Source organism: Furipterus horrens, unplaced genomic scaffold (assembly GCF_987537825.1).
Source record: "Furipterus horrens unplaced genomic scaffold, mFurHor1.1.pri manual_scaffold_9, whole genome shotgun sequence".
In the NCBI taxonomy this organism is placed as follows: Eukaryota; Metazoa; Chordata; class Mammalia; order Chiroptera; family Furipteridae; genus Furipterus; species Furipterus horrens.
Genome location: NW_028327179.1, coordinates 99867216 through 99935169, shown reverse-complemented (window position 1 = coordinate 99935169; position 67954 = coordinate 99867216). Strand labels below are relative to the sequence as shown.

Below are 67954 nucleotides of genomic sequence, written 5' to 3'. Positions count from 1 at the left end.
TTAATTAAAATTATGAAGAACTTCTCCCTGGAAATGTTACCAGACAGGGACCTGGCCCAGAGCAGGACCGCCTCAGGACCACCTGTGGTGCGTGGGCTCTTGAGTCTGTGCAGGACACTCACCACAGAAGTCCGACTGAGTCTGAGAGCACGTTTATTAAAGCTGGGGACCATGGCACAAGGAAGGGCCGAGGGTAGAAGCAGCAGCAGGAGAGAGAGCCCAGCCCCTGGAAACACTGCAGGGGAGAAGTGAGCCACGCTGGGCTGCGTGGACTCACTGAGACATGGAAGTCACAGCGACGCAGGGAGCCATGGCGGGGCGGCTTGCGGCTCACTGGGAAGCCAGAGAAAAGGAGCCTGGGGACAGGGGCAGGGGGCCCGCACGCAGAGGAACTGCCACTGCTCAGCACCCCGCTAGTCGCAAGTCCCCGAGAGTTTAGCAGAAAGTAAAAAGCTAAGCCTGAGAAAAGGCGCGGGTGTGCTGCAGAGAGAGAGCCCATGCCGGGCCTCGTTTGGGGGGTCTCTCTCCCTCTGTGGATGGGACTCCTAGAGGAGGTCTCAGGGGACACTCTGAACAGAATACTCCTTAGTTTTCCAGGTATGCCCTTCAATTTATTGATCCATCAAAATGAGTGTATAGAGGAGTCAGGGTCGTTGTCCAGTTTCATCTTTAAAGAATGTCATTGAGGAGGGACTGGGATGCGGCGGGGCTGCCCCTGGCAGGGCCTGAAATGCGCACACTGTTTGCTCATGAGTGTCCTTGGTCAGGGACGGTATGACCTTGTGACTCACCAGCTGGCTGTAAGTTGCTCCAATCGTTTGGCTCTGCTGACTTATTTTTCTTCCGTTCCCCTCATTCCACTTGCCAGGGAATTTTCCCAGCTTATTACTGTCCCGTCTCAGCGGTGGTATGAATAACATGTCACTTGTGGTGTGACCGAGACGCCAGCCACTGTATCCTGCGTGTTGGAAGTGTCCTGTTCAGGGCAAAGTGTCCAGAGGACATGCACTGAGCTAACATAATACAGGTTTAGGGGTTGTATTAACTCCCACAAACCCAGTGGCCTCCTCACAGCCCGCCCTGCCTCCGCCTTCATGTGGCATCTCCCAGCGTGGGTGCCTGTGTCTCTTCCGTCCTTATGAAGACGCCAGTCATTGGATGGGGGCCAAATGCAGTGTGACCTTGTCTTAACTTAATGGCATCTACAAAGACTCTAAAAAAGCCACACTCACATGGGGTTTTGAGGATGCTCTTCAACCCGGTACTAGGGTGTTAGGCTAGCTTCCTGTGTAATGGGGGGGGGGGGGGGGGGCTGCTTAGATAAAGAGGAATAAAAATGTCTCCAGAAGAGGAGAGTCAAAATATTTAAGCCCAGTTCCTCCCATCTTGGTCATCGAGCGTGAGTCATGCGCCCCATTAGTCAGCCAGGGCCATGGTGACAGGGTTCCTCCTAAGGTCCAGCATGTCCCTGGCTGTGTCCTGTGGGCTCATCTCCACGGGGACCTTGCGCCAGGCCGGGGTAGGGGGTCACTCTGGTTCAGAGAGAGCTTAATCGCCTGCCATCGGTCCCAGAGGAGGCCCATAGCCTGCGAAGCTGTCGGAGAGAAGCCCTCCAGCTCCAGACCCAGTGGGTGGGGGCGGGACGGAAGGGCTGCTCTGGGCTCCCTGTGCTGACCATCGAACTCATATAAATGAGCTTCTCTTTGCCAGCCCGAAACCCTCACACCGGCGGAGAAGGGAGCTAGGAGTCAGAATAGGTGCCAAGAGCTATCAATTTTCTCTGCTTGTCCGGGGCCATTATTTCCTGGCTGCGGGCACTCACTCACTGCTCAGAGCAGATCAGTCGCGTTCTCCAGCCCAGGTGGGTGCACTGCTGGGTTAATGAATCGGATGCACACAGTTTGCAGTCCCAGCTCCGGCACGGGGCCTCTGCCAAATTCTCAGTAGTCTAGAAATAGCCTAGGGAACTTTTCTGACTGATCAGTAGAACCATTGTAATCCTACCTTCCTTGTTCTTCCTCAAAGCCCCCTCTCATCTGTCTGTTTTCACAACGGTACCAAGAGCAGACACTCCATCCCAGCTCCCCATTTCTGGGCCCTGTGTTATATCTTTAGAGCATTAGCGGCTGCTTCACCATGAATATGGGGGGGGGGGGTGTCTCGTAGCTCCTGGATGTGGCCTCATGCCCAATTCATGGGCCCGTCGCCTTTATGTAGCATTTGAAAAGGATTCGAGGCGCTTTTCCAGGAACGTAAATCCCATTGGAAACCCCCTCTTCTATCTCTGCAGTCTTTTCTGTAAATCTAAAATTTTTCCCAAATAAAAGGTTTGTTTAAAAAAAAAACAAGCAACTTTAAGAGAGGAAAACAGCTAAGCCACAGAGTGGAAGAAGATCTTGGCACCTACAAAAGGCTCCCATTTAGTGTATACAGAGCGTCCCTAGGGACCCAGAAGAAAAAGGCAGGCAAACTAACAGGAACACAGGTAAAAGGAGAGAGCAGGCACATTGCAAAAGAGGAAAGCCACGTGGCCATCAAACCGGAAAAAGTGATTTATCTCATTGGAGACACGCAAATGGGCTACTTCTCAAATAGTTGCGGTTACTTTGTTTTTCCTCTGCAGACACTCCCCTCCGGCGTAAATCGGAGCTCTGGCACCTCCCCTCACGTCCGCCACTTTCTCCGTGTGCTTGCAGGGCTTTTTGCTCGTCTTTCTAATTTATGTCCTTGTCTCTTGCTGTCCGCAGAGGCTGCTGTTCTCTCTTATGCTGTTCCCGGCGCCGTCTTCCTTTCCGGGATGGTTTTAGTGGTGTCTGCTCTTCCCCGAGTTCTGACAACGTGGCTTTTCACAGCCTTCTGTCTTCTCACCAGCGCTCTCTGGAGCTGTTGCTTCATGAAGTTTAACAAGTTCACGGCAAAAGATGTGGGTGCCATTTTTATCTGTTCCTGGCAACACATTTTTAATGTGCATTTTGCCTCTGCCATTGCGTTCCTCTGTTGTTATGCTACCGTGTCTGGGTACAGATTTTGTGTATATCTGAAATTTTATCTGTATGTTGAAGCAGATGGTTTTTTTCTGAACCAGCCCTTTTCAGAAGGTTCATGAGAATTGGGGTCCGGGGCCATTCGGGGCCAGCAAAGCTTAACCTTCTAATGCCTCAGAACCCCAGTTATTGCATCTATAAAATGGGAGTGATCTTACCGCCCCACATGGGGTTATGAACATTTAGAGGATACGCGAACCATGCGTTTGGTTAAGCCAGTGTCATCTGCCAGGGCAGGCTGCTCTGCTCCGTGCAGTGACAGAGATGGGGCTGCTAGCATCTGTGGTTCTGTCCTCTCCCCACGGGGCCGTACAGTTGCTCCCAAGTGGTGCCCAAGGAGGCTCATCTGCTCTTTGTGCCTTGGGTGGCACTGGCCACATGGCCCCTCCTGGATGCAAGGGAGGCTGGGAAATATGGGGGGCCCAGGGGTACTTGGGGGACACTAACTTTTACATGCACAGCTCAGTGCCTTTTGCTGTGATTTATCATCTTGTGACATCACCTCGGCTGTCACATCAGGAAAGGGGCTTTTAGACGGTGAGACTCAGGCCAGGGGATCAGCCAGAGGACGTGGTGGTGAGGTTGGCAGCAGGTAGGACATCTCTAAAAGAAATTGTAAACCTCTCTCAGAAAAACAGAGGAAACAAGAAGTTAGATAAATTAAAAACCTGTTTTCAGGAGAGTGGGAAGGAACCAGGCTGGTGGTAACTATAAGTTCCTTCCTGGAATATTCCACCGAGTCCACCCAACACAAAACCCCCTCCGCCACACCCCAGGTGCGCGGAGCTCTGACAGGAATGAGCATGCTCCACTTTATTGGACGATGTCTGTTTTGATGACAAACCATCTTCTTGTAACTTCCATCTGTTGGCTCTGGTCCTTCTTTCAGCAGCCCTGGCAGGCCATCCCTGTGACAGTGACCCAGTGGGTTACACAGGTGTTCTGTTCCACTCAAGGCAGGGCACCCCCAACATTTCAACCACGGCTTGTGGGATGTCACGTTGAGCTGCTGACCACAGACGGCACTGCAGCCACGTTGTGCCAGTGAGGAAGGACAGAAGTCATACCCGAGGATGTCAGAGAAATAAGAGAGAGGGGCCCTGGCCCCTTGATGACATCTGTGAGCAGCTGCACCAGTCCTGACCTGCTTCCCTCGGGACATTGTTAGAAAAATCACCCTTATCTGTTGGAGCCGAAGTGGGTAGGGCTTTCTCCTATTTATAGCAGAACGTAGCCGTCAGGGATCCAGGTTCTAGGTGGAGTTTCTGAGCTAGCAAAGCTGATCGCGACACTCTAGCATGTGGCAAACTGACACAGTGACGCATTTATGATGCTCTTTGCTGGTCATCCATGGAGACCGCTCTCAGTTTTCTTCTGATCAGAAATATAACCCATATATGTTGTGAAAATTCAGGTGAAACAGTAAATCATAAAGAACAAAGGAAAACAAACCACTGTAAAGCCCCCCACCCGGAGACAACCACTGCTTTCACGGTAGTAAATGTCCTCAGAGACACCCACGGGCCTATTTAAGGGATACATTTTTCACATACATGAGATCGATTTTGTAACTTGCTATTTCCTTGACAATTGTGGACATCTTTTTAGTAATTTTTGTGAAGAAAATTCATTTTGACTACTATCTGATTAAATGTAGATCTGCATTTAAAAAAAAAGATTTTATTTATTTATTTTTAGAGAGAAGGGAAGGGAGGGAGAAAGAGAAGGAGAGAAACACTAATATGTGGCTGCCTCTCACTCACCTCCAACTGGGGACCTGGCCTGACCAGGAATTGAACTGGCGACCCTTTGGTTCACAGGTCGGTGCTCAATCCACTGAGCCACACTAGCCAGGGCTAGATCAACATTTTTAATTTTAGCTATCTAATTCTGAATATTACATATAGGTCCGCAGTAAAAAGTCTTGGGTAAATATCTTAGGGAACTTTCCTGACTGTTTCCCGAGGAGAAATCCCTGGAGGGGGCCTCGCGGGCCCTGAGGGCTATGCAAGGGCATGTTATGAGGTCCTTCTGGGGACGTCCCGGCTCTCTGCCGCTTGGCCTGCCCACGTGTCTATGCCGGCTAGTCTCCGTGGACCCTGAGAGCGCCCCACAGGGGTTTCCCCACCGCCTTTTCACGAACACAGGCCCCACCACAGCTGTTCTAGCTTCCACGTGTCCTGCGCTCCTAGCACGGGCTGAGTTGTGTCCTCCCTCAGATCCATGTGTTGAAGTCCTAACCCCCTAGTGCCTCAGAATATGACTGTATTTGGAGAAAGGGCCTTAACAGAGGTAATTAAGATAAAATGAGGTCACATGGGTGGCCCTGATCCAAACGGACTGGTGTCCTTATAAGAAGAGATCAGGACGGACGCAGGCACCCGCCGAGGGAGGGCCACGTGAGGACGCAGGGAACAGTTGGCCGTCTCTACCAGCCAAGGAGGGACACCTCGCGCTCAGCCTGGGAGCCTCTGGGATGGAAGGGAAGACAAACCTGCTGCGTGAGCACCCAGTGTGGGGGGCTATGTTACAGCAGCCGGAGGAAACGAAGAGAGACCCCGCCCCACCTTTCTGGAAGCACAGAGAGGGAAGGGCTCCTTCTTTGTAGACCTAAATGAGGCTCCGTTCGGGCCGGGTTTGTAAGGCAGTCTGAGAGCTTCAGCCCTCTAAGGGAGACGCAAGGACAGACTTCCTTAACGAAACCCCTTTATTTTGTAGTAAAGAGTAGGTGGAGTCATAATCAGACACCACCCGCAGTGGGGTTCAGCCTCTGCCTTGAAGAGGTCTCTGTCCTTGCCCAGTTCTGGGCCCCACCTCCCTCGTGCCCGCGCTGAGGACAGGTGGACGAGAAGAGGCTAGCCTGCAGGCCACAGCGGGGCTTTCCTGCAGTTGAGACCCGCTGCTCCCTGCCCAGGGTGACTGACAGTGGTGACAACGGGCTTCAGTGTCCCTTCCTCCTTGGGGGACTGGACAAGAGGGTTTCCTTTGTAGTCTCACACAGGTACAGAGAAGTAGCTGCCACGTCTCCCAGTGAAACTGTGACACGTAGAGACTAAAGAACACCCAGGCCCTGTCCTATTCATTCCCTTGTCATCTACCTTATATATCTCATGGGACCAGGACATCCTAGGCCTTTGGGGACCCGTCTCTCCTAGAGACAGTTTGCAAAATCCAAACATTCCCAGGTGAAAGCAACACTGTGATTGACACGTGGCCAAGGGCCATCCCCCGACCTGTCCCCTGTGTAGGTTTGCCCCACTGTCCCCAGCATATCAACTCTTATTTCTTCCCGGAGAAGAGAAAAGGGAGATGTTTTTCTTTGCATTTGTTCTCTTTTTAAAAATTGTAGCAAAATAGACGGAACGTAAATTTTATCATTGTAACTGTTTTTGAGCATGCAGTCTAACAGGATTAAGTACATCCACATTGCTGGGCTGCCATCACCACCGCTCTTCGTAAAACTGGAACTCCGTGCCCTGAAATAGTGACTCCCTGTGGCCCTATCCTGCCGTCCCGGGCGACCTCCGTCTACTCCCTGCGTTTGAGTTTGGGTCCTGTAGTACCTCATACGAGTGGGGTCATACTGTGTGTGTCCTTCTGTATCTGACTTATTTCCCTCAGCGTGATGTCCGCAAGTTTCACCCACCCTGAAGCATGTGAGCATGTGTTTGAATTTCCTCCCTTTTGAAGGCTGAATAGTATTCCATTTTATGTATTTACCACATTTCGCTTATTTCTTCATCCATTAACAGACACTTGGGTTGGCTGTGTGTTTTAGCTCCTGTGAATAACGTTTCTATGAACATGGGGGTGCAAGTATCTCTTCGAGACTTTGTTTTCAATTCTTTGGGGCACACACCCCACAGTTCCATTGCACAATCACATGGTAACTTCACCAGCCCTGCACGGGGTTCCAGTTCCTCCACATCCTTGCCAACACTTGTTTTCTGTTTTATTTCTCGTGGGTATGTTGTGGTATCTCATTGTAGTTTTGATTTTCGTTTCCCTAGTGATTACTGATCTTGAACGCCTTTTTATGTACTTATTGGCCATTCACATATCTTCTCTGGAGAAGTGTCTATTCAAGTCCTTTACCCATTTTGAATTGGGTTGTTACTTGTTGGGTGGTTGTTGAGTTTCAGGAGTTCACTCTCCTGGGTATTGATTCATTCGATTTACAAACATTTTCTCCCATTGTTTGGGTTGCCCTTTTACCCTGTGGATAATGTCTTTTGATTCCCCCAAATTCAAAAAAACTCCTAAAGTCCCATTTGTCTATTTTTTCTTCTGTTACCTGTGCCTGGAGTACTATGTCCAAGAAATCACAGCCAAGGTCAGTATTGGGAAGTGTTCCTGTTTTGTTTACACGTCGCTCTTTTTGACTTTATTCCCTCCTGCTGTGGTTCTTCGAGCACCTTTAAGACAGTGGTTTTAAAGACTTTGCCTAGTATGCTTGCCATTAGGTCTTCTTCAGGGGCAGTTGTGTTGAATTGCTTTGGTCCTTTGAATAGACTACACTTTCCTGTTTCTTTGTATGCTCTGTGATTTTTTTGTTTGTTTGTTTGTTTGTTTGTTTGTTCTTGAACACTGGACATTTGAACCTAATAATGTAACTTTGGCAATTTCCTCCTTCCCTGGGGCCATGGTTGCTCTCTAAGTCCCAATATATGTAGTTGCTTTTCATGTTCTAGTCTTTTATGTTGGACTTCTGGAAGGGAAAAAGGTCTTACTTATGAAATCTTCCCTGAATTCAACCTCAGGTAGCAAACGTATTATTGTATGTCTTTCCCCTCTTAATTTTATAGTTACATCTTACCCATTTTGATCTTGGATTCATCTGGAACCCATCTCTGCATATGGTGTGCAGTAGGAATCCCAGCTCCCCCCGATATAAAGAAGTAGCTTCCTCCTTGGCCGGTGTGGCTCAGTGGATTGAACACTGGCCTGTGAACCAAAGGTTGCTGGTTTGATTCCCAGTCAGGGCACAGGCCTGGGCTGTGAGCCAGGTCCCCAGCTGGGGGGCATGTGAGAGGTGACCGATCTATGTACCTCTCACACAGTGATGTTTCTTTCCCTCCTTTTCCCTCCCTTTGCCTCTCTCTAAAAATAAATGTAAAAATCTTTAAAAAAAGTACTTAACCCAGCAACTATTTTTTAACCAAGTTCTTTCTACACTGACTTGCAGTAACTTCTCTCTCATAAACCAAATTCTCGTATATATAGAGGCCTATATCTGAGCTCTTGATTTTGGTTTACGGTGCAAGAACTTTACTATTTTATTACTATGGCCTTGGAGTACGTCTTTATATCATATAAGGTCAATTTCTTTTTGCCCTTAAGTTCTAAAATCACCTTCATAATTTGGGAAATTTTATTCTTCCTTATACATTTTAGAATAAGTTTAAGTTCCTAAAGAAGTACAGTTGGGAGTCTTCCGGCCAAGATGGAGGCCTAACAGACATGCTGCGTCTCCCTCCACAACTAAGAAGGAATACAACTACCTCAAAACTAGAGACCACCAGAAATTCCAGAAAGCTGAGCAGCATGGAAGTCCAACAAACAAAGATATAAAAAAGAAAGACTCACCCAGACAGGTAGGAGGGGCGGAGAGGACACGCTGTGGTGGCAGCAGCGGCAGGCTGGTGGAAAGCACAGTCACACACTTTAAAAAGTCAGGAGGGACACCTGGGGAGCGCCCCCAGCACCAGACCAGATCATGCAGCCCACGGTCCCAGCACCAGGGAAAATCAAGCCTCATCGCTTCTGACTGTGCAGACCAGTGGGGGTTGGGGCGGAGGCAGAAACTGTCGGTCTCTCAGCAGCGTCTGCTTGTTTAAAGGGCCCCCACAGTCCTAGAACGTCCGCAGAGGGGTGTTCTAGGCCCATATGGAAGTGGGAGAAGTGCCTGGAAAAGGGGGAGTGCTGGGCAAGCAGCACTGTTCCCTCTCAGACCGCTCCCCCCACACACAGCGCCACAACGTGGTGAAACAGGTCGCCCATACTGACGAATCCCTAAGGCTCCGCCCCTTACAATGTAACAGGTGCAACTGCTCTACCTAAGACACAGAAGCAAACAAACACAGGAGCCTGTGAGAATGAGGAGACAGAGAAGTATGGCCCAAAAGGGGGAACGGATCAAGGTTCCAGTGGGAGAGCTAAGCGACGAGGAGAGAGCCAACCTAACAGACACAGAATTCCAAACACTGGTGATGAAGATGCTCACAGGCTTGACAGATATGCTTGAGTACGGCAAATGCATAAGAGAAGTGAAGGCTATGCTAAGTGAAATGAAGGAAAAGCCACACAAAACCAATGATGAAGAAAAGGAAACTGAGGTTCAAATCAATGATTTGGAACATAAGGAAGAAAAAAACAGTCAACTGGTACAGAATGAGGAAACAAGAATTGAAAAAAATGAGGAGAAGCTTAGGAACTTCTAGGACAACTTTAAACATGCCAACATCTGAATCATAGTGGTGCCAGGAGGAGAAGAGGAAGAGCAAAAAATTAAAAGCTTATGTGAAAAAATAATGAAGGAAAACATCCCAAATTTGGTGAAGGAAGTAGACATATAAGTCCAGGAAGCACAGAAGTCTCAAACAAGCTAGACCCGAAGAGAAACACAGCAAGACACATCATAATTAAAATGCCAAAAGTTAAAAATAAAGGGAGAATCTTAAAAGCAGCAAGAGAAAAGCAGAGAGTTACCTACAAAGGAGTTCCCATAAGACTGTCAGTGATTTCTCAAAAGAAACTTTGCAGGCAAGAAGGAACTGGCAACAAGTATTCAAAGTGATGAAAAGCAAGGACCTACAACCAAGATTACTCTATCCAGGAAAGCTATCATTTAGAATGGAAGGGCAGATGAAGTGCTTCCCAGACAAGGTAAAGCTAAAGGAGTTCATCATCACCAAGCCATTATTATATGAAATGTCAAAGGGACTTACTTAAGAAAACGATCAAAACAATGAACATTAAAATGACAACAAATGCACAACTATCAACAACTGAATCTACAAAATAAAAACAAAATCCAAGTAAGCAAACCAGAATAGGAACAGAATCATAGGTATGGGGATCATTCGGAGGGTTATCGGCTGGGAGGGGGAGGGGGAGAAATGGGGAAATGGTTCAGGGATGAAGAAGCATAATTGGTTGGTACAAAATAGACAGGGGGAAGTTAAGAATAACATAGGAAAGGGTGAAGCCAAAGAACTTATATGCACGACCCATGGACATGAATTAAAGGGGGTGGGATTGCTGGAGGGAAGGGGGGTACTGGGTGGAGGGCAGCAAAGGGAAAAATTGAGACTACTGTAACAACATAATCTAATAAAACATACTTTTAAAAAAGTATAGTTGGAATTGATTAGTATTATAATTATGATAATACTTGGGTGGCAGTGACATTTTTATATTAAGTTGTCCCATCCAACCACATGGATGGTTCCACTTACTTAAATCTTTTATCTCATTTTATAAAAGGTAAAAACTTCCTCCATCGAGGAATGATGTATTTTTGTTTTATTGTTTTAGTTGCTATTATGAATGATATCCTATTTTCTCTTATATATTGTACATGGTTATAGGGTCTGGAGAAAGTGCTCCTGATTTTTGTAACTTGATCTTCCATCCATCCAACAACTCTTATTAGTTCTAATAATTTGTCTGTTCAAATTTCTATGTAGATCATCATATTACCTGCAAATAATGACATCTGTATTTCTTTCCTCCCAATTCCTATGCCTTTTATTTCTTTTTCTTCTTTTCTAGCATTGGCCAGGACCTCTGGTTCTTTGTGACATAATAGTAGTGCTAATAGGCACTTTTATCTTGTTGCTCATCTGAATAAAATGTTTCTAAAGTTTCTCCATCAGTTATGATGTTTGCTGTGGGTTTTGATACACAACCTTTACAAGCTGAGGTGATTCCATTCAAATTCTAGTGTTTGGGATTGCTCAGGGGCTTTGTGCAGCGAAGGGCTGTCTGTCCCTATGCCACGGGGCGTGGCCTCATTTCAGCTCCACACTGCAACTTCAAGACCTAAGGGTTTTTTGAGGAAAATAGTGTTTTACCTATAGGATGTCCCTACTCATGAGAAGCATCCTCCATCGGGGTCCTGCAGGGGCACAGCTTAGCCCAGGCAGAGAGCGGTGACATCTTCCTGTTATGCACAGATGTTACCTGGGCACACCTGTGTGTGCGATGGGAGGGTGTCCTGGAGAACACTGGCCACGAATCAAGCCGTCTTGGGTTCAAAACTGGGACTTGCCACTTTCTAGCTGTGCGGCGATGATAAGCTGTTTAACTTCTCCAAGCCTGAGTTTCCTCATTTGCGAATTGGGAAAATAACTGTACCTACTTCCCTGGGGAAGCCACGTGGGAGGTTGTCAAATGAAATAACCCAGAAAAGCAGTCGGCAGAGAGTGAGCGGTAGCTGCCAGCTGTTGTGTTAGTAACCCAGACAAGGGATATCGGACACCCGATAAGTTTCGCGGAACTTTTAACGATATGCAAAACGTCTTTGGTACAAGATTAAGTGACAGCTATAAACAGACTAAGTCAACATTTGTTTAAAGATGTTTTTAAATCTGCATCAACGCAAGACTGGAGAGAAATAGATTGAAAAGAAGGATGACATGATTTTAAATGATCTTTATATTTTTCTGTGTTTTCAAATTTGTCTCTAATGAGCACAGGATGACTTACAATCTTTAAGACGCGTTTTATGGAAACAAAAACCTCGGAGTGTGACTCAGCGAAGGCAAGGCTGCCAAGAAAGTCAGAGCCATCTTTGGCTGCCTGCGGGGAGCGGAGCGCCCGGGATCGGAGGTGACAGCCTGCAGCTTTGTCACTGGCCAGGCCCTGTCTGGATCAGTTTGTTTAGCGCTGGGCATAGGTAACCATGGGGACCTTAAATGTCACGGAGGAACAAACACGTGGCCAGTGTGTGAGGGCCTCAAACTCTAAGGGGAAAACAGGGAGAGAGAGTGACACCCGATGGGGAGAAGCAGAGGAGCCCCCAGTGGGGTGGTGGGGGACAAGCTGACACATGGGAGAGGAGGGAGAGGGGCAGGCAGAGAGGGAGACAGGGACCGGGCGAGAGAGAAATATCAGCGAGGGGAGAGGAGCCCATCCGATCCCAGGGCCCGTCCTCTGCTTTGCTTGTACCCTGTGTCTGGAACATTCTTCCAAGCGCTGATCTGCCCCGTCCCAACCAAGTGTTTATTGATCCTGCCCACTGCCTCGTGGTCCATGGATCCTGGCCAACAGGTATCCTTCGGGGAGTTTGCAGCCTGGCCCTAGGGACAGGGTTGCCCCCCTCAGGTGAGGGTGCACCCACCCTGGAGGACTCGGACACCGGGCTGGACGCGGACGTCTGGCGGTGGGCCTGTCCCCGGTGCCTGTGGACCGCCCCCCTCCGGGGCCCGGTCCCCTAACCCGCCTGCGCCGGGAGCGGCGCGCACACAGCTTTTCAGGGCAGGCTTCTTTTTCCTTCCCCTCGTTCAGGCTGGGTGGGTTTTATCACCTGAAACCAGGAAGGTCCTGAGGAGCACAAATGGCAGGTGTGAGTGGGAAAGAGGAGCTCAGACGAGAGGCTGGAAGGAGAAGCTGGTGAGGGAAAGACGTTGTGGGTGACGTGCGGCCTCGGGGGCCAGGTGGGCGCACCTGCCTCTGCCCACGGCAGGCCCCTCCCCTCCCTTTCCCTCCTGGGTCCCTCTCCAGGGCGCTGGTCCCACCCCCACACCCAGGCCCAAAGCCCCACCAGCTTCTGCCTCTTCCTTCTCTACACCCCAAGTACTGCCTGGTGCTTTGCCTCCTGGATTGTTCTGGAACCTGCCTCTCAGTTCTAACCCTAACCTCTGCCTGCCCTGATTTAGCATCTTATCTCTCTCACGAATGTTTCCAGAGTTTTAAATGGTCTCTCTGCCTCCGCTCATGTTCTTCCCAAATGCACCCTCCTGGCCGTCACCATGGGGAGCTGTACTGTCACAGATGGCATGGCACCCTGCCCTGTGAGGGCCCTGCCAAGGGCCCCGTCACCAGAGAGTACGTCTCAAGGCTGTCGCTCCCTCCTGGCCTGAGCTGGCAATGCCCTGACCTTCTTCCATGTCCTGCTCTGGCCCCATGGGGGCGGGCGGGGGGGCTGCAGCTCCCTGCTCTGAGGATACCACTTCTCTTCTCTGGGTCTCTGCTCAAGCTGCCACCTTCTGTCCCACCCTGCCTGGCCCACTCACTTAGACTCAGGTCTCTGCCCCACTCCCTCCACCCTCAGCCAGACCCCACCACACAGGAGCGCCCCGGGAGGGGACATGTCTGCATTTCCGCCCCTGTTTCCAGCAATGCTCTCAGGGACCGGTGCTTCCTGCCGGGCTGGTCGGAGGGCCCAGCCTCTCCCACCCACTCTCTGCATGTGGTCCAGAGCCGAGCGCCACAGAAGCTCGAAGTCAGATTCCCCCCCTGGGACAGTGGGGAGCTATGGGGCTTTAATCAAGAGGGCGACGTGTTTGCTTCGGATCTTAGCGTGATCCCTCGGAAGCGACGTGGAGATGGTCCGGAGGAGGTGAGACTGGGGGACCCCGCGGGCCTGAGGCGACCAGCAGGGAGTCCCTGTGGGAGTGGGAAAGTGGGATGGATGCAGGAAGTGTTAAGAAGAGGGATTTACAAAAGAGACGGAGTGGCTTGTGAGGGGCCACATCCGAGGTGGCTGTGGCGAAGGTGTGGCTTGGACACCTTCACGGGGCTCCTATAGCACCAGCCCCAGGCTGCTTTTTACATAAAACAAAACTTCTCTTGCTGAAGGCCGCTGTTTTATTTTTCTATTAAACTCAGCGGAACTTGGTCCAAGTGAAACATGTGATTCTGCAATAGCCGGCCAAGCTACAGCCTGGCACCCCGGGGGCATTCCCAGGCTCTGCTGTGCTAATCTCTGGGGTGGGGACCTAGGAGAGGCCAGGGGTCCCAGCGGGGTGACCGCGAGGGTGTGCTGCGCCGCCTGGTGGACACGTGGCCGATAGCATTTCTTTCAACAAAGACGCACCCCAGCTGGAAGCCGGGACGCTCTCCTGGGCCGCCAGGCTTTTACCCGAGATCCGCGCCGCAGTTTGCTAATTTGGCTTCAGCCCCAGGTCATCTTTAACGGGCTTCAAGATGAGCGCCCCAGAGTCCTGAATGTTCGCGGACCTCTGAGAGCTCCAGGGCTTCCCCACTGTCCTGAAATGCTCAGAACCAACAGGGGGGTGGGGCGAGGGACAGGGCTGTTTCTAGCTACCTCTGGGATGTGCTCCCCTCCCCCAGGTTGAGGGCTTCTGAACTAAATAAAGGATATCACGTGACCTCTCGTCCTGCAGACTCCGGTCTCAGGGCACTAGTTAGGAGGGGAGGGGAGCAAGGTGACCAGTCAGGGCCTGGGGCACAGGAAATGAGCACAAGGGGACCTAACCTGGCAGCAGCTTGGAACACGCGGATGTGTGCGGTCATCTGAGCCTTGGGCCAAGTGGGGTCTGGTGGGCGCGGGCGAGCAGATGAACGCTTCCTCCTGCTGACTGCAGCGACAAACCCGACCTGTCCAGCAGTGTCCAAAGTAGAGTTCCCGCTGCCAAAGCCAGCCTTGGGGCTTTAGGGATCCCAGAGGCTTGGTGGAAAGACTCCTGGCACCTGGGCATACAGGTACCGCCTAGCCTGCCACCCACAGCGCGTGACCGGTGCCCATCTTCTCTCTCCGGGCTCGCTGCACTTGGGACCGGAGGTGGCAGGGACACCTGAACACCTTTCAGCCCTGATGTTGTGTCAATGCTGCGGCCTTTGCACTTAGCGTGGCCCTAAGTCACTAAGGTCACACGACAGAGGATTTAGGGGAGAAGCATAAGCAAGAACAGCAGGAAAATGTCCGCAGCTTTTACCCCAGAGCAGAGGGGAGGCCTGCGTGTTCATGGTGTGTGTGTGGGGAGGCCCACGAGCCGTGGGAAGGGGTGGGATTCAGCGGGTTCCCCGCCGTCCTTGGTTCTCTCAGGAGGGAGCTGTTCCGCCCGGGGGTGGGGTGGGGTGGACAGTCAGAGGCAGACAGAGGGTGCCAGCGTCAAAGGCAGTGACATCCAATTCAACGTTTTTCTTCCCAGCTCAGCCTGACCCCCATCCAAGGGTCCTGTCCCAGGGTCTGCTTTCCGCTCCCTGCCTCCCCTCCTGCTCAGGGTACTGGGGGCCAGGCGGGGGTGGCAGGGGACTGAGGGGCCAGCCCGGCTGGCTCAGAGGAAGTGGCACCTGATGGGCTGAGGACCAGGAGGAGTCAGCCAGCTGGGAGGGGCTCCTCTGGGGAGAACTGGGGCTCCCTCGCCCAGGCAGCCCAGGAGCTCCAGCCTCGCCTGTGCTGTGTTTCACGGCTTCCGCGCTGGGCTTTCCAGAGTCACAGACCCTGAAAACGTCCCATTGATGACCCGTTGCCTCTTTCTCATGTTTGTTTTCTAACTCGCTGCCCCGATGGCGAGAATCCCAGCATCTGCTCAGGCTTACGGTCCAGTCTCAGTCTGTTCAGTTCCATCCGGGCAGTAAACGGCTCCCCCAGTGGGACCTGGCCTGCCGGGCCGCCGACCCTGGACACGCGGCGGGGTGGCCGGCGGCCAGGTCCTTTGGGTCTGACTCTCATTCTGACACTCCTTCCCTGTAGTGACAGAGATTGTTTATGGGCCGCAGCCAGGAATCCCAACGCAGGCGCAGAGAGTGTTGTGGCTCAGGGACACAGGTCATTCCCGATGTCGGATCCTGCGGAAGGATGCTGGGAGCCACGAGGAGGGTTTGAATGCTTCTCCCAGAGCAAAGAGCCCCCTCCCTCCTCCCCTCCCTCTTAAAAAAGGTAATAACCGCTTCAGTGAACTATAATTCACATACAACATAACTCTCCCATTTAAAGTGTACAATTCGAGGAGTTTTGATATTTTCAGAGTTGTGCGACCATTGTCACACCGAATTCTGGAACATTTTTATTATCCCAGCGAAGAAGCCTTAAACCCATGAGCCGTCATTCTCAGTTTCTCCCCAACACTCTCCAGCCCTTGGGGATCGCTACTCTGCAGAGAGCAGGAGGAAGCCTGCGCCATTTTACAGTCCCACCTAGGACGTGACGTGCGGTGGGTGGCGCTTCCAGTCTCTGCCTGGGCCCCAGCCTTTGTTCTGGTCTGTCTTTGAGTCCAGCCTTCCTAGTGAAAGCGGGTTTGATCTGCATTTCTCTAACGAACAACAGCGTTGAGCATCTCTTTATATGCTTTTGGCCATTGTATTTTGTCTTCCCCCGAGGGCATTTTTTCCCACTGCTTTTAGAGAGAGAAGAAGGGAGAGAGAAATAGCGATGCGAAGGAGAAGCATGAGCTTGGTTGCCTTCCACACGTGCCTAGACCAAGGGTTGCACGCACCCGCATCCGGACCGGGGATTGAACCCACAACCCAGGCATGTGCCCTGACTGGGAATCAAACCTGCAATCTTTTGGTTACAGGACGATACTCCAACCAACGGGGCCATATCTTATTGGCCACTTTATATCTTCTTAGGAGAAATATGTATTCAAATGTATCTTTTTTTATGGAGTTGTAAGTGTGTGTGCATATCTGCTCCTTCTTTTTTTGTTTTGTTAACCTAGGGGTTAATAACAAAATGTGTCAGATGTTAGAAATGATGTCAGACCCTGGGTTGCTATTAATAGGCACACTAGCTAATGTTGAAGACATGCCTTTCAACTCAAGGAAAACATGATCAGAAACAAAAGAATGTTTAAAGCGCTGTGACCAGCTTCTTCAGTAAGGCTGAAGGGTAAAAGTAAGCAATTTCAAAGCAAACACATTTCCTGGGTCCTCTTCACAAGAACGTGTTGTCTACAGAACCACTAACCCTTTCTGTTTAGGAAGATTAGGTTTGTTTTTTTTTTTTTTTTTTTGCCTAAATGCTAAAAGATTTGCTATTTTCCTTTCCTTTTATGGACATTCATAATCCCTTGCCTTTTAGTAGTTTCAAAGCTCTGGAGCAATGTTTAGATGATTTCAAAATTTTTAAAAATCACCAAGAAAAAAATTGTTGCTGTTTTAAATATTGTATCAGTTGTTATAAAAGCACTTTGGCAGATCCCAGGATGTCAGTCTTCATGGGGTGAAGATGAAAAGTTCAAGGTTCGTCGCTCACTGCCCTACAAGTAAAAGCTCTTCAGACAGGTTTCTGGGATATTAAGCATAACTGAAAGTTTGTTCGCTTCATCAGTATCCAAGGGACCCAGAATAATCCCTCCCTGGACCATGGCCACACCTTCCCACAGGGTGTCATGGTCGGCTAGAGACAACCACGGTCAAAGGCAAGGGCAAATGAGGCTACATGGATGGTAAATGGGGCACGGGCTCCAAGCCTGGTGAGGGACTCCCCACAGTGATGACGGCAGGTCATGGTGGGCTGCTCTGGGCACCCCCCTAAAGCCCAGTTTCAGGCTTCCCCACCAGCCAATGCTCAGAAAGGAGAGACACTGCGGGTGACCAGTGCACTGGGCTGCTCCCCGTTCCCTCCCCTGTTTGGATGGGTGATGAAGGACCGGACTGGGTAGGTGGCAGTTTAGGCCAGCTAGCGCCCTGTGGAGGCGCGGTGGGGAGCCAGGAGAGAGCTGCGTCTCTGTCCTCTTTGAGCACGGACTAGAAAGTCTGGGGAGGGGCAGGGACCCAGGAGGAAACTGCTTCACCTCCCCCTTGAATTCTCCGCCTTTCATTGCCCCGTGTTAGCACGTGGAGTTTGGCGGCCAAGTCTGGTTGGCTGGTTGGCGGGGGTGTGAATGGCTGCCGAAGAGTGGCGCCTGTCCCTTCTGAAAGCCTCTTCTGTGATCCTGGCCCCGGCCCTGGCTGTGCTCCCGGACCAGCGAGACGGGTAACCTGCATGTCGCACCAAAACTCCCGACTGGTTCCTGGGAGCCCCCAGGTCCCACTATCCAGTCCCCTTTCCTTATGGCCAATGACAAGGTTAGGGCAGCACTGCGTCCTGACAACCCATTCTCCCTTTACGCCTAAGCTGGTCGGAGCCGGTTCTGTTACTCCGAATAAAGACAAGAGGAGACTCATCTCCAGGATAAAACAATGCACTAATCAACCCATGGCGCTTCCCTTGCTGGTAAGAGCAGTGCTTGGGCCTTTTGGTGGGTGCGCTTTCCTGCGAACGTGCTGTTGGCCCTTCTGACTCAGAAGGGAATCGCCGGGGATCTGGGACAACCCTGGAGGTTTGGGAAGAGAAGGTGAAGCCACAGTCTTCCCCGGGCCTGGAGGTGGAGAAACCCAGAGGGTAGGAAGAAGGAAGGGGGCGAAGTGTACAGATAGAACCTGTCAGTGCCTGGGGCTTTGGAGAAGACTGGCCACTGGCCGTCCAGCCCTCCGGGTACTCCCCAGGTGCACCTGTCTGGACCCTGAACTTGAACTCGGCGGTGCAGCCTCCCAGCCTCGGCTCTGGCAGGGCTCACAGCAGCTCAGGGGCGCCACCTAGTGTCCAGCCGGCGGCGGCGCCGGAGAAGCTCGGCGCCTCCCACCCGCCACCCCCAAAAAGGCGGAGAGGGGGAGCCCAGAAACACTAGGTCTTCAGTGCCCGGAAAGCCCTGGCAGAGGGAAGACATGGAGGTGACGAGGAAAACAAGCTTCGGAACAGCCTGAGACCCCTTTCTCTTTTGACAGATACCCTTGAATTTACGTGTTCTTGTAAAATATGGTTATTTGGTGCCTGAGGCTTTAAAATAGTGCTTTTCTCTTCCTTTTTCAGGGGCTTCGTTACTTTCAGCGAAATCGGAATTGCTGGGCGACATGGATGCGGCGTTTTGATCGTATGACCCAGCTCTTGAATGTGGGCAGCAGGGAGTTTTGAAAAGTCCCCACCACGATATTTGTTCATGCCAGACCCCTTTCTGTCTTTTTATAGGTTAATTTCCCCACTTTTATTGAGCTCCCATTGACATGTGACACTGTATTTGTTTCACGTAGGTGTCTGACGCGGTGACTTAGTACGTGATCATTTTGCAACACGATCAGTGGTTTTCTCATCTGAATGGAATCACACTGGATGCAACATTTTGCGACCGGCTTTTTAATTCTTTCCCTCTTCACTAAACATGACGCCTCATGAGGCCCACCCAGGTCGTTGCCTGTGTTAGAAGTTCATCCCTTTTCACTGCTGACCAGGGTTCTGCTGTGCTGGGGTTTGTTCAGCGACTTTTCTCCTGAGGGGCATTTGGGTTGTTTCCAGTCTGCGCGGATGAATAAATCTGCTGTGAATGTAGGGATCCATTTCTCTGGGCTACAGGCCCACGGGTATGATGGCTGGTCCCATGGAACGTGTAGGTTTAGTTTCATTTGTTTATCTAAAAAATAAATTAGATGCTCCAGATTATGGGATGTGGATTTGGAAATGGCCCCAGGACGGGGGGAATCACGCCATACCACGGAGCAGCCAATTCCCTCACGTGCGGTGACAAATGACAGACGCCGCGTCCTAACTTGGTGAGCAGAGAAAACGGAAGAGGAGAGACTAGTGAGACATTTGATACATGCGCTCTGAGGAACTGCCTGCAGCTGGCTGAGAGCTCAGGATTAGTCCTTGACGGATCTCCCGTGGAGAAAAAGGTTTAACTAATCGTGTCTTCTGAGCCAAAAGATGTTTATTTCGATAACGTGGGGTTAAGTGTGCGATTGCTGCCACCTGCATGCGCTTGAATTTAATTAAAATATCATGATACAGCAATGGGCATATTGACTGAATATTTATTTCCTTTTGGGAGGCAGAAAATGCTTATCGATATTGTTGCACCAATCTGCCCGCTGTCTGGCTTCCTTATTCCCAGAGCCAGCCCAGGAAGCCGCCTGCCACGTGGGGAACGGGGGAGGCCCACTGCAGGTGCAGGGAATGGGACCTGCCTCTGGGGCACGTGGCCTTAGTCCGGAGGGCGACGTTTAATCCTTGGCTGTCCCCACCTTCAGATTCTTAACTTTCGAACCAGGGGCCTGCGTTTTCAGTTGGAGCCCATAAATTATGTTGCTGGCCCTGGTGGGCGGTAGTCCCAGCAGGCCAAGCTGAGACCTGTCACGCGTTAGAAAGCACAGGTGGCTGGTTCTGGAGGCTGAAGAAGACCCCAGGGAAGGCTGAAGGGCACGCAAAGGCTGAGGGGGTGGCAATGGGGGCTTGGTCCACAGGGCACCCTGGCGGTTTAGGCCAAGGCCCCCAGCACAGCCTCAGTGCCCCAGCTCAGAGCCCCGGGACTTCGTGGTTGATGCCCCTCCAGCTGTGATCCTCCAGCTGTCCAGATTTTGTCCCGTTCATGCTGCCTTCAGGCCCTGTGAGGGCTGGCAGGCTGTTGTCAAGGCGTTCCGGGCCCCTGGCTGGCTGGGCGGGCCCCACCATCCAGCTGGACTTGGGGTTCCTCGGGGGCACAAGGGGGTCAGTCGGATTGGTCGTGAGGACTCAGGGTCTCCCTGTCTTGAGTCAGGGTCAGGGCTTGGGTGGGGCGCCTGCTGGTCTTCTCTCTCTCACCCGAGTGGACCCGCCGACAGGACCACCACCCCGGCCCGGGATGCTGCACACCTGGGGATGCTGGGCTCTCACTTGGGCTCTAGCTTAGACCAGGCTTCCTGTCCCTGCAGCAAGGTGACCGTCTGAGGACAGCACCCTCAGGCTGCACCGCTCTGTCTCTCTGGCCTGTCTCCCCAGTGTGACCATGGGTGCCTGAGGGCGGGGACTCCATCTTCCCTGTCTTTGTGTCCCTTTGAATCCTGGGTTTGCATCATGCTTAAAGCAAGGAGGAACAATGAGAGGAATGGTGGGAAGCAGACGCCAGGGACTAGAAGGGTTGCAAAGGGGTCACCTGCGAGGACTGCCAGGGACCCGGTGGAGTGAACTCTCTGGGGTTCTTGGGGCTGCTTTCTCAGGGGGGAAGCTCAGGGTCTCTTGACATCTCACGGGGGCGTTGGTGCATGGAGATGGTGCTGTCATAGCCAAGGGTGTGACCAAAATCATGATTAGAGCCAAGGGACAAAAACTGGACAGGGTGGGGGAAGGGAGGTTATGAGGAATAGGTGTAATTTGGAATTTGCTTTTCCTAAGCTGTCAGTCACTCAGTCACTCAGCAAACACTGCTCTGGCCCTGGCTGGGTAGCTCAGTGGGTTAGAGCGTTGTCCCGTTACACCAACGTTGTGAGTTCAATGTCTGGTCAGGACACATACAAAAATCAACCAGTGATGCAATAGTAAGTGAAACAACAAACCTCTCCCTCCTCCCCCTCCCCCTCTAAAATCAATAATAAAAAAGCACCGCGGAGTGACCACTGAATGCGGCACACGAACACTGTGACTCCCTGTGATGGTAGGAGGAGGAGCGGCCTTTGGGAGGTGCTCAGCCATGAGGGCCAAGCCTCTGAGACAGGGTTACTGCTCTTGGGCGCTCCAGACAGATCCCTCCCTTCTTCCGGCATGTGAGGACAGAGTCCCAGGTCTGTGAGCCAGAAGAGGGTCCTCACGTGACTTTGCTGGCACCCCGATCTTGGACTTCCAGCCTTGGCAATGGTGGGCAATAAACGCCCGTTTTTAAGCCCACTACTAGTCTGTGGTATTTTGTTACAGCTGCCCGAAGGGACTAAGATGACAGGGAATCAATTTTATCAGTATCTGTTTATCTTTCTAGGGTTAAAACAAAAAAAGTTGTATTTATTTTTAGAGAGAGGGGAAGGGAGGGAGAAAGAGAGGGCGAGAAACATCCATGTGAGAGACAAACACTGATCAGGTGTCTCCCATATACGCCCCGACCGGGGACCAAACCTGCAACCCAGGTACGTGTCTTGACCGGGATTCAAACCTGCGATCTTTCCGTTTGTGGAATGACGCCTAATCGACTGAGCCACACCAGTCAGGGCTCTAGGGCGTTTTATAAATCAATATCGTCGTCAGCAGCCGTCCGTCTCGAGAGACGATGGTGTAGCTTCTTAAGAGTCTATCTGCACCGCCGAGAGTGGCTGTGCAGTCCGACTCGGGAGTGACACGGTATCTGTCTCCTCCCGTGTTGAATCGACATCTTGCGATGACGCTGGAGTGTCCTCTCCAGTGAACCTGAAGCTACAGAGCCTGGGCAGGGTGATATGGAGGGTCTGCTGTTGCCCATGCAGCAGACCCCCCCTCTCTTCGCAGCTGAAGGGTCCAAGGGAAAGACGGAGTCAATACAGCTTGGCTTCAGGTGCGCCGCAGGAGTTGCCGGTGTTGACTACAACGTCAAACCGCCTTAGGGACTCCGGCTCCGGATTTTCTGTCGGGGTTTACTCCCTTAGCCTTTCCCCTGAAGAGTTATGCCGCAAGGCAGCGGAGGTTTTTTGGAGTCAGAGTTTTCCTTCTCTGATAAATCAATATAAATATGTATATATATGTGTACTTCTAAGTAAATGTATACCCTCCTCTCTTTACTTACAGGAAAGGTAGCACGCTGTATACATGGTTCCGTACCTATTTTCTCTTCTTCCTTAGGTTTTCCCCATCAGTATGGGGGATGTCCTCACTCCCCTGTTTCTTTACAGCCCCCAGCACTGCACTGTGGACGTGCCATTGTTCACTGAGAGCCGCAAGGTCTCTTGCCTAGACGGCTTTGGGTCTTTTTCAGACTTAGCTATCACACGTGGCCCCGTGCTGAGTCACCGTGTATGTGTTTTTCCTGTGTCTGTCGGTAAATTTCTGGGACAAACCCCTGGACGCTGCATCAGTGTGTCAGAGGGCCATGCTGTTGGCAGTTTTGCAAGGTTTTCCTGTAGCCTCTCCCGATGGTCGCACTGCTTGCCCCCCCCCCATCCACGACGTAGGGGAGCTCCCCCACAGACTCCCAAGCCAGCCTCAGACTATTAAAACCAATCTGATAAGTGAACCCAGTGTTTTAGTGGGTGTCATTCGCCTTAGGGATGGAGGTCTTCTCGGGTGGGGTGGACCAAGGTGGGCGCAGGCCAAGGCCACGTGGACATCTTGCCCGCCATCAGCCCCCGCCCCCCAAGAAGCAGCACTTGGAGCCGAGCCCTGAGGGGTTTATTATCTGTCCTTGGGTGGGGTGGGGCCCAAGATTCTAGTTAGGAGGTAGCTGGGGGCAGGGGACCCTTCACACAGGTGTGTAGGTCCCATTGTAGCTGAAGGGGGTAGGGGTCAAGCAGTCTCCGCTCTCCTCAGGGATCCATCGCTGAACGAAGTTGGGACCGTTGTCCCGAGGCCACACAATCACGGTGTCTCTGGACGCTACGGATGGGTCCTCTGGGAAGAAGTTGAAGGGACGGAGCAGGAAGCCCACGGAGTTTCCTGGGGTAGCAGTGTTGGGGATGTCCTCTGAGTGGGGGATGTGCAGGAAGCCCACTGTCACCCAGGCCACCAAATCCTGGAGGGGAGAGAGGTGGGTAGTGCTGAGGAAGCTCAGAGAGGAGAGGGGTGGGCGATCCCCGGAAGTCCCCTTAGTAGGGAATGTGGGTCTGGTGACAGGAGCAGATCCCGGGACAGGGCACAGGTCATGGGACAGATCCCAGGTCACGGGAAAGGGCACAGATCCCAGGACAGGGCACAGATCCCGGGACAGGGCACAGATCCCGGGACAGGGCACAGATCCCAGGACAGGGCACACAGATCCTGGGATGGGCACAGATCCCGGGACAGGGCACACAGATCCTGGGATGGGCACAGATCCCAGGACAGGACACAGATCCTAGGACAGGGCACAGATCCCAGGACAGGGCACAGATCCCGGGACAGGGCACACAGATCCTGGGATGGGCACAGATCCCAGGACAGGGCACAGATCCTAGGACAGGGCACAGATCCCGGGACAGGGCACAGATCCTGGGATGGGCACAGATCCTGGGATGGGCACAGATCCCAAGACAGGGCACAGATCCTAGGACAGGGCACAGATCCCAGGACAGGGCACAGATCCCGGGACAGGGCACACAGATCCTGGGATGGGCACAGATCCCAGGACAGGGCACAGATCCTAGGACAGGGCACAGATCCTGGGACAGGACACAGATCCTGGGATGGGCACAGATCCCAGGACAGGGCACAGATCCTGGGATGGGCAAAGATCCCAGGACAGGGCACAGATCCTAGGATAGGGCACAGATCCCAGGACAGGGCACAGACCCTGGGATGGGCACAGATCCCAGGACAGGGCACAGGTATGGCCTGGGTTGGGGGCAGGAGAAGGCAGGGCCAGTACCTTATCTTCAATGTTCTCATTGTTGTGGAGAAACTCCTCAAAGACCACAGGTGGGTCCCAGGGGTCGTTCTGGTTATAGATGCTGCTGCTACACAGTTCAGATTCATGGTACTTGGTCACGGCCAGGGGGTACCTGTCAGCAGAGAAGCCGGGTGTTTCCGGGCACTGGGAGCTTCCCAGCCCCTCCCAGGGCACACCTGCTGGGTCGATGATGTGTCCCTCCCCCAGTTTCAAGATTATCTACTGGGAGTCAGTCAGACTGACTAAGCATCAACTGGGGCTCAGCTGCTAGGAAAGGGCCCCCCCTTCCCCTCCCCAAACAGAGCCGTGCCCTGGAAACACACACACACACACACACACACACACACACACACGCATGCATGCATGCTCACACATCCAGGTACACTGCCACACAGACCCAGAGTCTCACAGACAGAAACACAGACACACCAGACCTAGGAAGACACAGGGAGGAGCCTCTAGCCCTCCTCAGCCCCGTGAGCCCCCTCACCTGGCCCAGGTGACGGCCCGCTCCTCCTGCCAGCCGGGGGGCAGCACCTGCTCCGCCATGGAGTGGAGCTGCAGCCGGTAGCTGCGCCTGTGGCCCCAGGCGTTCTTCTCGGGGCTGGAGAAGAGCAGGTACCTGGGCAGAGCCTGCCCGAAGCGGAAGGCCGCCTGGAGCTCCTGGGGGTGCCTCGTCTGCTTCAGCGTGGGCTGCACCACCCGGTGTTTGGGGCTCCAGGGGTTGGTGATGTTCTCCAGCTTCATCTGCAGGGTCTGGAAGCTGTTCTTGGTGCCTGCAGGCGTGCAGGGAGACGCAGAATGAGGGTCCAGCGCCCCGAAGCAACTCAGCCCCATTCTGTACCGGGACCTCCCGCTCCAGATCACACCCAGCGGCAAACCATCGGGGCGAAGGGGGTGCTGGGGGTACACGCAGAGCCAGCTCTGGGGCGGAGGCAGCTGCAGAGGTTCCGGTGTGAGTCTGGGCAGCTCCGTTTGGGACCCTTGTCTCAGGCCTGTGGGCTGCTCTGAAGTCCGAGAGAAGGGACTCTGCCCACCGCCCTCTGTGCCCAGGGGGGCAGACAGGGCTGAGCCAGTCAGGGAGGGTCGGGACAAGGAAGGGAAGCCACCTCTCCTGGTCCTGGGGGCCCGTTGTGACATGCGATTTGATGTCAGGCTAAAGCCTGTCACAGTGCCTGTGCCGTGGTGACACTATCAATCCAGGAGACACAGTGAGTGTCCTTGATGACAACAAATTCGTCTCAAGGTGCTGGGCAGCAGTGCCACGTCTTACATTCCAAGGCGCCATCCGCTCCCCTGTCCTGAGCATACCTTTCTACCCAACCCACCCACCTCCGGGGCCAGGGGGGCCCCAGGCAAGGACAGGGTCCACGCTGCTGCACCCAAGGCAACACTGGGGTGCTGCTCACTTGCACCATTTCTCAGGGGCACACGGCTTGCAGGCCTGCAGGTTTCAGAAGCAGGCTGGGCACACGCCCCAGCCAGTTGCCTCCGGAATGTGGAAGGGGTGGCACCGTCTCCCGTGAGCAGGAGTTAGTGTCCGGAGGGCCGGTCCCCGCCGAGCCTTACCTGCCACGTCCAGGTCCACGCGGTAGTGCACCAGGTGCGTGTGCATGTTGCCAACCAGGTGCGTGTGCAGGCGCGTGCCGTGGCGCAGCCCCTCGGGCGTGTAGAACGTGGCGTGCACGTAGCCCGTGGCGTGCATCTTGGCCTCCATCACCCCGTTGGGGTAGAAGTTGAAGTCCCAAATGTAGTCGTAGTTGTAGACGGTGGACGTGGTCCGCAGCACCAGCATCCGGCCCTTGAGTCCCGCGTAGAAGTTGAAGCCCCCGTTGAAGTTGGAGTCAAAGTGGCGGCGAAGGGGCACCCCCGTGGGCATCTCGAAGAGACAGAGGGCGCGGGGGTAGCGGACGGGGTCGTCAGCATCGTAGTAGTGGAGGGCGTCCAGGAAGGTGGCCGTCTCCGGGCAGTCGATGCCGGGGGCCAGCTCGTGCGTGACGACGCCCAAGCCCCAGCCCACGTCGATGTACTTGGTCTGCATGCCCGCGGGCGTGTGGCCTCCGTACAGCGCCGCCGCCTCCTGGACGCTCACCTCGTAGGCGACGCGCTCGCCGCCGAAGTGCAGGTTCAGGACCTGCAGCCCCGTGGAGGAGCGCAGCCGGAAGGCGAAGCTCCAGCCCCCGTACTGCACCGTGTTGCCCTCCAGCCTGTAGCGGGGGCCGTGGGGCTCCACGAGGCGGGGGCCGGGCGTGGAGACGGGGCTGGGGAAGTCCCCGCGGGGCTTGTAGGAGGAGAAGAGGGGCGGCTCCTCCATGCGCTCCACCCTCTTGCCCTTGGGAAGCGGGTCCTTCAGGACCACGACGTCCACCTGTCCGTCCTTGTACTTCTGAGCCAGCTCCTCCGGGCTGCGGTAGAACTTCCCGTTGTACCAGACCTGCTCCACCGCCCAGTCCCGGGCGTTCGTGCTTCCGTGGTCCACGAGGAGCTCCAGCCCCGTGGGGTGCAGGAAGTAGCCTTCCACAGAGAGCTGCAGGATGAACCAGGAGCGGCGCTGGCCCGAGGCCACGCCCCGAGGGGCCACGTCCGTGAAAACCAGGCATCGGCTCTGGCAGTCGCGGAAGGAGAAGCCTGTGGTGTCGATGAAAAACTGGTGCAGGGGCCCGGTGGCCTCCTGCAGGGTGAGGCTCAGGAGGTCGTATTCCACCAGGGAGATGGGCCTGGAGGCCCAGGAGACCCGGTGCCCGGGCCTGGGCGGCAGCGGGCGCATGTAGCGGGGCCGCGGCAGGGGCCACACGGCAAACTCGGTGACGTTGGGGTGCTCCTGGGCTCCGAAGAAGATGACAGCGCGTGCCTCCCGCACGGGACGCTTATGCCCGTTGTTCAGAAATTTCAGCACTTTCTGCTTCTTGGGCAGCAGCATCTCAATGAGGAACACGGAGTTCTTGGCAATGGTCGGCGCGCTGGAGCGCTCCAGCCTCAGCTCCCGCCGGGACCAGAGGAAGCTGCGCACGGCCTTCAGCTCCTGGGCGCTCAGGTCCGCGAACACCCCGGCCTTGCCGCACTGGGTCCACGGGGGCGGCTTCGCCACGGCCAACGCCTGCAGCATCAGCACGGCGGCCACGGCCGCCCCGAGGGCCAGCGTCTCTCGCCTCATGGTTCTAGAACGCAGAAGAGATGAACTTAGCTGTTTTATGGGAGGATGCGGGTTTCCATCAGGCTGGGCTGGGGACTGCGATGCCCTTTGGCCCCGCAGTTTTGCTACAGACACAGCTTCCTCCCTGGGTCCCCATCCCAGCCAGAGGCCATTCCGGGGCAGCTGAGGCCCCCCCGTTGCTAGGGCCTGTGCCCAAGACTTGTTTGGCCCTGCGGGTTTTCTTACCTTTCTCAGCCCCCTGTTCTCCCCCTGTCTGTGCGTTACCTCAGCACGGCTGCACCTCCACCTTTAGGTTCCGCAGCTGGGGCCTGTGACTCAGGGAACCCCCTCCACGTGCCACTGAGCGATTCTTGGGTCCTGGGTGCGGACGATAAGCGGTGCCACCATAAATTAATAAATCCTTACCTGGGCAGGTCCTGCGGGAGCCGCAGCCCAGGGCTGGGACTTCTTCAGGGACAGGTTTTTAAGTGAGCCCTGTCCATGGTTCTCGTCCACTTAGGATAACGCCCCTTGGAGGAGCCAGAGTGACCCTCTTTTTCATCCCCTCTGAGACGTAACCAGCCTCAAGAGAGCGCGCCACCCTGTAAATTGTCTCCCACCCTGTTCTTCCCGCATCTTCACATAATCTTTCTTAATTCCAGGTGTCTAACTGAAACCACACACGGTCCTTCTCAGAAGCATTTGAGAACCTGCTTCCTGCCACTTGCCATCAGTTTAGGCTCAAATAAACTGCTATAAAAATCATCTACAGGTTTGTCAACATGGGTATTAAGGGCAGAACTCCATTTTTGAGACACCAGAATATTTTTCATGTAGATAAAATTTGAAATACAGTGTAGATGTTGAAAGAGTGGGTTCTGCACTCAGGGTTCTGCGGGGGTTCAAGTGCTCGCGTGTCCCACCCCTAGCACCAGCTATGTGACTTTGGGCAGGTTGCTTAAACTCTCTGGGCCTCTGTTTTCTCAATAGTACAATGGAAATAAAAACCACAGTACCTGCCTCCCAGGGTGGTTGCCAGAAATCAATCAGCCACAAGGACAATGTGTACAGACCTGCTTCCTGTCTCAGAAGCGCGCAAGAATCCCCAGCTACTCCTCTTTTCTTCTTTAAGTATATTTTATCGATTATGCTATTACAGTTGTTCCAATTTTTTCTCCTTTGCTCCCTTCTGCCCAGTACCCCCATTCCCTCCAGCAATCCCACCCCCCTTAGTTCATGTCCATGGGTCATGCATGTAAGTTCTGTGGCTTCACCCTTTCCTATATTATTCTTAACTTCCCCCTGTCTAGCTTGTATCAACCAATGATGCTTCTTAATCCCTGCGCCATTTCTCCCCCTCCCAGCTGATAACCCTCCAAATGATCCCCATATCTATGATTCTGTTCCTCTTCTGGTTTGCTTAGTTGGATTTTGTTTTTATTTTTTAGATTCTGTTGCTGATAGTTGTAAGTTTATTCTCATTTTACTGTTCAGAGTTTTGATCTTCTTTTTCTTAAATAAGTCCCTCTGACATTTCATATAATAATGGCTCGATGATAATGAACTCCTTTAGCTTCACCTTGTCTGGGAAACACTTCATCTGCCCTTCCATTCTAAATGATAGCTTTGCTGGGTAGAGTAATCCTGGTTGTAGGTCCTTGCTTTTCATCACATTGAATACTGCTTGCCAGTGCCTTCTTGCCTACAAAGTTTCTTTTGAGAAGTCAGCTGATAGTCTTATGGGGACCCCTTTGTAGGTAACTTTCTTCTTTCCTCTTGCTGCTTTTAAGATTCTCTCTTTATCTTTAACCTTTGGCCTTTTAAATATGATGTGTCTTGGTGTGTTTCTCTTTGGGTCTAGCTTGTTTGGGACTCTCTGTGCTTCCTAGACTTGTGTGTCTGTTTCCTTCACCAAATTAGGGAAGTTTTCCTTCAGTATTTTTTCACAGAACTTTTCCATTTCTTCCTTTTCCTCTTCTCCTTCTGGCACCCCTATGATTCAAACGTTGGCATGTTTAAAGTTGTCTCAGAGGTTCTTAAGCCTCTCCTCATTTCTTTTTCAATTCTTATTTCCTCATTCTGCACTGGTTGACTGTTTTTTTCTTCTTTATGTTCCAAATCATTGATTTGGACCCCAGCTTCCTTCCCTTCATCATTGTTTTCATGTGGACTTTTCTTTACTTCACTTAGTGTAGCCCTCACTTCTTCCCTTATGCATTTGCATTTGCTGTACTCAGTCATGTCTATCGAGTCTGTGACCATCGTTATTCACCAGTGTTTTGAATTCTGCATCTGTTAGGTTGGCTATCTCCTCGTTGCTTAGTTCTCCCACTGGAACCTTGATCTGTTCCCCCTTTTGGGCCATACTTCTCTGTCTCCTCATCTTGACAGGCTCCTGTGTTTGTTTGCCTCCGAGTCCCAGGTAGAGCTGTCGCACCTGTTATGTTGTAAGGGGCGGAGCCTTAGGGATTCGTCAGTATGGGCGACCCATTTCACCACGTTGTGGCGCTGTGTGTGTGGGGAGGGGTCAGAGAGAAAACAATGCTGCTTGCCCAGCACTTGCTCCTTTTCCAGGCACTTCTCCCACTTTGTATGGGACTGGCGCCTCTCTAGCTGCTGCCCTGGCCGTCATTCTCAGAGTGGGTGGGTCTGAGGACATTCTAGGACCGTGGGGGCCCTTTAAACAAGAGGACTCTGCTGAGAGGCCAGCAGTTTCTGCCTCCGCCCCAACCCCCACTGGTTTGCACAGTCAGAAGCAATGAGGCTTTGTTTTCCCTGGAGCTGGGACCATGAGCTGCATGGTCTGTCTGGTGTTGGGAGCGCTTCCCAGGTGTCCCTCCCGACTTTTATAATATGTGACTGTGCTTCCCACCAGCCTGCTGCTGCAGCCGCTGCTGCCACCACGACCACCACCACCGCAGCCACCGTGTCCTCTCCGCCCCGGCTCCGCCCCCTCCTACCTGTCTGGATGAGTATTTCTTCTTTATATCTTTGTTTGTTGGACTTCCATGCAGTTCGATTTTCTGGTAGTTCTGGTTGTTTTTTGGTTTTGAGGTCAATGTAATCCTTCTTATGCTTGTGGAGGGAGGCAAAGTGTGTCTACCTATGCCTCCATTTGGCTGGAAGTTGCTACTTTTTTTTAAAAGATTTTATTTATTTATTTTTTTGAGAGAGGGAAAGGGAGGGAGAAAGAGAGGGAGAGAAAAGTCAGTGTGCGGTTGTCTCCCATGCGCCCCCAACTGGGGACCCGGCCCACAACCCAGGCCTGTGCCCCGACTGGGAATCAAACCAGTCACCCTTTGGCTCGCAGGCCGGCTCTCAATCCACTGAGCCACCCCAGCCAGGGCAGAGGTCACTTTTTGTTTGAAGGAGACCATCAAATGTAATAGAAAGAGAAATCCTCTTACGAGGGGGGATAGCGCAAGCACCATGTCCTGCAGGACGGGGAGGAGATGGCCCCCAGGACGGCAAGCCCCTCCAGGCCAGGGCTCTGTCTTCCTGTGCTAGACTTCCTGGACCCCCCAGACTGAGGGTTGGGGGTGGCTTCAAACAGCAGAAATCCGTTCTCTGCTGCTTCGGTAGGCTGAAACCTGAAATCAGAGGGCCAGCAGGGCTGTGTCCCCACGGAAGCTTCCAGCGTTGGGTGGTCTTCCCTTGCCCCTTTCCACTTCTGGCGCTGCTGGCAATCCTCGGCGCCCCATGGTTCCTTGGCTTGTAAGTTCACCCCTCCAGCCTCTGCCTCACTGTCACATGGTGGTCTCCCCCATGTGTCAGCGCCTCTGTATCCCTTTTCTTCTTATAAGGCCAGTAGTCAGATCAGGGCACACCCTATTCAGGTATGACTTCATTTAACAAATTACATCTGCAATATCCCTATTTCCATGTAAGGGCGGGCACATTCTGAGTTTCTGGGAAGGATGTGAATTTGGGGGGGCACTATCGAACCCCCCAGCACACCCTCTTCTGTGAGCCCCACCTTGCAGATGCTTGGCCCTTGGCAAGCGAGGGAATCCAGAGGCCTGTGCTCTGGGCTGCTGTCGCCCCGAGGGCTCCCCAGAGGGGACGACAGGTAGGGGAAGAGACTCCGAGCTGACATGGGGCATGTTCTCAGGCCCCCTAGCGGGGTGGGGCCCTAGGTGGAATCCGTGCTGTGGTAAGGAGGGCAGAGGTGCAAGAGATGTCTGGGGGGAGACGGTCGGAGAGAGGAGCCCCTCTGCACACTTCCGTAGTAGACATGTGGGTGCAGAGGAGGGACTAGTCCTGGGTACCCACGGGGAAAGAGAAGCCTTTAAGAACAATGGGAGGAAAGGGAGGAATGTAGCCTTTGGGCAGAAATGCTGGTGAAGTCATTGTTTCTGACTCAGGGGAGGGAGCTGACCAGCAACGTCTGGGATCCGGGCCTATTAGCCTGCCACCCGCTCTTTTTCCCAGCTCACCTCGCTGTTTGTCTCAGCTCCCCACACTCCGGTCTGTGGTCCGTACGCTGGTCCCTGGCTGTTGAAGGTGACCTTGATTTCTGAGGTGTGATTTCTCTCCTAGTGAGGTTAATGATTGGTGGCTGTTACAGATAACACTTGAGCAAAGATTGTGCCCTTTAACTTCTGGGCTGCCTGCTCTTCTTAAAGGGGCAGAACTGGAGGCCTTGGGGATGTACATGTTGAAAGCCACAGGTAGGACGCCCCGCCTGGGAGAGGGGCAGCGCAATATGTGAAGATAGATTCGGCATCTGGGGCGACTGTCCAGAGATCGCAGCTCACAGCGTTCCCACCGCTCAGTTTTGGTATTTTGTTTTCATGAGGTCACAACACATCAGAGATCATGGAAGCGATCTAGAAAGTGGGATTGTGTTCATGGAACCATGGGAAGGGAAGAACTCCCACGGATGCCTGGGGTGGGCCAGAGATGTCCCCCGTTAAATCTCCAGGCTAAAGAATTAAGTATCATAGATTTCATCTCTGATGAGGAAAGACTGGTTTCCAAAGAGAAACTCCTACCATTTTTCTGAATGCAGGGCCTCTGGTGCCGAGGGGCCCTGGGAGCACGGATGGTCCGGGCTGGTAACTGTTTTGGGGCTGTGCCCTTGTGCATCCCACGAGGTTTAGCAAGGCGTCCCTGGCCTCCATCGCCAGCCAGCACTGCCCCCAACCCCGCTGACAAGTTTCATTCTTCTTACGGCTGAGTAATAGCCCATTATACAGATGCACCACTTTAATAATAAAAAAAAAAAGACTTTATTTATTTTTAGAGAGAGAGAGAAAAGGAGGGAGGAAGAGAGGGAGAGAAACATCAATTGGTTGCCTCTCACGTGCCCCCATCTGGGGACCTGGCCTTCAACCCAGGCCTGTGCCCTGATGAGAGATCAAGCTGGTGACCTTGAGGTTTGCAGGATAATGACCAAGCCACTGAGCTACACCACCCGGTGTCAGGCTACCTTTGCTCTGAGAAATCACCCAGAGGACAGCCTAAGACTTTACACCAGGTTTGTTATAGAAAGGAAGGAAAAGGGGTCAGAGAAAAGAGGAGACTTCCAGACCAACTCAAGGACTCACCACATCAGAAGAAAAGTCAAAGAAGGTGAAGTAGAGACTCCTAGTCACCCCCAAAGGCCTGGAAAAATCATCTTAGCATGGATCTGCAGGCCCAGATGCCACAGCTTTCCAAACGCACATTTCGGTTATGGTGAGTTTACCCAACAACACATTCAGCAGGTCATTTACATCTCCCTGCTTTTTCCCCACCAGGCCAGTCAATATATCATGCTAAGTCCATCAGTATTTCTTCTGGGAATGAGCAAAGTCCATTTTCATTTCCTATGGGCGGGACTAGGACCATATTCATGTGCATATGATTCATTTGCCTATGGTTCGTTTGCCTACGGGCTGGCGTCCCGCTGCCGCCATGTTCTGACGTCAAGACTGCCCCAATTCTTTATCTATTCCTCTATCAGGGAGCGTGTAGGCTGCTTCCACATCTTGGCTATTGTGCATAATCCTGCAATGAACACGAGGGAGCACGCATCTCTAGGAATTAGTGTTTTTGTTCTCTTCGGACAAATACCCAGAAGTGGAATGGTTGGGTTGTGTGGCAGCTGTGCTTCTGATTTTTTGAGGGATCTCCATACTGATGTCCATAGCGGCCGCACCAATTTATAATCCCACCAACGGAGTGTGAGGCTCCCTTTTCTCCTCATCCTCACCAGCACTAGTTACGGGTTGATTTTTTGATGGCGGCCATGAGTGGTCCCCAAATCTGTCTCTTCTGCCGCTTCCTGGAAGGCAGGGGATGTATCTAATTTATTTAACGAGACAGAGACCAGTACAGTGCCGGGCACAGTGTGGGTCCTTGTGCTTTGTTTTTAGAGCCAACGAATGAACAGATTGTGTAGAGGAGGGAGTTGAAAGAAATGTTAGGAACCCAAATGTCAGAAATATTTTGATTACAAAAAAAAACAAACATGCTTGATAGGAAAGCTTCAGCCAGTTTCCCCCTCCAGCTTTATTTAATTAATTGACTTACACCATTGTGCATATTTAGGGTGTGGAATGTGTTGATTTGATACATTTATATATTATAATATGATTACTATTGTAGCATTGGCCAAAGCCTCCATCATGTCATGTGATTACTATTTTTAAAAAGATTTTATTTATTTTTAGAGAGAGGGGAAGGGAGGGAGAAAGAGGGAGAGAAACATCAACGTGTGGTTGCCTCCTGTGCACCCCCCGAGTGGGGACCTGGCCCACAACCCAGGCCTGTGCCCTGACTGGGAATTGAACTGGCGACCCTTTGGTTCTCAGGCTGGTGCTCAATCCACTGAGCCACACCAGCCAGGGCCATTTCTTATTTATGGTGGAAACATTTAAGATTTATTCTCTTAGAAGCTTTAAACTATATTATGCAACATTGTGTAATCACTATGCTGTGCATTTGATCCCCAGAACTCATCACCTCCCGCTGGAAGGCTGTGCTCTTTGGCCAGCATCTTCCCCACTCTGCCACCCCCTCAGCCCCTGGCAACCACGGTTCAATTCTCTCTTCTACAAGTTTTCCTTTTTAAATCCCATACGTGAGTGAGACTATACAGTATTGGTCTTTCCCTGGCTGACCTATTCCTCACTTAGCATAATGCCCTCAAGTTCCATCCAGGTCGTTCCGGCAGAGTTTCCTTCTTTCCCATGGCCGAACAATATTCCAATCTATAAACCACATTTTCTTTACCCAGTCACCTGTTGGCAGACAATTAGGAGGTTTCTGTGTCTTGGCTATTGAAATATTGCTGCACCAGACATCGGAATGCAGGTATCTCCCTGACATCCTATTTTCATTTCCTTTGGAAATATACTCAGAGGTGTGATTGCTGGGTCATAACGTAGTTCTGTTTTTAATTTTTTGAGGACCCTCCATACTGCTTCCATAGTGGCTCCATTAATTTACATTCCCATTAATAGCACAAGAGGGTTCCTTTCTCTTCACATCTTCATCAACACTTATCTCTAACAGACATGCTAACAGGTGTGAGGTGCTGCCTCACTGTGGTTTTGATTCACATCCTATGATGAGTAGTGAGGCTGAGCCTCTTTCCAAGTACCTGCTGGCCATGTCTTCCCTGGAAAAATGTCTATTCAGTTCCTCTTTTAATCAGTTTTTTTTTTTTTTTTGTTATTGAGTTCTGTGAGTTTTTACCTGTTTTTGATAATTAACCCCTTATCAGATATAGGACCTGCAAATATTTTCTCCCATTCTGGAAGTGGCCTTTTTATTGTGTTGTTTCTTTTGCTTTGCAAGCCTTTAGTTTGCTGTGGCCTTTCAGCGAGGTCACTGTTAATGCAGGTGGCCATATAGCTGGGGTCTCGGGCAATCAAATGGGGGACAGTCTTTCTGTGGCCTCACAGGCCCCTTAGGGCAAGGACAGTGAGCATGGTGTGAGCTATCTCAGGTGCCAGGCCCCACATTCAGCAGGGCCTCCAGTTTAAAGCTCTATTACCATGTCTTGAAGTTCCTAACTTCTGAACAAGGGGCCCCACGTTTTCATTTTATGCTGGGCTCTGCAGTTCATGTAGCTGGTCCTGGCTTTAGAAGGCCAAGGAGGGGTGGGGTGTGGAGAGAGGGAGGCGCACAGTCAGGCCAGCTGAGAGCCGGGAGGGAAGACAGATGAACCGGGCTGATAACATGAAGGGGGGAAGGCTGACTAGCAGAGGGACCTGGGCCAGCGATCAGGCAGATGGGAGGCAGCAGCGGAGAAGCAACAGGTAATTGAGGCCAAAGTCTCAGATGCCTGACTGGAGCGCAGCCCTGCCGCCTCCTCTTCCTCATCTGCAGTTCGCTTTTTTAGCCCCGTTCCCCTTATCCAAGGACGCTGCACCGGGGCTGGCTTCCCTGGGAGCAGGTGCCCCCTGGCAGCGTTCCAGCGCTGGCTCTGCAGGGAGGCCGGGGAATGGAGGAGTCTGACTTTGTATCATCGGCACCGGAGGGCAGGAAGCCCCGGGGATATTCAAACACCCACACCCAGGCTGCAGCCGCCCCAGGAAATGCGAGGGCACCGAGCCTCTGAACCTGTGCCCTGGGTGCTTCTTGTTCAGCTGTGACTCTTGTTCTTCATCATCATCATCATCATCATCATCATTTTTTGCTAAAGGCTGTGGGATTTTATAAATAGCAAGAAAAAGAAAACATATATTATCATACGTTATCCACACCAGTAGAAGGATGGATGAGGCCCAGGTGAGGAGCTCAGGCAGCAGCCAGACCACGAGCAGAGACCTTAGTCCCGGGTGGGGCGGGGCTGAGAGAACGGGATGAGACAAGCTTCGGGAGCCCTGGCCCTGCGGGATCAGCAGCCCCCGCCAGCTCGCACCCCGGTCTCTGTGTCATTTGCTCCCCACCAGGAGCAGGTACAGTGCTGTGCTACCAGTTTCCACCCGACTGGGCTGAAGGGTAGGGTTTGTGCTGTGTGTTTCTGTTAAAGGGAGGTGAGCCTGCAGGCAGGGGACTGAGAGGAGGGGACACTTAGGGATAAACAGAGCCCACTGGTCAGGCCTTCTCTCTAGTTAGGGGGGTCCCTTTCACCATGACGACCACTCATGGAGGCCTGGGCACCTCCACGCCAAGAACTCCATGCACGTGGTCTTGCTTGATCCTAAAGGTGACCCCCTGCAGTTGGCACCATCGCTGTGACTGCACAGCAGGTCAGTGGCAGAGCCAAGATTTGCGCCTGGGTCTCCCGGGCTCCCAAACCTGCAGGCATCCCTCAAGGTCATTGCTTCCCTGTGGCAAGGGGGTGTAGAGACCCCTGAGGGGCAAATGGGCACCTTCCTCTACAGGAGAGACTCCCTGAGTCCCCTTGATGGCAGCAGGCAGCCCTTCAGAGCCTGCTTCTGCAGAAGAGCTGTGCGTCCCTGCTAGGAAGCGTGTATGAGACCGAGGCCCGCGGCGCTGGGAGCAGCACACCACACCGTCGCTTATACGTACCTCTAAAGCATCTTCCAGTATTATACCCTGAGTGTATCTCTTCCCATCTCAGCGGTATAATAACTTATCCTAGAAGGCAGGGGCCAAGTCTAAAATGTTAGCTTTTTGGTAAGGATTAGACATGTTTTTGTACCTGAATAGGAGCTAAATCTCTGATTTTCAGCTATGGACTCTGTCCAGGACACGCCCGGATTCCACACACAGGAGGCCTCCTCTTAAAGCTCTCAGGCCCCATTCGGGGTGAGGGTCTCAGGCAGAGCGGGTAGCCTGAGGGCCCCTCACTGTGACCAAACAGAAATGGAGGTTCAGCTGCCTGTCACCACAAAAATCAAACTCATGAGGCAGACGCCGGCGCAAAAGGGAAGAGATTTTAGTCAAGGGCCGTGAGATCGGGGAGCAGGGCGGGCTCCTTTCTCGCAGCCCATCTCCTCTGCGGGCCCAGGACAAAAGTCGGAGTCCAGCGGCCCCGCTCCAACTTCAGGGATCGTCCTCTGAAGCCTGCAAGTGGCTGCTAAGCAGGCAGAGTCCACATTCGGCTGGTGTAGCTTGTTCCCGGCTGCCGTTCATTCCTGTCTCGCTCCCGGAGCCTGCGTGTGGAGCCCAGGGGGCCGTGGGCCACGCGGCTGCCGGGGCGACAAGGTCCTATAGTCCCGGAGAGAGCGCACGTGAGCAGGTGCGCGTCGCCAGGTGGGCGGGAGAGGAAGTTAGAGGCTCCCTCTTGGAGGCCGTGGGCCACGCTGGTCTGCAGGGGATGGACATGAGGCTGGTTTCTGGTTTCGGGGTTTATGGACACTGTTTCTACCAACTTTTTGGTACAAGTGAGCGGGTGACCTTTTCCCCTGAGTGCATCCCTTGGAATGCAATGGGGCAGTTACAAGCCATAGGACTGAGTGGTTCATGCGTGGTTTTCCGAGTGGGTCTTGCGTGTGTGTGGAAAGTCTTCCCAGTGAGCGTGCAGACCTGTCTCAGCGGCCAGGGCTCGGGCAGGACCAAGCTACCATCTCTGTGGATGCTCAGGCTGGGTGGGCTATCTGGTTCCTGAACTGTGTGTCCCTGAGATGAAATGGGACAGGCAGAAAACTGGCTGGGGCGAGCAAGAAATCCCCCCAGCTGCCCTGATTCTGGGGTCTGGGGGGCGGAATAGCACGATTCTGACCAATCGGCTCAAGCAGAGCAGGTGGTGTGGGGGTACCCACAGTGTCTGGCACACAGGAGGTTTTTGTAAATATTTGTTTCATAAGGTATCAGTCATTTTCCAAGAATTGTGTAAAAAACATTAATTTTTTCTTCTCCGGCTTCTCCCGAAGGAGACTCTTTGTAGCCACTAGGAGGCGGTGTTGCTCACATCTGGAGGCTTAAAAGAGGGGAATTCAGGGGTGGCACCAGGCATCTGAATTTAAATTCAATCTTGTTTCCAGTCTGTCTTTCAACTGGTTAATCATTAAGTTTAAAAAGCACGTTGTCACCCTGGCAGGTGTGACTCACTTGGTTGGAATGTCGTCCGTAAATATAAGGGTTAGGGTTCAATCTCTGGTCAGGGCATCTGCGATCCCAGGCCCCCCCACACCGAGGGCCAGGGCGGGCAGCGGGAACTGGACGTTTCTCTCTAGTGCGGATGTTTTTTCCTCTCACTTCTTCTCTTTCTAAAAACAATGGAAAGAAATGTCCTCTGGCGAGGGTTAAAAAACACTCCTCTGCCACATATATTGTCATGCCCTGGCTGGTTATCTCATTGGTCAGAGCAACCTCCTGATACACCAAGGTTGTGGGTTCCACACAAGTAAGTGGAACAACACATCGATGTTCCTCTCTCATTTCCTCTCTCTCTCTCTCAAGGTCAATAAATAAAAATAAAAAACCATATTGTCCTAAGAACTATTTGCAGGCTAAACACTGAACTAAAGACCCTGGTGAATCACTTTCTTCCTCCCAACTGGAGAGGTCCTGAATCTCCCTCCTCCAGTGTTTCTAAATCAGTCCTTCTGTGGCCCGACTGGATGTGAATTCTTTCCGGTCTTCCTTCAGATGCATGAATGTCATCTCAATGTGCCCTTCTGCTCAGAAGTGGTCTTTCACTGGCAGAGTCCGGCAGCGGAGCTGAGTCTCAGACATCCTGTGCCCTCTCCTCTGCCTGACCCTCCCAGGCCTCTCTGCAGCAACCCCCGACCCAGCTCTGCCTCGTTGGGGGACCCTCCCCCCTTCCCAGCAGCCTCAGAGTCGCAGCTCTCTGGTTTTCTCTTCCGCAGGAAATCAGATGTCACGACAACCCTGCCTTTTTTTTTTTTTTTTTAATTCGAAAGCTATTTGATTAGTTGCAAACACAGCCCAAACCACAGGTTTGAGGTTCCTGTTTCTATGCGAAAAAATGATATGAATCTAGAAATGACTCCGAGATGCTGACATATATGCAAATAATCTCAAATGGACCTTCTTCTCATTATCTAGGTATCGTTGTAAATTGTCACACAGGAAGACGGACCCCTTCCACTCCCCTCCACTTGTGTACAGTTCTGTGAGCTTAATACACGTGTAGATTTATGTAGCTAATGCCATGATCTGGATAAAAAAGTGTCATTATCCTCAAAAAGCTGCCTGAGCAATTATCCCGTCTTAGTCACACTCAGATGCTGCCCTACAACACGGCGCCCCCACTCAGCAACCACAGACCCGTTCTGCCGCTTCCTCTGGCCATGGCGGCTCTACTTCGGATCACCCTTCTCTCTGGGTGATGGGTCCTTTTTATTTAGCTGTTCCCAAGATTTTCCTCTTTAGTCTTTAGTGGTGTCATTACGTTCTGTCTGGGCTTATATTTTGCTGTGTTGGTCCCGTGTAGGGTTCATCGAGCTTCTTTAGTTTGTCGGTTTCTGTCTCTGGGACGTTTTCAACCAGATCCCTTCACACACAGACAGAAGCAGCTGTTCTGGGTCTCTTTCAAATGCTCTCTGGGTGTTCTTTCCATGGTTCTCTGGCCTTCCCTGGGCCCCAAGGGGTGTCTTCTATGGCTCACATCACGGGGCTCTCTGGTTCCATGACTTCCTGTTCCGTTGGGCCCACAGGGACACTAGCAGGATCTCAGAGCCGGGTGGTGTGGGCCCTTATTCCCCAGAACCCCTCACGGCCAGGTCAAGTGCTTCCCTGGGAAGGGACAGCTCACGTCAGGCACCATCTCCATCAGTTTTCTCTGCCTCTGGTGGAAATGTAGCAGAACCCCTGGGCTGTTCCGATTGAAACAGAACCCACGGGCTGTTTAGTTAGGGGCCCGATTGCCCGCCGCCAGAATCATAACTCTCAATACCGGAGTTTGGTGAAAAGAAAAAGAATTGTTTATTTACACAAAGTCCTGCCTCCCCCTCTCAGACCTGGCCAGTCTGAGGAAAGTCAGAAACACCGTTTCCCTACTTCCTAGGCACAGTTCAGCTTTACCAGCGGCTGCCAATCACTCAGTTCTGATTGGGGAGGTCCTTTCTGTGCTGTGGTGCCCTCCAGCTCTCAATGCAGAACCGCCTGGATTCTCAGCCTCCTTGCAAACTGCCTTCTTCCCGTAAACCGCGTGGATCTCCTCTCCTTCTCAAAACTGCATGGCGAGAGCTTCTTCTTAAAGCCGCCTGGAGACCCCTGCTCCTCCAAGCCACATGGAGGGAGCCCACGAGAGCTGGGGCCAGAGAGCCCGAGACCCAGAGAGCCAGGGCCAGAGAGCTAAAATGTCCGCAGTTGCTTATCTATCCCTGACTGCATCCTCTGCTGCAGTGGGTGTTGCAAGCACCTCTGACCATTCACAGAACCCCACGCAGGCTCTGTAGGCTCCTTCGGTACCAGCCCACAGTCCAAGACTCCTCCATCTTCTGAGCCTTGGAAGGAAAGGGGATCTTTTTGCAACAAAGTTTCCAGCTACTACCCCCAGGCATGCAAGGGCATCCTGAAAGTTGCTTCCTTTTCGCTATCTCCCAGCTGCAAGCTCTGGGGTTTGTTTTTGGACTCCCCTGTTTCTGTAACAGAAACACGGTAACTCCTCCCTTTGCCCATCTTTTGCCCGCCCCCCCCCCAACCCCGGGCTGACCACACCCTCCCTGACCTCCCTTGGTTACGAACCCTGGTACGGGATCGTCGCTTACAGTTTTCCTTACACTTCGCTAGCAGGTTTGTAAATAGTCCCTTCATCAAATATGTCTCAAATGACCCAGTTTGAGCACTTTGAGTGTGTCATCTTTTTCCTGCCTGGACCTCGGCAGACAGAGCGTTTTGGGGGGACCATAATTAGCCTTACTCTGCCTGTCACCCCCAGGCGGCTGCCTCCCATTGGCCTTTCAGGCTTTTGATCCTTTTCCAGGTTAGGCATCCTAAAGCCAAAAGGTCTGTTTGATGATCACTGACAAGTTTTGCATTAACTGATACAATTACTGACGTTTGTACGAGCCATTGTTTTAACAAGTTTGAAGTTACCTCAAGAATAGGGAAGCCTAATGTGTAATTATTATTGTGATTATAGCACTTCATACAGAAGAGGGTGTGAGACCTGTATGTGCCGTTTCAATCATAATAACGAGGTGTCCACTACCCAGGTTAAAAAGAAAAGTTGGCCCCGACTCTAGGCCTCTGCGCGGGTCTCTGTGGAAGCACCATTCCCTCCCCGGCCACCCCTGCTGGGCGGAATGGCTCTGCTCCCCGCCTCCCTCCTCTGTCTGAGAGACGCAGATATAGGGAATGCAGCTTTCCATTCTGGAGGGCTGAGGGGCACGTGCAAAGCGAGCTGTGTCGGGAAGGGTCAGACCGGCTTTCCTAGTGAGGCTCACGCCCTGGGTTCTGGTGTCCCCTGAGCTGGAAGCCCCCTTCCTGGGGGAGTCCGTGGAGAGTCACGAGCGAGTCTTGGGAAACGTGAGCTCCCCGTATGCGGGCAGCGGCCAGGCTGTGCTGTGGGTCAGCAGGAATATGGTCGGTGGGTCCCGTGACTCCCTGAACTGGACTAGGCCAGAGCAGGACGGTGATAGGAATGTTCTCAGCATGTCCCCGTGGGGATACGGTACAGAGGGGACATGCACAGGCTCCAGACAACTCAAGTGATGAAATAAGAACCTGGCTGTCTCTCCCTTTGGCTCGATGCTGGTTGATAACACCCCAGTTCTTCTCTTCTGATCCCATTTCATCCATGTTGCCCAAACAGTGCTTCTTCCTTAAAGAAAGAACCAAGTTTTCAGTTCGCTATAATCAGGTAGTGCTTTCCAGCATCTGCCCTGGGAGATAGTCCTTCTTTAAGTGATGGATTTTATCCACAATATACTGACCGGACAGACGTAGCACTCCTTATTTTTGAGGTGAAAATGTATTAATCAGAGTAATGCCTGGCTGTAAGTGGCAGAATATGTAAGATAACACGAGTTCCTTTCTTACATAAACATCTAAGCTGTCCTCACCTCTTCCCATGAGCACACCAAAATTACAACTAAATTATGGAACAATCAGCCTGGAGAACCACGTGAAGTCCAGCTGAACAGAAGTCCTAGAACTAAGGATGCGCTGAAGACGCACGTGGAGACTGGTAGGAAGGGCGGAGACTTGAAAGGGGCTGCCCCACACCCACATGTGGTGGCTGAGAATCAGCAGCGGGGGTAGGGGGCAGAGATCTCAACTGCAGAGGTTCCCCCTGAGGAGTGAGGGGTCTCAGCCCCGTCCAGGCTCCCCAGCCGGGAATACCAGTGCCTGGAAGAGGAGCCCACATAACATCTGGCTGCGAAAATCAGTGGGGATTCCACCTGTCCAGGTGAGAGGGAAGGCTGCCGGAAGCCCGGGCGTCCTCTTAAAGAGCCCACCCACAAACTGGCTCACAGGCACTCACCTGGGGCTCCGCCCGAGGGTCAGCAGCTAAGGGAGAGACATATAAGGAGAGACTGAGTTGTGTGGGTTCCGGGTGAGGGCTGGAGGGAGGGCCGCCTTTGTCCCTGTGTGGAGCCCTCTTCCTGCAGGGCCGTTGGATGCCACCTTTCCTGTGTGGAGCCCACCCTCCACAGGGCCCAGTCTGAACCTACATAGCCCGGGGAGCTCCACTAGCTCCGCCCTGAGGACTCCAAGAGACCCGCCCCCCGCCAAGGTCTGCAGGCCTGTGTTCACCGCAGCGCTATCTGCACTAGCCAAGATATGGAAGCAACCTAAGTGCCCGTCCCTAAAGGACTGGGTAAAGAAGAGGTGCTGCATGTATACACTGGAATATTACTTGGTCATGAAAAGAAGGAAACCTTACCATTCGTACAACATGGACGAACCTAGGTGGTACTGCGCTAAGTGAAATAAGCCAGTCAGAGAACGACAAATGCCATATGATTGCACTTCTCTGTGAATTCTAAAGAACAAAATAAACCACCACCACCACCACAAAAACAGAAACGGACTCAGAGACACAGGGAACAGACCGATGGCGGCCAGAGGGGTGGAGGGTTGGGGGCTGGGGGAAAAGGTGGAGGGATTAGAAGCACGGATCGGTAGTTACAGAACAGTCCCGGGGCTGTGACGTCCAGCCTGGGGGAGAGAGCCAACAATATTGTAGCCACTACGTATGGGGCTAGGTGGGCACTAGAGTCACCAGGGGGACCGCTTTATAAATTATGTAATTGTCTAACCACTGTGCTATCCGCCTGAAATAAATATCAAATCCTGTTGGATGTCCACTGTGATTGAAAAATAAAAACAAACAGAAAACCATCTAGGCAGGCAACCGGGGTTAGCATATTGTGCCATGGGTCACGCTTCTTCTGTCCTGCTGTTCGCCAGCGAAGGGACCCCAGTCCTGCCTCACCTCATGGTCTGAGAAGGCCTGCTCCAGGTCCAGCTGTCACACCTGGAGCATCGTGGGCAAGGATGACACCCCTTCTCTAGCGGGGCACTGCCCTGGAGGTGCACACACTATTTCCTCTTACGCCTCCTTGCCTAGAAGTAAGTCTCTTGATCATACTTGGCTGCAGAAGAGGCTGGGAAATCTTGTCTGCCTTCTGAGAAGTGATGTGTCTCATTCACATCCAGGGGTTTGAGCTAAGCTTCGCTGTGTGCGGGAAGGTCACGGTGACGGTGATGGTGTGGAAGCCTGGGTCAGACTCCTCAGGCTGCACGACCCTCTGTTTCAGTGACGTGGCCAAGCGCTGCTGGTCAAACCAGGTGTGTCCCCGCTCTTCCTTCCCCAGCGCCTTCTTCTTAAGCCTCACGGCAGCTCCCTGAACACCCAGGTAGAAGACCGAGGTTGCTGGAGAAGCTCTCGGTTCAGGACGAGTCTGGGCTGCCTCAGGCAGACGTCTGTCCCAGCGCCGCTCTGCTCCTGGGCTCACAGAGCAGGAAGGCTGGCACGTCCTGGTGGACAGGCGATGATGGTGGCCCCGCTTTCGAATATGTTTTGCTGTTGTTCACTGAGCACGAGTGACTTTACCAACGGGCCTCAATCCCACCATGGCCAGCCCACTGCAGACAGGATCCCCCACCCACTGACATTAACTGTTGTGTTCAGTGACAGCCATAGGGACCCCACTGTGCAAACCACCCAGGAGGTGCCCCTTCCTTGTGGCATCTACAGTCTCCAGCTCGGTCTGCCTCCCCTGTCTCCATGCAAGCATCTAGACATGATCCGGGTCCTGGATCCTTCGTTAATATTTGCTGAAAGTGGGGAGCAGCGGCTGGCCTGGGAGGGGGGCTGGGAGAGCCGCCTTACACCTCTGTGTCCCTTGGCTATTTTCTCGTCTGTAGAAACGGGATTAGCCTCAGGACTGGAGTGTCTTTTTGGTTGCTAACTTTCCACTGTACCACGTTGACGGTGACAGTATGGTGACGGGCCATCCCTTCGGACACGTCCATCGGTCCCGTCCACTGTCCTCTGGGCACACTCACAGCAACCCCTGACCAGATGCCAGCTTTCAGGTGTGCAGCAGACGCCAGTGACCGTAGGGTAAGGTGGAGCCAAGTCCCCCCAGGACCCCACCCAGCAGCCCCAGCAGGAGCTGAACCGCCTGGAAGACGCAGAGCCTCAGGGCCTGGCTCCCAAGTCTCGGGGAAGCCTTAGGGGCCTGCCACTCTAGGTGTTGACTGTTAGAACCCCAGAGAGAGAGAAAGAGAGAGAGAGAGAGAGAGAGATGGGGAGGGAGGGGAGAGAAGAGAGGAGGGGAGCCAGTCATGCTGCTGCGTCCGGGGGGGTCGGGGTGGGGGGAGGCTGGACTCAGGGTTCCGCGGCTGGGACTGGAGGTGGGCACGTGTCTTCACCCGGAGTGTGCCTTACCTACAGCGTCACTGAGGCCAGAAACAGCACAGGAGCCCTTGGTTTCCGGGCATCCGATAAAGCTGACCCGGTGTCACATGCAGACGGAGACTGGCCAAGAGTGAGCGTGGCAAGAGCAGGTGTCTCCCCTTTCCTGATGCAGGGACCCTGGGTGCCACTCCCCTTCCAGCAGCCTGACTCGCCCAGGAGGCCGCCAGCAGCCACCTGCTGCCCGGGCCTGGGACGGGGTGTCGGGGGCAGGCAGCTCAGGCCCAGCACGGGCTCCTGGTAGATGTGCACGTCGGTGTGGGTGGGCTGGGGGGCCCCAGGAGCCCGTCACCACGGGCTGCCGTCCCCATGCCATGGACACCCGCCTGGAGGAAAAGTCGGCAGGCTTGCACAGATTTCAAGCATCTGCATCCAGGGGTGAGGGGTGTCCTGCCAGGGCAGCCTGCCTGCTGAGCCCCTGGACCCTCCCCCTTCACCTCGTATCTGCTCGGCCCCCCACTCCCCCTCAGGGCCTCAGGGTCTGGATCAAGCAGCGCCTGTACCCCCACCTCTCCGCCCTCTGTTCCCTCTTCTCTCAACCTTTCCTCCGGGGGCCTCAGACTGCCGGACGGAAGGACGGGGCCCACGTCCCCGCTGCCTGCTGTGGTTCTACTGCTGCTGCTGCTGCGGCCAGGGACACCCCTCTGCCCCTCAACACCCGCCCCCCTCCACCGACAGGGGCTCAGCCTGATGAGGCACCCCCGCCCCCAGGAAGGGCTGAACTGTGGGTGAAGGTGGAGGTAAAAGGCCAGGCTGACTTGGCATGCAACGGGGTTGGGGACGCAACTGGCATCCGCGCTTGCCACCTTCCTGATGTCACATCCTCTACATTGTGGTCAGTGCCTCGCTCCCTCCTAGCAAGCTCTGAGGGGTGAGGCTGCGGAGGCCCGGGAGGGACAGGATGGGGTTGCCCAGGATGGGGGTGCCCCTGAGGAGGCGTCCTGTGAGCAGGTGGCCTTGCCTGCCGCCCCCCCACCCCAGGGGCCGGGCACAGTGGGGCAGGGAGGCTGGGAGGGGCTGGGTGGGGCTGAGAGCCGCCGGAGGGGGAGAGGGGCAGGAAGCTGATAGAGCCGGAGAGAGGGTGTGTTTTGGTTTTAGCAGCGGTTTCCCAGAATCCAGCTGGGGCCAAGGGGCCCCTCTAGGGTTTTCCAGCTGCTAGCGGAGCGCCAGGAGCGGTGAGCGAGGTGTGTGACCCGGGGGGCCCCGGGGGGCTGTCCTCACCCCACGCCCCTGGGCAGGGGCTTTCCGGACCAGGGTTTGCCTGCGCCATGAGTGTGCTCGCCTGTGCGTGGGTATGAATGTGCGAGGCCTGTGTGCTTGTGTGTGTGCGCACTCTGCCTGCTCCAGCCAGCCTGATGTCCTGCTCAAGACAGAACCCCCCGAGGAGGGCCCTCCTGTCCCTGCTGTTTTCTGGGAAGTTGAAACACGGACAGTCAGGCTCTCCCCCTACCCCCTTCATTCTGCTCTTCTCCTCACACGGCGCAGAAGGTCCCCAGCTCCAGATCAGCCTCTCCCAGCCCTGCTCTGTGGGGTGCTGACTTCCAGGGCACAGCAGGTGAGCAGGGACCTGACAGCCCAGGAGGCCCCTCACTGCAGGATCTCTGTCTCTCTCCGAGACCCCCAGACCAGTCCCTAAAATCCCCATCCTGCCCCACAGGATGCCATTCTCCCCTCATTCCTGGTTCCCAAAGGATTGTCTGGGCACCTTACAGTGGGAGGTGGGAGGTGACCCTAGAAAAATGACTGGGGAGGGAGGGGGACCAGGTGCTGCCTCTCCCTCACTTCTCCAGGACCTCGTGCCTTTATTTTGGGTGGGGTGGCTGAGGCTCGGAAGGTTTGATGTTGAGAGATTCTCTCAGGGTGAAGCCCCAGATGGGGGCCCAAGGTGTGGCGGGGATCCCAGACCTCTCCCCTCAGCTGCAGGGGCTCTGGGAGGACCTGGGTAGCAGGGAAGAGCCCACAGCCTGGAATCAGGGGGGTGTGAGGGGGGAATCTTCACGGGGATGGCCTGGTTCCAAGGAAGCACGGGGGGCTAGGCTGATCTGGGGGTTGCCGTGGGGTGGGGTACTCAGGTGGCTCAGAGGGAGTCGAAGCTCAGGGCGCATTTGAGGCGGTGACGTGCTGCTGACGCCTGGGTCCCCGGGGAAGATGCAGTTGGGACTGGGCTGGACTTCCTTGGGTGTGTCTGTGAAAAAGTCAGAATCTCCTTGGGCACCTACAGAATTATCAACTCCCTGGGCTTTATGCTTTAAAGGAGGCCAGGTCAGGCAGATGGACCTACTCTCCAAAGCACCCAGAATACAAATGGGAAGACGTCAGGGTTACTGTCATTGCTGCTGTTATTAGAACTGTTACAAATATGATCGAAACGGTGACTCGTAAGCAAGTCCCCACAGGGGATTTCTTCTGGCCGTGGGCAAGTTGATTCTAATGTGCACGCGGAAAAGTAGTCTAGCAAAAATGGCTGCGAAGAAAAATAACACGAAGTAGCTCAGCTAAACAGTAAACTTCGAGGTCACAATTAAATCTGTGGTTGGTCATGGCGCGTGACTCATCAGATCCACCAATGGGCAGGCTAGAAAGATTGGAATAGACCTGAATTCCTATGGTCGTTTCCTTTTTGCTCCAAGGAGCATTTTATTTTGTTTTAATTTAAAAAAAATAAAGTTTCATTTTTAACTACCGTTGATATATAATTTTATATTCGTGTCAGGTTTACAACATAGTGAGTAGACATGTATGTAACTGACGACGCGGTCACCCCAGTAGGTCTAGTACCCATCTGCCACCTCGCATAGTTATTACAATGTTATGGACTGTATTCTCTGTGCTGAACTTAATGTCCATGTCACTGCGTAGAGGGCGGGCAACTTGCAAATCTTAACCCCTTCTGCTTTTTCACTCATTCCCCTTACCCCCTTCCCATCTGGCAGCCATCAAAATGTTCTCTGTATCTTCGGGTTTGTTTCTCTTTTATTTTATTTATTTATTTATTTATTTAGATTCCACATATATGTGACATATTATGGTACTTGTCTTTCTCTGACTTATTTCAGTTAGCGTAGTAGCTTCTAGGGCCATCCATGTTGTTGCAGGTGGCAAAATTTTATTCTTTTTTATGGCCGGGTGTTATTCCCTTGTCAATATGTACCATCTCTTCTTTATCCATCCAGCTGTTCATGGACGCTTAGGCTGCTTCCATATCTTGGCCATTATTAATAATGCTGCAATGAACATGGGAATGCATATGTTTCTTCAAATCAGTATTTTGTGTTTCTTTAGGTAAATACCCAGAAGTGGAATTTCTGGGTCTTTCCTTGTCTCTTGGTAGAACGTTTGTTTTAAAGTCTATTTTGTCTGATATAAATATTGCTACTCCAGCTTTTTTGTGTTCATTTATATAAAATATTTTTTTCTTTTCTTTTCTTTTTAGTCTGTGTGTGTCTTTCAATTTGAAGTGGGTCTCTTGTAGGCAGCATATGTATGGGTTTTGTTTTCTTATTCAGTAAGTTTCCATATGTCTTTTGATTAGAGCATTTAATCTATTAAAGTAATTACTGATAGGTATGTAGTTCTGCCATTTTTATTCATATTTTCATCTTTTTTTTCTTCTTGAAGAAGTTCCCTTAAGATTTCTTATAATACTGGGTTGGTGATGATGAACTCCTTTAGCTTTTTCTTGTCTGGGAAGCTCTTTACCTCTCCTTTGATTCTAAATGATACCTTACTGGGTAGAGTAAACTTGGTTGTAGTTCTTTGCTTTTCATCACTTTGAATATTTTGTGCCATGCCCTCTGGTCTGCAAAGTGTCTGTTGAGAAATCAGCTGGCAGTCTTATGGGAGCTCCCTTGTATGTAACCAACTCCTTTTCTTTCACTGCTTTTAAAAGTCTCTCTTTGTCTTCAACCTTTGGTAGTTTAATGATGATGTGTGTTAGTGTGGGCCTCTTTGGGGCCATCTTGTTTGGGACTCTGCACTTCCTGGACTTGTATGTCTGGTTCCTTCACCAGGCTAGGGAAGTCTCCCATCATTATCTCTTCAAATATGTTCTCAATCCCTTGTGCTCCCCTTTCTCCTTCTGGTCCCCCTGTGATGGGAATGTTGTGATGTTTGATGTTGTCCACGGGCCCCTTAAACTGTCCTCATGTTTTAAAATTCTTTTTGCTGTTCTGATTGGGTGTTTTCTGCCACCTTGTCTTACAAATCACTGATTTGATTCTCTGCTTCATCTAATCTACTGCTGACGGCCACTAATGTATCCTTCATTCCAGTTATTGTATTCTTAATTTCTGACTGATTCTTTTTTTAATGTTTCCTATCTCCTTTTTTATGTTTCTTATTTTTTTGTTAAAGTTCTCATGAAGGTCATTGAGCATCCTTATAACCAGTGTTTTAAACTGTGTATCTGGTAGATTGCTTGTTTCCATTTTGTTTAGTTCTTTTCCCGGGGTTTTGTTCTGGTCTTTCATTTGGGCCATGTTTCTTTGTCTTCTCGTTTTGGCAGCCTCCCTGGGTTTGTTTCTGTGTATTAAGTAGAGATGCTCCAACTTCCAGTTTTACCAGAGTGGTCTTATGTGGTAAGTGTCCTGTGAGGCCCAGTGGGCTAGTCTCCTCCGTCACCTAAGCTGGGTGCTCCAGGAGTATGCCTTGTGTGGGTGTGTGTGCATGTCCTCCTGTTGTAGTTGAGCCTTGATTGCTGTTGGCATGTCCATGGGAGGCACTGACCCTCAGGTTGATTGACCACGAAGACTGGCCATGACTATCGTGGAGAAGCTGTGGTGCAGGGGCTGACCCCACAGAGCAGGATTTGCTTTCGTGAGGCTCTGGTGCCTGCTGAGCCTGTGATTTGGGTGTGTCATTTCTGGAGGTGGTTGTGTGGTGCCCTGGTGTGGCCTGAAGCTGACCGCCAGGTTTGTTGGTTTGGGGGCCTCTTGGGAGGAGCTCTGGTGCAGGCCAGCATCAGCGTCTGCCTTTGTTCTGCCCAGGGCCATTTGGTATGACCTGAAAGGTGATCTGCAGATGGTGCCACTCTTGCTGGGCCTGGAGGTGCCTGGGAGAGGCTAAGCGGCAAACCAAGGCTGGGAGTCACTGGTGCCAGGCTTGGGGTTACTTAGTAAGAGATACACGGCACGCCTAGGCCATTCAAGTTGAGGAGGGTGGGGCCTCAGAAAATCACCACCGTGGGTGAACAGTGAGAGCCAGGTTTATGGACATTCAGGTAGGGTGCCCACCTGCTGGCTCTGTGGAGGCAGAGTCTCAGGAAAGGAACAGTGACCTCTGTTAGCACTTCTGTTTGGAAGGAAGCTGCCCCTTTCCTTCTCGTCCTGAAGCCAGACAATGCAGTTCCTCCCTGCATGTTCCTCATTTTCTGAGCTGCTGTCTCAGCACTGAAGTTCACAGGAAGTGAGTTCCAGTGAGACCATGCATGGGTCCTCTCAGAGGAACTGTCCGGGACTTTAGAGGCCTCTGTCTCCTGCAGCTTTAATCCCCACTGGTCTTTACGGCTGGCAGTTACAGGGACTTCTTTTCCTGGCTCCAGAACCCTGAGCTGGGAGGACTGATGTGAGGCTGGACCCACTCACTCCCCGGGGGGAACTTCCCCAGCTGAGGTCTCCCTCCTGATTTTGAAACACCACACGTGGGGTGGGACTGAGCTGTTCTGCGTCTCCACCCTCCTACCAGTCTTGAGGTGGCTTCTTCTGTATCTCCTTAGTTACAGGACTTCTGTTCAGCTAGACTTCCGGGCGTGCTGAAAAAAACACAGAAGAATTATTTTGTCATCTTGAAATGAGAAAGTTCTTTTTAAGTATGATAGAAAACCCATTAAAAAGATAGAAAAATTTGATGGTGTGAAAATACAAGAGTGGTCCAAAAATAAATCACGTATTGTAAAGATATTGGGAACTCACGCCACAGATGGTCATTTTCCTGAATGCACAAAAACTCCTATGAAGACCAAAACAAAACAAAGTCAACCGAGGGGGACACAGGGTACGAATGGGGTGCTCACAACAGAAGATGGCTCTTAGCCCTGGCCGGGGTGGCTCAGTGGGTTGGAGCATCATCTCGTAAACCAAAGGGTTGTGGGTTCGATTCCCGGTTGGGGCCTGTGCATGGGTGGGGGGTTTGGTTCCCCAGTCGGGGCACGTGCAGAAGGCCGCTGATCAATGATGGTCTCACATCAATGTCTCTTTCTCTCTGAAATAAAAAAGAAAGAAAGAAAAGAATATGGCTCTTAAACACATGAAGAGATGGCCAACCTCAACTATCGTAAGAGAACCACAGATTGAAATTGGGCTGGAAGAGTCACAGAAAGCAGCTCGGAGGTTGCCCAGGGCCAGGGATTGGGGGGTTTCCTGGAAAGGGGACATCAGCAAACTTTTGGCAACAGAGAAATACTCTGTATCTTGGTTGTAGTTGTGGGTGCATAAACGTACGCACAGATCTGTCAAAACTTAAGATTTACATTGAAAAGGGAGTATTTTATTGCATAAAACTGATTGAAGATCTACAATGCAATGTAATTTCTCTGATATACATTTGAAAATGATTCCTGCTGGCCATGGCGGGGAGCAGTGAACACTCGTCAACCGTACTCCTGCATGGGGATTGTTACAAATCACGTTTCCAGTAACCTGCCGATTTCACGTTGTTTGTAAGAAAAAATAAACGCCTACCTATAGGGGACTGCTTGAAAAATTATGATACATTCCGACAATGGAATACTATGCAGCTATACAAACAAGTGAAAAAGCAGTTTATGAACTGACGGAGAATTATATTATTTTATTTACACCTGAGGACATGCTTAATGATTTTAGAAAGAGGGGAACAGGAGAAGAAAGAGAGGGAGAGAAACATTGATGTGAGAGAGAAACATCAGTTGGTTGTCTCTTGCACGTGCCCTGACTGAGGACCAAACCTGCAACCCAGGCCTGTGCCCTGACTGGGAATCGAACCTGTGACCTTTCGGTTTATGGAATGGTGCTCCAACCAACTGAGCCACAGTGGCAAGGGCTGATGGAGGATTATTTTAAAAACATGGTTGTGTGAACAAATTGTTGTGTAGAATAGCGTGTGTAGTGTCCTGCCATTTGTGGGAAAAGGGAGGGAAAAGAATATTTTACATGCTTTTACACGCAACAACTGTTACTGTAGGAAAATGACAATATTAGCTTCTCTCTGGAAGGCAACTAGGTGGCTAGAGGAGAAGGAAGGGAGAGAGCGCCTGAAAGCTCTGCCCTTCCACATCTTTTGAAAATTCTAACCACACGAAACTGTTGTATGCGAATACTCAGTTGAGTCTTAACCAATGTGGGCGTCAGGGCACCGACCCGCGGTGCAGTTGAAAACCCACGTATAATTTTTGACTGCCCCAAACGTAACTGTTGACTGGAAGCCTTAGCAATAACATACACATTTGTCTAACACATATTTTGTATGTTATATGTATTACATGCTGTATTCTTACAACAAAGTAAGATAGAGAAGTGCAAGTGTTATTAAGAAAATCATGAGGAAGAGAAAACACATTTACGGCGTCTACTGAAAAAAAAATCTGCACGTGAGTAGACTCGCGCAGTTCAAACCCAGGTTGCTCGGGGGTCAGCCGTAGGTACTAAGTCACTGAAATAAATAATACAAATTCCTTCCTTTGTCTAACCCAAAACCCAGACAAACTGTCTTAGGCCATTTAGGGGGGAGGCGGCCAGGAATATGTGTGGTGAAGAACTCGAGAGGTTGCAGCCAGGTCAAGGTCACTGTGACATTGACACCTGCTCTGGGAAGACCCCTGGGGTCTTGACAAAGAGATTATTATCTCTCCTTTCCCTCGTGCCATGCACTCTTCATTACCCTCCTCAGTTCCCAGACCTGATTTCTGTATGTCTTCTCCCCGGCAGGCAGGATGACCCAAAACATGGTGACCGTGAATGGGGTCGAAGTGGCCTCTAACCTGTCCCAGCCCTCCCACATCAGCATCCACATCCACCAGGAATCGGCTCTGACGCAGCTGCTGAAAGCCGGGTGCTCCCTGAAGGGCTTCTTTGCTGGCCGGAGAGACCCTGGCCCTGCGAAGGCCAAGATAAGCCCCGGTCTGCTGGCAGGAGGGGTGAGGCAGGCTGGAGGGGCGGGCAGGCACGGTGACAGAGGACGGGAGTGCTCCTCCTTCCACAGGGTGCAAAAAAGGAACGGGGACTGAGTCCCCATGACAACTCACTATTTACATCCCATCTTGTTCGGGATAAGATTTTGGAAGTTGCCCCACCAGGATTTGGATGGAAGGGAATGATGGGAGTCTTCTTTGGTTGGGGGCTTGGGGGCAGTCTCAGCCAGAGGTGGGGGTTAGGTGGAAGATCCCTGGAAGCTGTTTATTCATTTTAATTGAACCCCTGTGGAGGGAGGCCCTGCAGATAGGCGCTTTGGTAGAACTCCAGAGAGAATCCCTGGCCTATTGAACCAGAAGGCATCAGGCAACCACAGAAATGCGGAGTTTCAGGTAGACCAGGTGATGTCCCTGGGAGGCAGGGCGGCGCCCTGCAGGGCTTGGCATCTGACCCAGACCTTGAATGGAGAAGGACCGGGTTTGGACAGACAGAGGGAGAACAGGAATTGCAGGTGAAGACAATGGCGGGAGCAAAGAAGCCGGAGCTCACAGGGTGAGTTCCCGCAGAGTAGAGAGAAGGGGGCTGGTGGCTGGCTCGCCTGAGAAAGCAGGCCAGGGCCACGGGGCTGAGGGGCGAAGTGAGGGGACCACCGTGAACCAGGTGCCGGAGTGGGGGAGCTGCGGGCGGGCTCTGAGCGGGACCCTGGGCTTCAGGCTGCCTCCCAGCCAGGAGCCGTCCAGGTAAGAAGCATGGAAGGCCTGCACCTGCCTGCACGGTCACGGCAGAAATGACAAGAAGAGAGGGGCGTCCCAATCCTTTGCGGATAGGGCCCTCACAACTTGGGAGTCAATAGGCTTGGGGTACAGGGTAGAAGTTGAAGAACACGCTGAGGCTCAGAGTGCGGGTGACCAGGAGACTGGAGCCCCAGGAGTGAGGAGAGGCCCGCGCTGGGGGTGTGGGAGAGGGTGGGTGGGAGGGGTCCGTGCGACTCTGAGAGGCCGGCAGGGCGGGCCGGTGCTGCTGTCCCAGGTGCTGAGACCTCTGGGCTCTCCCAGAAACAAATGAGAGTCTCCGTCAGGCATGCAAAGAAGATTACTGGGTTCTAACCACCTACGAAATGAAGCAGAGGGGACAGGATTGGGCAGGGGAGACACCGGAATGCGATGCAGGCCTGACAAGCTCTCTGCCAGCCCCGTGGGGAGCTGGGGAGCAGAGGCTGCCCACTACACGTGCTCTGTGCGGGGCCTGGGGCCCTGTACCCCCTCCTGGCTCAGCCATCCCTGAACTCTGTGCCTTTGGGGACCCGGAGGAGCTGGCCCCTGTCGGTTCTGAGCCAACCACCCTCCTTTCTTGAAGGGGCTCTTTGCAGCCCATCCTGACAGGATGATGGAGGTCCCCTGGGATGATGGGGACACCAAGGGTGACTGGCCGGCCCATCAGGTGGGATGAGCCAATGTGATGTTTAAGGAAAAGGAATGAAGGTCAAAAGCCTGGCATGTCAGAAGGACTGGGAGGACCAGGACATGCTGTGTCATGGATGTTTGGGGAACAGAACATTCCAGAATCCTAGCTGTGGAGAGGTCAAGACAGAGAAAAAGGAGAGGAAAGGCACCAGACAGGAGCTGGGCAGCTGCCCCTGGGTGTGTGGGCTGGTAGGAAGGGGTCTGACCATTTGCCGTGTCTTGCAGGTGACTCAGATATTGTTGGGGGCAGTGGCCTGTGCCTTCGGGGTGCTTCTGTACTTCAGCCCCCGGAACATGCTGTGCAGCTCAGGATGTGCCCTCTGGGCAGGGTCGGTGGTGAGTAAGGAGGCAGGAGGCAGGTGGGTATGGGCCAGGAGAGAGGGTTGTTTTGGTCTGGATCAGGGACGTGGGGACGAGACCAATGACCCAGAGTCCAGATGCCCTTTGCCAAGAGGAAGCTGACCAAGGGGTGAGCAAAACCCTTCCACTCCCCACTTCCCTCTTTTTTTAAATAAATATTTGATTTATTTATTTTTAGAAAGAGGGGGAGGGAGGGAGAAAGAAAGGGAGAGAGACATCCATGTGTGGTTTCCTCTCATGGGCCTGCAACTGGGGACCTGGCCTGGAACTCAGGCCTGTGCCCTGATTGGGGATCGAACCAGCGACCCTTTGGTCTGCAGGCCAGTGCTCAGTCTACTGAGCCACCCCAGCCAGGGCTCCATTTCTCTCTTTAAGGCAAGGTTGGGATGGAAGGTGCGGAGTCGGGCCCCTGCACTAGGGTTCTTTGCCTGCGCTTTGGATCCTGCTGCCACCTGGCTGTTGTGGGAACTGTTGGGGGAAGGGTGATGTTGGGGACCATTTCAGGAGAGGAGCTGAGAGGTCACTGCCAGTGTCTTCTCCTCCCAGGCGATTGCAGCAGGAGCGGGGGCCCTCGTCCACGGGAAGCGCCGGAGCACCTTTTCCGTGAGTCGGGTGCCCATTGTCCCCACCTGGTTCTCTGCCCCTGCCTAGGTCTCAGGCGTTCTGCTCCATTTTTTGTCTCCTCCCCATTGGGTGCCCATATCCGAGATCTCTCCTCCAGGGGTGAGGAGGGTTTCCCGGGGCCAGAGAGCCGGGGAAGAGGAGGCGGGTTGGAGGCTGGGCCCCCAGGGCTCTGCCCTCCGCAGAGACATTCTGAGAATCTGAGATGCGGCGTCCTGAACCCGTGTCTTCCAGGGCTGCGTGTCCAGCCTGCTCACCCTGGCGGGCATCTCCACGGCCGTGGCTGCTGTTGTCCTCTGCAAGCAGAGCATATCCTGGGAGAACACTTACTACTTCATCTCCGTGTGTGATTCCCTAGCCCCGTCCCCCATGCCCAACGCCTACGGATGGGAGTCGCGAAATGGTTACGGTTACGGAGGAGACTCAGCGTGGCAGCTGAATGAGTGTAAAACCTTCGCGCGAATACTGGCGGTGAGAACGGGGGGGGGGGGGGCATCCCCATCTTCCAAGGGCCCGTCACAACCCTTTGTTCCTAAGGAACTGAGCAGGGGAGGGCAGAGATGTTGGCTCTTTGAGCTTGGACCTCATCCTCCGTCTTCGCGTCAGGAGGTTTTAACTGAAGCCGAAGACATTTCTCAGACCTTCACGGCAGGAAGATTCCCCGAATCAAAGGAGATGAGGGGCAAAGGGGAGACACTTAAGAGAGGATGTTGTGGTTCCTCCGTCTGTCTTTTCTGGCGGGTGGGCGTTCTGGTCACCTGTTGCTGCGTCACACACCTCTCTCCGATGTGGTGATCCACAGCCGCGGGCTCTTTGCCCTTCTCACAGTCCGTGGGGTTGCGTGGGCTCAGGTGGGCCGTCCTCACTGGGGCAGGCTCGTGACATTTCAGTCAGATGATAGGGGGTGAAGTCATCCAATGGCTGGACTAGGCTGGACATCCAAGTTGGTGGCAATTGATGGCTCTTGGCTGGATACTCAGCAGAGACGGTCAAGCAGAGAGCCTACAGTGGCTTCTCCATATGGCTCGGAGCGCCCCACTGTGAGCACTCCAGGAGGGCGGGACGGAAGCTGCCAGGCCAGTTTAGGGCTCCCTGTGATTGGCCTGGTGTCATGTCCACGGTATTTCATTGGTCAGAGCACTCACAGGTCTCTCCAGATTCTAAGGGTGGAGAAACAGACCCCGCCCCTTGGGAGCGGGTGCTACGGTCACCTGCAGACAAGCAAACGTGGCGTCCGCTTTGGTGGGAAGCGGTCGGTCGGGCAGAGTCTGACTCTCGGTGCGGGGCTTAAGGCGGTAGTCAGAGCCGAAGCAGCGGGCGGACTCCTGACTGTGGCCATTTCTCTTCCTTCGTCTCCAGGACCTGTTCCTGGGCATCCGTGTTCTGCTCCTGGTTGTCTGTGCCCTGCAGGCCATTGTGTCCTTGGCTTCCCTGGGCCTGGGGCTTCGAGCCTCCTGTGGCCAGTGCTCCCAGCCCACGGTGAGCTGTCAGGGAGGACGGGGGCAGAGGGGGGCCGGGCGGTGAGGCCCGGGGACAAGCAGGAAGAAGAGCCAGGGACGCTGCTGCTCGGAGCTCCCGCCCGACCTGCCTCGGCGTCTTCCCTGAGCCCTGCCCTTGGCTGTCTGGGGCAGGGGACCGTCGCTGTGGCCGGGATACCTGCGGCCCTCCGCCTCTCCACGCCCTCCGTCACGCCCCCTTTCCCACCTTCCCTTCCTTGGTGTCCCACATCTTTGTCCCGCACCCCTTCCTCCGTCACCTCTTCCTTCCTCTCTCTCCTCTTCCTGATTTCACGTCCTGCGAAGCTGGCTCTGCCGCATGCTTTTCCCCCAAGAGCTGACTTTTACCCCCTGTCTGTTTTAGGATGAGGACGCCTCAGAGGAGAAGCTGCTGGGGGAGAATTCGACGCCACCCTCCCCCTCCATGGAGAAGACCATGCCCGCCATGATCCTGTGAGCGGCCAGAGGCCCCGCTTGGACCCCCGCGTGCCCCTCCAGCACAGCCCAGGGCCCCTCACGGCCCTGCCCCCCCCCCACTTGCCTCCCATTGGCCACTGTCAAGCCCCTCCCTGTCCCCGCCACCCTCACCCCAGTGCCCCCAAATCAGTGAGCGCCTATTAAACCAAACAACCTCAGCACGCACTGTGGACTGAAAAGGATGTGGTCTCTCTGTGTAAACCCACGGCGAGCCGGGAAAGGCCTTTCTCTGCGTTGATACGTGTGCGAGTACACAAGAGCCAGCCTGTGATACGGAAACCAGGTCACTGAATTGCGTTCTGCTCTGTGTCCCAAGGCAAAACTGCTTTTTATGGCATTTAACGTGAAGCAAAAGTAACTCTCCTCTACTTAAGGGTCTTCTTGCCTGCAGAGAGGTCTTTAAGCATCTATAACCTTGACCTGTGGGATTGACAGAACTATGTGAAGCATGCAACATGGCTTTCCCTCCCCCCTTCCCTCCCTCCCTCTCCCTTCCTCCCTCCCCCATTCCTCCCTCCCCCTTCCCTCCCCCCTTCCTCCCTCACCCCTTCCTCCCTCCCTTCCTCCCTCCCCCATTCCTCCCTCCCCCTTCCCTCCCCCCTCCCTCCCTCACCCCTTCCTTCCCTCCTTCCTTTCCCTCCCTCCCTTGCAATAATTAGTGCTGGTTCTCTGCACACACACACCTATTATTATTCTCCACTTTCATTGTAAATGTTATGATCAATTTGTTTTCTACTTTGTTCATCCTCTTTACACATCGATACGTGTGTAATAAATACAGTGACGGACGCCTTTCTGAAGGGCAGGAGAGCAGGTTACGCTGTGTAGAACTAAGATGTGACAACGATTCTGGTGTTTTTCCGGAGTCCGACATAGCAAGCAGCCTTGCGTCTCCGGTGTGACTTTGCAGTCTCTCTGAGGTGGGTTTCATGACGCAGCAGACCCACAGGGGAAGAGCTGGTCTGAAGCCAGCGGCCCAGAGCCCCGCCGTCGCCGGCACCGGGGCCGTGCGGTACTGCGGCTGCGCCCTGGCTGTGGCCCCCCTGGGGGCGAGGGGAGTTTGAGAGCGGAGGGCACGGGGTCTCTCCCCAGGTCTCCCCACCGGCCTCGTCCTCAGAGATTTGTCCAGGAGCTTGTGTAACGAGAGGTCACAGAAGTGAAGCAGACACACGTCAGAGTGCTGGGCAGCCAGCGGGGGTGTTGGACAGGGGTTGGCCATTACAGCACGAGGGTCAACTCCGTCGGCCACCTGTTTTTGTAACGAAAATCTTACTGCGCACAGGGCAGAGCTGAGGAGTCTTAAGAGAGCCCGACTAGCCCACAAGGCCTGAAATCTTTGCTGCCAGGCCTTTCACAGATGGAGGGGAGCTTGCAGGAAGTGCCAGCGCTGGGCCCAGCCCCCCTGAGCCCCCGCCATCCCCCTGCAGCCCTGCTCCCCAGGACTTTCTTGGGCCCAGTGCATGCCTGCTCCCCTTCCCTGGACGGAGGATAGAGTCACCCATTGTCTACTGGAAGACCGGACGGTGTCCCGGAGGGCGTCAGGGCCGGCACACCCGATCCACAGTCCTCACCCTCCTCTGCTCGGCCCGCTCTCCCTCCGAGGACTCGGGGCAGTGACGGGTGCCCTAAGCCACAGGGTGCGCCAACATGGAAACCTGGTTCCCTCCCCAGGGTTGCCATCAGTGACCGTGTTTTGTTCATTCCATCCCCCTCACCGTGTCTCTCATTTGCGTCCCCAGTCATTTTGTTACAGCACAGACCCTGACCCCTTAGACCAGCGCTTCTCAACCTGGGGGTCGCAACCCCTTTGGGGGTCGAACGACCCTTTCACAGGGTCACCTAAGATCATCAGAAAACACATCTATAATTACATATTGTTTTTGTGATTAATCACTATGCTTTCATTATATTCAATTTGTAACAATGAAAATACATCCTGCATATCAGATATTTACATTACGATTCATAACAGTAGCAAAATTACAGTTATGAAGTAGCAACGAAAATAATTTTATGATTGGGGGTCCCCACAGCATGAGGAGCTGTATTACAGGGTCGCGGCCTTAGGAAGACTGAGAGCCACTGCCTTAGATGGAATTCTTTCCTTCTAAATGTCCTCCCGTCCCCTAGGTGCACATGCACACAGGTCAGCCACCATGTTGCTGCAGTGTGACCCTTTGAAACTAACTTGCTGAAAGCCTCCAGGGACTTCCTGCCCTTGAGTCCTGAAGGTGCTGCCCAGGCTCTGGCCCCCCCATCTGCCGATGCACCCCACCCCGTGTGTGCTTCTCATTCCTTCCCTTGCCCGTGGCCTCCCGCAGCCTGAAGTGACCCCCAGAGAGACCAGCAGGTTCTGAGCAGTTCCAGCCCCACCATCGAGGGAGACTCTGCTGAGCCCACATGCTCGCCTGGTGGCTGTCGCCTGACATCCCCGAGTTACTCTCCCACCCTGGTTTCCTACGCTTTCACCCGTCTGTCACACGATCGCTCTGGGGGCCGGGACCTTGCGTTATTTCTCTTCCGTATGGGGTGCCGAGCACAGAAGCCAGCACTCAGTAGTATTTGTGTGATAAATTTCTGTTCAGCGGGACTGAATGAAGTCCAGGAAAGGAGCGACCTCGTCAGGGGGGACGACTGGGGAGCACCACACTGAGGAGGTGGTCCTTGGTCAGAGACCTCGGAGACCTCAGGGGGGCCAGGGTCACCCTCCTTGCGGGTGTTTGGAGTCATTATGCGCTCCAGCTTCTGGGACCCGGGCGAAACTTCTGTCACCAATTGAGATTTGGAGAATGGCTCAGGGTGGCCCAAGTAAGGTCCTGAGACTCACCCCAGATTTCCTCACTTACCCATCTGGTCACAGGCTGCCTGGGACAGCTGCAGGTCTCCTGTAAAGGGTACGAATGAGCAGAGAAGGGGGGGCAGGTATCAAAAGAAGGAGAGGGTCAGGGAAAGGCCCCCCCCCCCCACTTCATCTGCCTTTTCGCTTTCAGTGACTTTGGGACTTGTGCTCAGATGTCACCCCGGCGCCTGCCCTCTTCTCTTCACTACCATGGAAATGGGGACCCCCACTCCTTCCCCAGGTTCCCGGATATCACACATGATTGTGCTGATTTGGGGCTAAAAGGTTTGCCTCACAGCTCAGCTCTAGTGACCACGGCGAAGTCACTGAGGGGCGCTCGGGGGGACCACAGCCAGACTGCCTCCAGTGTGTGCAGCCAGTGAGCTAAGAAGCAAGGGCTTTTACGTTTTTCAAAGGCCACCCCTGAAAGTTACGTGAAATTCGAATGCCAGCGTTTGGCGTGTCTTACGGGGCGCAGCCTCACAGGTCACTGACATCCTGTCCATGCCCGTTTTCTTCTACAAGTGACTGAGGTCCTCCCGTCTGCGGGGCGCAAGGCAGCCGCCGTCCGGCCTGCGCTAGGCAACCCCAGCGGCTTCTTTTCCCAGCCCCTGACTCTGCTCTGCCCACGGGGGCACCCCGCCCCTCCTCTGTGACCCCTTACTCTCCTCTCCGCATGTCCAGATCCCCTCCTTCCTTTCTCCCCACCCCATTCATGCCTCCAGAACTCCCCGCAGAACACCCTCAACGTCCTGCCTCACGTGGGGGTGGCGAAGGGTGTCCCCGTTCCTTACAGCCTAGGGTGAAACCAGGGTATGTTCCTGCATAAAATCAGGAAACCTGCTACCAGCCCTAACGTTCCTCTCAACAAGGAACGTCCCGGTCCTCTCACCTTCCTTCCTGCAAACCCTCCCAGAGTTCAGAAAGGAACCCAATTACTCACTTACCTCCGCAATTCTTACAGAAACAAACAAACAAACAAGAAACGCTTTTTCCTCGCGGTTTTATTCATCTACAGGCACGTGGAGGACGTGGACGGCACGCCTGATACAAGGAGCAGAAACAACCCGAAGCGCGGTGAGGGCATGGAGAGCATCTTACGCACACAGAGACCCTGAGTGTGGAAGTGGAAAGCCGGCCGTTGACGTGGCTGGAGAGGCTCAGTGGCCACGGGTAATACCCAAGTTAATCAAAACGGCAAGAAAAATACAAGTGCCTATCACAATAAAGGCGCAAAGCCCCACGTGAGAAAGGACCCATTTTTTCACTCCGAGGAGCACATTGGACACCCCGTGACTCTCGGTCGCCTCGAGTTCTCGCTCGTGCATCTCAACCTGCTCCTGCACCTGGGCCAGGTAGCGCCGGCCCCCTTCTCCGTGGGCGTGGTCCCCGCCTTGCAGGAGCATCCACGCCTCTAAGAAAAGGGGGTTTCTGTAGAAGGCGCCCTTGCGCTCGGCCTCCAGCCCCTAGACCACGGCCATCAGCTCCTCCAGCTGCGCCCTCTGCTCCTCCCCCCGGGCCCGGTTGTTGAAGCCGCAGTACCTGCCCCGCACTCCACGATCAGGCTGCGCAGGCCGAGGTTGTCCGTGTGGGCCACGTACTCCTCCAGGGGGTCGCCCTCTAAGTCCTCCTTGTGGGTGAAGAGGACCACCACGTGTCTCATGACCGCCGCCCCAAAGACCTCCTTCACCCCCCTCAGGGCCACCCCGTCCTGGGCAGTGAAGCGGCCCAGGTGCACCACCAGCAGCAGCACGTGGGGTCCCGGGGCCGAGAGCTGGTAGCAGTGCCCGATGTCTTCATACATCTGGTGGTCCCGGGCCTTTCCTTCAAAGATGGGGGGCGTGTCAACCACCACGAGGCTCCTCCCATTCCACATGCCTGTGGCTTTCTGGCACGTCCTGGTCACAGTCTGGCCCGAAACCCTGGACTCAAACACGGGCTTGCAGAGAATGCTGTTCCCGGTGGCACTTTTCCCGCAGCCCGTTCTGCCCACCAGGAGGAGCCTCAGTGGCCGGGGTGATTCCGACCAGTTATCTTCTACTCGGCCTGAAAAAGAAGGTTTCTTACTGAGCTAGTGATGCTTAAGATGTTTCAGTCATGGGCCCTCATGGTATCATAAAAACCAGGGATCTTCGTCCCAGGAGGCCAGTCATAACTAAATACACACAAAAGTATGTCGGTGATATTAGGAGGTTCTTGGTCATAGGAAGCCCACATGGGAAGCCCACTTTGGAGCCAGGCCCAAGAGTAAGAACTGCTACACTGGGGACAATGCTCCGGCACCCTTCATTGAGACCAGGGAAAATACAGTTTTTCTGAAAGAAAAGTGTTCCCTGTGTTTTCCCAGTGATGGTGCCTCATGCTAAATAAATACAAGATTAGAGGGAGGCAGAGGATGAGAAGTCACAAAGGGGAAAATATTGCCACCTATTCTTCACCCACAAATTCCTAGTCACATCTGTGTAGAAGTGCTGAACGTAAACCTCAGGAGGAAAGGAAGTGTCAGATGTGACCTTCTGACAAGAGCCAGCTGAGGGCCCCTGGGTCTCTGCTCTTTGGCTGGGGAGCTGGAAGCTTGGAATTGAGACAACAGAAAGGTCGTAGTTAATGAGAGATGACCCCGGATGGGTGGCTGAAGAGGACTGGGACGTACGACTGTTAGCAGTGCCTGTGCTGGAGAAAACATCTACTTGGCTGATGGAACTACAGGAAGCTAACCAAGGTGGTGTTGGAGAGCATGAGCCAGAGCTAACACCTTCGAGGGACAAAGGAGGGTGAGGACCCCAGGAGTTCTCCAGTCTTGGGAGCCCAGATGAATTCCAAGTTCATTGTAGGCTCCTAAACTCTATTCTTTTATTTCTTCTACCCGGTTTCGGTTCTTCCTTTCCGGAAGTGTTCTGGGATGTTTCGTAGCAAACACAATTACTAAGTCTCTCTGGGGAACTCCCATTTTTCAGCTGAGAGTGGACAAGGGAAGAGAAACTATTTATTCACAAGTCAGTTCAACATCCGCCCACTTCTGGCTTGGAGTTTCATTTCCACATTTCTCACACATCACGTGCACAGACGGTGTCCTACTGTGGGGGTCGGGTGGGGGCCTGATGATGATGGGGAAGGTAAAGGACAGATGAACCTTGCCCCTCTCTTCTGCAGTTTAAAATAACCGGCTTTCTGGCGCTGCGTTTGAGGTGAGGGGCCGGTGCCCCTGGAGAACGTGGAGGCTGTCTTACCTTCAGCGATAGTTCCATATTGCCTCTTCGGACATCCTTCCATTCTCTTCTGGAATAAAAACAGAGGAGAGTAAAAAGCGAGTGTCCACGTGGGAGGTGGTAAGGCCTGGGGGCACCTCCAGTTCAGACTCCTAGACTATTCTTCACGGAGGAGCCATTTCCATGGCCAAGGTCCTAACTCACGTGATTCTTGCAAACGTCTCTAAGTAGCTTTCAGCAAACCAGGGGATGCCCATACAAGGTGGCACCGCGCACCGCTGCTTTGTTTTCTTAGCTGACAGGAAAGCAGGGAAGCTGCTAAAACATATCACTTGCTTATGTCCATCTAACTGGAAAAGGCAGGAAATGAAGAAAGTATTTTTCATGGAATGAGGAGTGGAAGTTTATTTTTATTTTATTTCATTTACTTTATTTTTATTTTTATTTTATTTTTGGACTCAAACTAGTCAAACTTCCCAGAAAAAGTACTTCCTCTCATGTCAGTCCTTGACAAAGTCAGGTCGCGGATCCCAGCCCCACATTGGAAGGTACCCCACACTTTTCCTCCTGGCCACTGGGATGCTCACATGACTCAAAGAGTTTCAGGGACTGGAAATTCCCACTACTTCTAATAGGCCAATGTCCTTGACAGCAAGGCCATGTTTCCTTCTATTCTAGCAAGTTTGTTGTTAGCCCCTGAGCAGTCAGTGGAGAGGAGGGGGTGCTGTGACCAAAGAGAAAGATTCAACATTCAGGACAAATTCAAGACATACTCGCCCCAACTGGTGTGACTCAGTTGGTTGGGCATCCTTCCACCAATCAAAAGGTCTTCAGTTCTATCCCCAGTGAGGGCACATGCCTGGGTTGTGGGTTCAGTCCCCCCTACATGCGGGAGGCAACTGATCAATACTTCTCTCCCTCTCTTTCTCCCTGCCTTCCCTTCCCTCTAAAAATAAAAATTAAAAAAAGATCTTTAAAAAAATTCAAGAGAGACTCACTTCTTGCTCCGTGTTTCACCAAGTGTTTTTCCTGGTCAGTTCTGAGGCCTGTGTCACCATTTGGTGTCCCAGGAGACTTAAACAGAAATTGCACAACTATTGGCATCAATGGGCACAAATGTTTCATTCAAATGAGGTCCAGTATTGTGTTACTCATCTCGGGGTGAGAAGGGCAAGAATACGATGTACAACTATACCTAAGATGAGACTGCATTTATTTATTGTTTTACTGTTATGCAGTTATGAAACAAAGTTTTTAAGCAAAGAAATACACAGAGTTATAAAACAAAAGCCTACTATTTGCAATGAACAAATGTAAGTATTTTGGCATTTTTACTGAAGTCTTCTGTTGGAAAAGTTAAAACCCCAGGCTCTTTCTCCCTCCCTCTTCCCTTCAGATGCAACCAATACTCTGAGGTTTCTACTTATCATTCTCCTGTGTGTATATTATTTCTACATACACATGTATCTATAGGTAAAATCTAGTACTGTTCTGCATTTTAAACTTTTCCAGTATTTGTTTAACATTTTCTCTGATTATTTATTAACAAACCTTTCAGCTGTGTCAAAATATATGCTTGCTGCAAAGTAATCCCCATGCACTGTCTATGTGCGCATGTGCAACAATTCATCTGGGCCGGCCAGCTCCTGTCTGACTGGGTGGCCCCGCTGTGACTCCCGCAGAGCTGCGCTAATTCTCACTGACACCAGCCACGTGGGGCAGTTCCCCCAATCTTCACCTGCCCTGGTTCGTATTCAACTTTGAATGCTTTAAATCACCCTCACGGGCACACACAAGGGTGTCCTCCTTGGTTCACACTTGCATTTCACTAATTACCATTGAATTCAAAAATGGTTCTCACAGTGGGCTGTTCAAGTTGCTTCCATTGTAGAAATAACTTTTGCGCGTTTTTCTATTGATTTCGTGGGGCTTTGGGTCCGCCTTAGGAAAACCACCCATTTTCTCGTGATCAGAATATACTAAGGCAGCTTCCTTCCTTCCTTCCTTCTTTTCCTCCTTTTCTTTTGCCTTTCCTCCTCTTCCCCCCGCCCTCCCTTCCTTTGCTGAAGCCCAGAGAAGAGCGTCTTCCACCCACCCACACCCCCTTACACTGTTCTTGTCTCTGGGAAGTTGTACCCTGGCTCTTGCTAAACCCACTCAAATTCCCTGACACCTTTTCTGCCTCACACGGCCTTTTGTGAGGTTCGGAAACCTCAGAAATATGTTGGAATCAATCTAATGATGTGGTAAAGATGGTGATGACAGTGGTCACGATGCTGACAGTGAACTTGGTCGTATTAATCCTCCAGTTGGCCCTTTAGAGCTTTCTAAGTAATTTCATGTCCATTATGGGAATTGTTCTCTTAAAGTAAATAGGTTTTAAATTTTTGATTAAAATATTAGGAAATTGAACACGATTGCCATGGAGCTAAGACTGATAAGTGTTGCCCACATAGCCTCCATGGGTGGAAAAAGGATGATACCAAATAAGCCCACAGCCTTTTAGACCCCCGCATACAATGTGGCCATCATGGTCAGGACAGAAGTGACCCTGACAGCCCGGAAGCCTGCTCTGAACCCAACAATTGTACTGGAAAATCTTGAGTGCCTGTGTTCTCAAGAAAAGGTTATTCAAAGAGAAAACCGCAGGGGGCAGTAGTTGCTCGGAACTGAAGCATTTCAGCGGCAAACAGCCTGTGTTTTACTGCCTTGATTATCAGTGTGACCTAAGTGGAGCAAAGTGCCTGTCACAGAAAGCCTGTCCAACTCAGGTTCCACTTGCCAAGACACAGGGTAGCAGTTCCCCTGGGCCACTGTCTAAATGTGTCAGGTGGCAGGGGGAGACAGAGGAATGGGCTTTTAGGCAGATACTGACAAATAACCGAGTGTCCAGGGAGAATCCGAAAGGATCCTGCAGATGCTAAAGTGGGTCACAGGACTGAATAAAGCCTAGGAAAGACTGGGACGCATCACAGACCTGAAGGAACGTGGGACATGTCCATCTCGGAGCGAGCCAATGTGGGAAGACAGAGAACAGAAGGTAGATTCCTGCTCAAAAGGAAAATTCTACTAATCTCTACCCAAACGGGGCCAGGTATCACGAGAGAGCAGCAGGCAGTGTGCAAGCAGAGATTATAACCACACTGACGGGAAGAGCAGGAGGGTCTAGTTCAGGCAGGGGATTGAAGGAAATGAACATAATATGCCTTCTGATTTTAAAATTCTATGAGCCTGACTTCATCCTGATGATGCCTTATTTCATCACAGCCAGAGAACACAAGCTCTCTTTGCCTCTGTGTTTTAGGAGCATCAGACTACTTCTTGTCTGCCTTGTTCCTAAGGGTCTCCTTCACTCATCTGCCACAGTCCCCATATGTCCTGGTATTAGAGTTCCTTGTTCTGTAGTCTAGTTCTTGTGGTTTCTGGATCCGTCTCTCACAAGAGGCTCAGCATTGTTCTGCCTGCCTTGGACATAAGTCGGCTCACCATACAGCATCCTACCTAGTGTCAGAGGCAAGGTGTGGGGTGTTTGGGGGCAAATATGGAGGTTTCCAGAAGGTCAAGGTCACCAGGCAATTGCACTCAGGGGTCTCCTGTGGAAAACGTAACTTACTGGGGGCGGGGTTAAGAAGTTTAGAGGGTAAACCGAGAAGCATGCCCCCACCCAGCCTGGGAACCTGGAGAGGGTCCGCTTTCTTATCTGTTGAAATGGGATGAGAATATTCGTCCTGCTTCAGGAACCCCGACAGTCCCCAGGAAGACCCAGGGAGCTCAGCAGTAGCCAGGGAGCCCAGAGCGCTGTGGAGTGGGATGGGGGGTGAGCGCACGGCGAGTGGTTCCCACCCCTGTTAACCCACTGTGGCCCATGACGCCGCTGTCGTCGTCCCCTTTCACCAGTGCGTGAGCCCAGAAGTGGGGTGACCTGGGGGAGATCAGTGGCTGTCACCAGTTTGCGGGCTCCCAGACGCGCACGGCGCTGGGGCCGTCCCCGGGGCTCCCTTACCTGGCTGGCGAGGGCGGCGGGCACGGTGCTCGGGGACCCCGGGAAGGTGCGTGTGCGGTGGGCGCGCTGGAAGCCGGGCGGGAGCAGTTGAAGAGGAGCTGCGGGGAGGCGTTCCAGGACGAGGCTGCAAGGAACTAAGAAGAAAGGGCTGTGCCGACCCCGCCCCTTGTCCCCTACAGACAGGAACAGGTCCTAGGGGGGACGGCGAAACAGCTCCAAAGA

At 52.9% G+C, this 67954-nt stretch overlaps 4 protein-coding genes and 1 long non-coding RNA gene across 10 annotated transcripts; 3 read left to right on the top strand and 2 right to left on the bottom strand.

Annotated features, from left to right (window-relative positions):
- The first annotated feature begins 12807 nt into the window (after positions 1–12807).
- LOC150002346 (uncharacterized) lies at positions 12808–19774 on the top strand. Of its 3 annotated transcripts, XM_090287678.1 has the most exons (5): positions 12808–13094; positions 13386–13608; positions 18076–18174; positions 18811–18891; positions 19029–19774. In XM_090287678.1, the coding sequence occupies exons 1-5, from the start codon at positions 12997–12999 to the stop codon at positions 19047–19049; spliced, it is 522 nt and encodes a 173-aa protein (XP_090143804.1). In that variant the 5' UTR covers positions 12808–12996; the 3' UTR covers positions 19050–19774. The 3 variants fall into 3 exon arrangements, 1 of the variants encoding a protein (XP_090143804.1); XR_016513157.1 differs by lacking the exons at positions 12808–13094; positions 18076–18174; positions 18811–18891 and having other exon boundaries at positions 13188–13608; XR_016513156.1 differs by lacking the exons at positions 12808–13094; positions 18076–18174 and having other exon boundaries at positions 13188–13608; positions 18811–19774.
- A 3303-nt stretch (positions 19775–23077) lies between these two features.
- Positions 23078–31965, bottom strand: AOC1 (amine oxidase copper containing 1). 3 transcript variants are annotated; one of them, XM_090287675.1, is made up of 6 exons: positions 31856–31965; positions 27666–27797; positions 25856–27444; positions 24777–25062; positions 24266–24398; positions 23078–23434 (listed from the first exon to the last, which is right to left on the bottom strand). In XM_090287675.1, the coding sequence occupies exons 3-6, from the start codon at positions 27438–27440 to the stop codon at positions 23165–23167; spliced, it is 2274 nt and encodes a 757-aa protein (XP_090143801.1). In that variant the 5' UTR covers positions 27441–27444; positions 27666–27797; positions 31856–31965; the 3' UTR covers positions 23078–23164. The 3 variants fall into 3 exon arrangements, with proteins under 3 accessions (XP_090143801.1, XP_090143803.1, XP_090143802.1); XM_090287677.1 differs by having other exon boundaries at positions 27705–27797; positions 31856–31959; XM_090287676.1 differs by lacking the exon at positions 27666–27797.
- A 14292-nt stretch (positions 31966–46257) lies between these two features.
- Positions 46258–57711, top strand: TMEM176B (transmembrane protein 176B). 2 transcript variants are annotated; one of them, XM_090287674.1, is made up of 7 exons: positions 46258–46343; positions 53061–53269; positions 54953–55063; positions 55634–55690; positions 55943–56179; positions 57068–57187; positions 57569–57711. In XM_090287674.1, exons 2-7 carry the CDS (start codon positions 53066–53068, stop codon positions 57659–57661), a joined length of 822 nt encoding a protein of 273 aa, XP_090143800.1. In that variant the 5' UTR covers positions 46258–46343; positions 53061–53065; the 3' UTR covers positions 57662–57711. The 2 variants fall into 2 exon arrangements, with proteins under 2 accessions (XP_090143800.1, XP_090143799.1); XM_090287673.1 differs by lacking the exon at positions 46258–46343 and adding an exon at positions 46561–46714.
- Positions 57712–58286: 575 nt separating this feature from the next.
- LOC150002343 (uncharacterized) lies at positions 58287–59384 on the top strand. Its single transcript, XR_016512979.1, has 2 exons — positions 58287–58601; positions 58774–59384. It is a non-coding gene; the product is annotated as an uncharacterized LOC150002343 (long non-coding RNA).
- A 2125-nt stretch (positions 59385–61509) lies between these two features.
- Positions 61510–67456, bottom strand: LOC150002342 (GTPase IMAP family member 5-like). Its single transcript, XM_090287672.1, is given in 4 exon segments — positions 61510–62066; positions 62069–62566; positions 63751–63799; positions 67407–67456. Coding segments are annotated over 3 exon segments (927 nt in total). The 5' UTR covers positions 63794–63799; positions 67407–67456; the 3' UTR covers positions 61510–61680.
- Positions 67457–67954: the final 498 nt, after the last annotated feature.

Coding starts and splice junctions, on each gene's coding strand:
- TMEM176B (XM_090287674.1), top strand. CDS start 53,066: ATGACCCAAAACATGGTGACCGTGAATGGGGTCGAAGTGGCCTCTAAC. Junction 53,270..54,952: donor CCGGTCTGCTGGCAGGAGGG/GTGAGGCAGGCT, acceptor CGTGTCTTGCAG/GTGACTCAGATATTGTTGGG. Junction 55,691..55,942: donor AGCGCCGGAGCACCTTTTCC/GTGAGTCGGGTG, acceptor CGTGTCTTCCAG/GGCTGCGTGTCCAGCCTGCT.
- AOC1 (XM_090287675.1), bottom strand. CDS start 27,440: ATGAGGCGAGAGACGCTGGCCCTCGGGGCGGCCGTGGCCGCCGTGCTG. Junction 25,063..25,855: donor CGTGGACCTGGACGTGGCAG/GTAAGGCTCGGC, acceptor GCACGCCTGCAG/GCACCAAGAACAGCTTCCAG. Junction 24,399..24,776: donor CGGGCCGTCACCTGGGCCAG/GTGAGGGGGCTC, acceptor CTCTGCTGACAG/GTACCCCCTGGCCGTGACCA.
- LOC150002346 (XM_090287678.1), top strand. CDS start 12,997: ATGCACCCTCCTGGCCGTCACCATGGGGAGCTGTACTGTCACAGATGG. Junction 13,609..18,075: donor GTGGAGATGGTCCGGAGGAG/GTGAGACTGGGG, acceptor TTTACGCCTAAG/CTGGTCGGAGCCGGTTCTGT. Junction 18,892..19,028: donor GTATGACCCAGCTCTTGAAT/GTGGGCAGCAGG, acceptor TGTTTCACGTAG/GTGTCTGACGCGGTGACTTA.